This window comes from Chionomys nivalis, chromosome 12, assembly GCF_950005125.1.
Source record: "Chionomys nivalis chromosome 12, mChiNiv1.1, whole genome shotgun sequence".
Classification (NCBI taxonomy): Eukaryota; Metazoa; Chordata; class Mammalia; order Rodentia; family Cricetidae; genus Chionomys; species Chionomys nivalis.
Window position 1 is genome coordinate 74369971 of NC_080097.1, and position 69033 is coordinate 74439003.

Consider the following 69033-nt stretch of genomic DNA (forward strand, 5'->3'; position numbering starts at 1 on the left):
CACGGAGGCCCTTCCCTCTCCTCGGTGCTGTTGCCCGGGTTCCGTCCTTGCAACCTCATCGGACTGTAACCACCCCTAAACATCTTTTACACAAACTTCACCCTCAACCTGAAGTGACAGCACCTTCACACCCTCTCTGGGAACTGGGTAGCTTTCAGATCGCCTCGCAAAGGTCCACCTTTTGGGCGAGTCCACTGTGACTCAGAGGCATGCAGGGTAACCCCTTGCTGTGCTGAGGTCGCCCAAACCCTTCTGGGAGAACCCACCCGTCTTTCATTTCCCACGCAGAAGCGATACTGTTTGTCGGTGGGACATAAGGGGTGAGCCTAGAACTTTTGAAAGGAATTTAGTTCCTTTAGTCTGCAGAGTAAGATAACAGTCACTGCCGAGAACCCTAGCGGTGGCGGGCCGCTATCGCCCTGCAACAAGCCAGATCTAGCTATCATCAGTACCAGTGTGGGATCCAGGCCAGGAGCTGCTGCCTCCCCTCCTTCACCCTCATACAGGGGTATGAGGTTCAGAAAAAGGCAGAGAGGAGCAACTCCGAAAACGCACCCATACCTACAGAAGGATCGTGATCCAGGGGCACGACACCCATCCTCATGCCAAGCCTTTACTTCTCCATAATTCCCCCTCATCCCCCGCCCTCCCCAGGCAGCACACAGAAGCCCATTGTAGTTGTCTGGACTCTCGAGACCCAAGAAGGTGGAAGGAGAAGAAGGGCGGGCAAACGCCCAAAGCTGGGGGATCCCCTACTTTCTCTGCCCTCAGCTCTACCTACGGGGAACCGGAGCGTGTGGGTCGATCTGGGCCCCAGGACCTTGCCAAGCCTGGCCACGGACCGGAGGGAGAAGCGTCATGAGTCTCAGAGATGGAAGAAGGCTTCTGGCCGCTCGACAACCTCGGTCCTAGACGAGAGATCTCTGTAGCGTATAGAGCTAAGGCTGAACGGATCCCGCAGAGCGAGAAGACGCGGGAAACCCGGAGCGTCCTCGGCTGGGCGGTTCTCGGAGGGTGCGGTGCGGGGGGAGGGGGCGGGCGGCAGCGGACAGCGAGGGGAGCGGAGGCGAGGCTTGCGACGGAGGGGGCGTCTCGGCTGGGGTCCCGGGCTGGGCGGGGCGGTGCAGGCGGCCGTCTCGGCCCTCCCTGGCGGGGCCCCGCGGCCTGGGCGCCCGAGCGAGTGAGCGAGTGAGCGAGCGGACGGAGCCGCGGCCGCCGTGCGAGCTGTCCTGCAGCCAGACCCGGCGAGACCGAGCGCCGGCAGGGAGGCGGTGGCCGACGGGCCCCGCCGACCCACCCGCCGGAGAATCGGACGCCTCCGGACGCCGAGCCATGGTGAGTCCCGCGTCGCATCCCCGTGTCCCCACGGCCTTTGCGCAGCCCGCTCCGGGCCCCCAGCCCCATGCCTTCTGTGCCCGCCTAGCGCTGCTGGGCGTCCCGAAGACTCTGCACCCTCCCATCCCCCTTTTCTTCTATCTGCCGGCCGCTGCCTGCCCAGTCCCCACCGAGTACTGCCGTGACCCTTTCTTTCTTCTCTGCAGCCTCCCCATCTTTCCGTGATCTTTGCACACAGCCCACCCCCAGCCTTCTCTGTCCTACCCAGTCTTCTGCTCCCGGGGCTTCCCTCCCCCTCCCCATCCCAGTTTTTCACTCCTGGAGACCCTCTGCGAGTTGGTATGGCGGCAGCCCTGGAAAGGGCTCTGCCTCGGGTCATGAGAATTGACCTGCCTGGAACCACCATTTTCCATCCCTGTCCCCAAGCCGGTGAGGTGGGCCCACCCATCCGGCCCTGAGGGACTCGTCACAGCTGTGGCTGGGCCAGGGCCAAAGGGCATGTCCAAAGGGAAATTCCCTCACAGAAAGGGGGCAGTTTGAGGGTGGGTAGGGGGTGTTCCGCAGTACCAGTGGGCGTGACGTATCCAGAGCCAAAACCAGAGTTTTGGGACAAAGTTCCCCAAGGCTCACGCCGCTGCAGGGAACAGGAGCCTGCCTCAGGGCCCTCCCGCTGCAAGGAGGGAGCTGGATGGAATCCTATGCACGAGGCAGAGCTCCGAGGGCAGCGACTCAGGGTACCAGAAGCCCGTGTCAACAGGATCGAACGCTAAGCCTGGAACTTTCGGGACAGAAGTACCCTGAAGAACTACGGCAGAAGGGGGCTCTGCTAGCGAGGGCGCCCACTGCCCAGACGGTGTAACCTGCCGCGCTCGCTGCAGAGTGGAGGAGGGGGAGAGGCCCTGCCCAGGGTGATGCCTACGGAGAGAGTCCGGGAGGCATCACCCTGCTCAGGGGGTTGGAGCTGGACAGGAACTAGGCCAGTGTGAGCTGACTCAGTCTCGCCTGTCTTTCTGGTCCCCGCCGACCAGAGGCCTGGTGTCTTGGGCTCCTGCCCACCTCCGCCTGCTCCAGACCCCTCCTCCCCTCCTGCTGAGGCCGTTTCCTGTGGCTGCGACTCTTGTTCAGCCATGAGCTCACCGCCCCTAATGGGTTGCAGCTGCTTCGCTGCTCAAGCTGTAGCGCCCCGGATCCTAACTTCAGAGCCGAGGCCCACTCAGCCTCACCCCTACCCTTTTCCCCCACCCACGTACACAGTCCCGGCAACACTGAGGGTCTGTCTGCTCGCCCACACCTTGGGGCCGAGTCTGCGCGCTGATAACACAGAATGCTGGTCTCTGGGGTGACTGAATACCCTAATCTTCTCAAACAGCCGGGATTAAGCAACTCTGGTTGGAGAGATTTAGGAGTAAAATAAGCAATTTTTGTCTTGGAGCGAAACCAGGACTGTTTGCTATGGGTTGAGAGCTCGGTAAATATTGCAGAGTGCCCCATTCTTCGTTTACAACAAAGACGTTTGAGAAAAGAAACTAAAAAGCCATCTTGAAAGATTTGCAAAGAAACAGACCCGAGGGATTTTGTTTAGGGAATGAGCTGAAGAAAGTTACCCCAATGATTCACTTAGGGAAGTGGGTCAGAATGGGACATGGCTTAGTCTTTGAGACTAGATAAAATGTTTAGTCTTTGAGGTCCAGGTAAAATTCAACGGGATTGCATAGCATCAAGACTTCTCCTATTTTCTGCAAGAGTTCCCTTTGTCTCTGTCTTCTTTCACGTGGCCCCAGCCAGTTCATGACAGCCAATCCGGCAGGCTCTGTGAATGGAAGAAAGGGATTGCCACAAAGAACTGAGACAGCCACAGGCTTCTTGTCTTCTTTCTTCCCACCTATCAGTCAGCCATCTCTAGGATGCCATGGTTTGTGGGCGGGCACACCTCCACTTATGATAAAGGTATCCGGATGGTGAGTTCTGGGAAACTCTATCGGCCAGATGGCTATGTAGAAACCCTTCCCCATCTACCAGAATTCTTGACCATCAGCGAGGTCAAGTGGCCCAACCTGTGCAGGTGAATCCATGCAGTCACCCCAATTTACAAGTACCTGGAACAATCCTGATCAGGTTCATTCATAACAAAGTCTCCCTGCATCTCTAAAGCCAAGGTCTCAGAGCTTAAATGTGAAGCCAGGGTAAGCCTGTAGGTACTGACTAGCCAAACCCCATTTCTATCCTTTGGCTCATTCAGCCAGCATTTTCTGATTACCTGCTGTGCTCATATGATCTAGGACATAGCTATCTGCAGACCAGCGAACTCCCCAAGAGCCATGCTAGTGTAAGCTCTAGTTATCTATAGCTTGGTCTTGTCTCTCCCAGGAGCCTGAGCCAGTAGAGGACTGTGTGCAAAGCACACTGGCTGCCTTGTACCCACCCTTTGAAGCCACAGCCCCGACCCTGTTGGGCCAAGTGTTCCAGGTGGTGGAGAGGACTTACCAGGAGGATGCGCTGAGGTACACGCTGGACTTCCTGGTACCTGCTAAACACCTGCTTGCCAAGGTCCAGCAGGAAGCCTGTGTGAGTGGCTGTTAACCCTTTTCTGCCAGGCTAATTTCCACCCACTTAGAGACACAGTCTTCCCAATCCTGTTCTCCACAGGAACCCTTAGGTCTCATTTGCTGACCTCCCACTGATTGTGACCACTCAAACACTAACACATATACAGGTATATTTATTTTCCTTAACTATAGACCCTTAACAAACATCAGCTTCCCCCAAAAAAGACCATGACTTTTTCAGAACAAGTTTCAAGCATTACCTCCTTGTGAATGTCTTAGGATACTCCCTCAGACTCAGACGTGATTCAGAAAAGTTTTCACTCTGCAGATAGAAACACCAACAGTCTTTGATTCCTCCAAGACAGTGGCATCTGGTGATGCTGTACTGACTGGGTCCTTACCTTCCCACATATGCAGCTGGCTTTCTAGGAAAGCTTCCTTCCACCAAAGGATCAACGACTTTGGTTCTTTCCTCTGCCATGTGGTCTCCTTTCCTGTCCCCTAGGGGTTTTAACCCACCAGACATAAGGCCAGCCCTGCCTAGTGTAGACTCATCCTCACAATGCCCCTCCCCCTGCTTGCTGGTTTCTTCAGCAGAGGCCTTGAGTATAGCCTCTGGCTTCTCTTTCCAGGCCCAGTACAGTGGATTCCTCTTTTTCCACGAGGGCTGGCCACTCTGCTTGCATGAGCAGATAGTGGTGCAGCTAGCAGCCCTTCCCTGGCAGCTGCTGCGCCCTGGCGACTTCTACCTGCAGGTAGTGCCCTCAGCAGCCCAGGCTCCCCGTCTGGCACTGAAATGTCTGGCCCCAGGAGGTGGACGGGTCCAGGAGCTGCCAGTGCCCAGTGAAGCCTGTGCCTACCTATTCACCCCCGAGTGGCTGCAAGGCGTTAACAAGGACCGGCCAACGGGGCGCCTCAGCACCTGCCTCCTGTCTGCACCCTCTGGAATTCAGAGGCTGCCCTGGGCTGAGCTCATCTGCCCAAGATTTGTGCACAAAGAGGGCCTCATGGTCGGACATCAGCCAAGTACACCGCCTCTGGAACTGCCCTCTGGACCTCCGGGGCTTCCTAGCTCTCCACTCCCCGAGGAGGTGCTGGGTACCCGGAGTCCTGGAGATGGACACAATGCTCCTGCCGAAGGTCCAGAGGGAGAATATGTAGAACTGTTGGAGGTAACACTGCCTCATATGAGGGGAAACCCCGTAGATGCTGAGGCCTCGGGCCTCTCCAGGACCCGCACAGTGCCCACCCGTAAGAGTACTGGAGGGAAGGGCCGGCACCGGAGACACAGGGCATGGATGCACCAGAAAGGCCTAGGGGCTCGGGACCAGGATGGGGCACGCCCACCTGGTGAGGGGAGCAGCACTGGGGCCACTTCTGACTCACCCCCAGGAGCTGAGGCGGACCCAGATGCAACAGCCCTGGAGGTATCTGAGCCCCCAGCAGAGGCTCTGGGGGAGGCCTCTGAATCCTGCCTCCTGGCAGGGGAGGCTGGGGGACCACCTGGTACCCCTCGAAGAACAGGCAAAGGAAACAGAAGAAAGAAGCGGGCTGCGGGCAGAGCTGCCTTGAAAGGGGACGGTAACCCACTCAGCGCCAGGGACAAGGAAGAGACTAGGCATCAGGAAGCCCTTGTCGGCCTGGCCTTACCCAGTGCACAGAAACCTGCAGAATGCAGCCCGCTTAAGGAGAAAGAGGATTCTGAAAAGCCAGAGTCTGAACCAAAAGAGGAACTCAAGCCAGCAGATGGAAAGGAGCCTGCACCCCCAGAAGACGGCGGGCCTCCAGAAGAGGGGTTCAGAGAGACTGAACAAGAGGAGTCGATCCCGGTGTGTACGGCAGGTGAGATGACAGGCCCAGGGGCAAGGGCCAGGGCAGGCTGGGCCTCGGGAAGGGGAGAAGCTGTGGTTTAGCTGGGAACAGAACTCTGCCTCTATCTGCACAGGATCCACAGGTCCAGGGTTCATCCTACCTGACCCCCCAAAACAGCCTCTGGAGACTTTGCAGGATGTAAAAGACAGCATCCCAGAAGAAACACCCCCAGTTTCCATCTTGGATGACCCACCTGTAGCTTGGGACTTGATGGCATCTGGATTCTTCGTTCTGACTGGTCAGTGGGCATCTGTGACTAAGAGGAAAGGGGCTGAGGAGATGGCTCAGCTGGTAAAGTGCCCGCTTCCCAAGCAGGAGGGCTGAGTTCAGATCCCCAGCGCCCACAGGAGAGCTGGGCACGGCACTGATCTGTAACCCAGCGCTCGAAGGAAAAGGGAACTGGATTTCTGGTGTTCATTGCCCAGGCAGTCTAGCTGAACTAGAGATAATCCAGGTTCAGTGAGAGTTCCTGTTTTGTTTTTGTTAAAAAAAAAAAAAGGTGGAAAATGATCGCAAAAGAGCCTGCATTGACCTCTGGCCTCCACACACATGTACACATGTATGCACACACAAACAAGAACATGCCAAGCACACACACAGGGAGGGTGGGAAGGAGGGAAGGTGGTGGGGAGATAGTCAAAGATTGCTCCCAGCCAGGATAGCCTGGCCGTTTTCTGTCTTCAGGAGGGGTCGATCAGACTGGGAGAGCTTTGCTGACGATCACGCCTCCGTGCCTGCCTGAGGAGCCCTCACCGTCCGAAGAGACGTTGAGCAGCGCCCTTTGTTACCTGCACTCGCTGCTGAGGTAAGCCTGACCAGCTTCAGCACCCTGGGCCTTCGCGCAGTCGCAGTTGGGGGAGCTGCTTTCCTTCTCAAGGCACTGCCTGCGACTTCAGTCCTCAGTTTCCAGGCCGTCCACCTTGACCAATTCTGACTTCCAGGATGGCTTCGTGGTTTTCAAAATCAACACTGCTGGCTCTCTCGCCTCTGCGGTAGAGCCCAGATTATCAGTGCGCAGAATCATTCAGACAGCAAATATTTTGTGTCGCTGAGTACCTCAGATAAACGCTAAGGCCTTGGATGTATCCATCATAGCACATCGAGTTCTAGTCCTCCCACCCAGTAGCCATGTCAGTGTAGGCTTGTGATTGTTAGGTCGCCTGCTGGGCACATGTCCCAGACCTCGGCCGTTTGCTCATTGCTTCCCAAATATAGTAGCGTTAACTTCTGAAGGCTGTTAGCACCAAGCCAGATGACCTGCGCTTTCTTCTGTTCTCTGTTTGCTGTCTCCTCAGCGTGTGCACGTGCGCGCATACACACATACACACACACATGCACGCACGCGCACATACATGCACACACACACGTGCACACACACGCGCGCGCGCGCGCACACACACACACACGTCTTCTTTGGCTCTCCTTGCCTCCACAGGCCTGATCTCCAGTTATTGGGGCTAACCACCGTGCTTGACCTTCGCAAGGCGCCCCCACTGCCTCCAGCACTTATTCCTGCCTTGAGTCAGCTTCAGGTAATCAACAGCCCGTGACAGGCATGTCTCGAGGTCCTCGCTTTTCTCCAGTGGCAGCCATGCCAGGCCATCCAACTGTCCAAAGTTTAGGGCTGTTCTTCTTTGCACTTAGGACTCAGGCAACCCTCCGCTCATTCAGCGGCTGGTGATTCTCACTCATGAAGACCCTCCACCTGAACTCTGTGGACTTAAGGTCGGTTCTCGCCCACTAGTCCCCCCCACCTCCCCGTCAGCGAGGGAAGGGGAGGGGAAGCTCACTGAATCCCAAGGGGCCTGCACAAAACTCTCCTGCTTTCCTGTGTCTTCAGGGAGCTGAGCCATTGTCAGAAAAGGACCTGAAAAGAGTGGCCAAGCCAGAGGAGCTCCCATGGGACTTGGGGGGTCACAGGGACCTCTCCCCCAACCACTGGGTGGAGATACATCAGGTAAACAGCACCTAGAAATCTGGGAGCTGGAAATGTAGGCGGAAGACAAAGACAGACATAACCATGGGGCTGGGAGAGATGCGGTTCCGTTCAGCTCAGAAAATAGTTCCGACTCCTGAACCTTGATCAGATGCTGTTGGCCACTGTGAAGATGGGAAGGGTTTATCTGATGAGTATGAATATTTTGCCTGCTCCACATACATGTATTTTCAGGCACACATGTGCCAGGTTCCCAGAAAGCCAGAAGAGGGCATCTGATCCCCTGGAACTGGAGTTTCAGAAGGTTGTGAGCCACCCTGTGGGTCTGTGTACTCAACACCAGTTCTCTGAGAGAGCAACAAGTGCTTTCAACCTGTGAACCATCTTTCCAGTTACCACCCACCTTTGTAATATTCTTTTAATTTTGTAAGATTTGTTTCATTTTTAAGAGTGTACATATGTCTCTGTGTCTGTGTGAGTAAATGCCACGCATGTGGGTGTCCCTAGAGGCTGGAGCCATCAGAACCACATGTGAGTGCTGGGAATCAAACCTGGGTCCTCTGGAAGAAAAATACCACTGAGCAATCTTTCCAGCTCCCTGCCCCCCAAGTTTGTCAGATTATTAACATTAATGGATGTTTTCTAGTAGGGGCTTTTAAGATATCATAAAACATGTAGGGAAGTATTTGTGATAGCTTTATTGGTGTCTAGAAAGTGCTGGGAGTTGGGAAGTTGGTTCCATGTGACTTTACGTCACTTCTGGAGATGGTGCCTTTAGTGCCTTCTCTCTATACCAGTATTCACGAGGTGCAGGATCTTCCCCCTTGGCGTGGTCTCTAGAGAGCCTCTGTCGCTTACCTTCACGCTTCTCTGACCCTAAGTGTAGTTAAGTGCTTAAGAATAGAGGAATCAGGGCTGGAGAGATGGCTCAGAGGTTAAGAGCACTGACTGCTCTTCCAGAGGTCCTGAGTTCAATTCCCAGCAACCACATGGTGGCTCACAGCCATCTGTAATGAGGTCTGCTGCCCTCTTCTGGCCTGCAAGCATACATGGAAGGAATGTTGTATACATAATAAATAAATATTTAAAAAAAAAATAGAGGAATCAGCATGATCACAGTTGACTACAAACAGTTCTTAGTGCAGCAGATATGGAGAGCTGGAGGTGGGGCTTGGCAGAGTGAAGACCGAGGCAGGATGGCAAAGAAAACTCACATACCAAGCTGTCCCATGTGCTGTGACCATTCCAGTGCCAGGCTGATATCACTTCCTTACATTTTACAAAATCTATATTTATTCTGACTTTACTATTGAATAAAATGAATTTTAGGAATTGTGGGCTTGCCCAATATTGTATAACTTGGAAGCAACAAACTCAGAAACTAAAACTAGCATTATTTCCGCAAAGGTAACCAGGACTCCATCTCCATGCTGTGGTTTTTTATTTTATTTATTTGTTTGTTTGTCTCTACATTTATTTATTTTCCTTTCCTTGTTTTTGAGACAGGGTCTCTCTTTATAACCCTGGCTGTCCTGGGACTGAGTATGCAGGCCAGCTGGCCTCAGACTCAGAGATCCACCCGCCTCTGCCTTCCGAGTGCTGGGACTATACAGAGAGACCCGCCATGCCCAGTGTATATCTTATCCTGAACCTGGCCCTTACCTCCATCTCTGTGTGTGGATTGCAGGAGGTGGCAAGGCTGTGCAGCTTGTGCCAAGGTGTGTTGGCCTCTGTGCGGCAGGCCATCGAGGAGCTAGAGGGAGCACCGGAAGCAAAGGAAGAGGTGTGGACCCAGGTGGACTAAGGCGGGTGTGGAAGGGGTGGGACTGGGGTTGGCGCGTTAGTGGAATTCCGGGTATCTCCTTGTCCCAAGGAGGCAGTGGGAACGCCTGAGCCCCTGCGAAAGGTGCTGGCGGATCCTCGACTGGCGGCGCTACAGCGGACTGGAGGAGCCGTCCTGATGCGCATGCGCTCCACCCACAGCAGCAAGTATGTGCCAAGGCAAATGCGGGCGCGGGGAGGCAGGTCGCAGAGAGGTGACCTAACCCTGAAGTGACAGATAATTCTTACTCTGCATTTACCTGTAAGATACCGTGCCTTTACACTTAGAACCCTCACAGCTGTCATGACACCTGTGATGTTTGCATCCCTGCAGATACAAAGGCAGAACTGGCAAGCTTGACAATGGCAGAGACTCAGTGTCGTCTCTCTTTCCCCAGGCTAGAGGGTCCAGGCCCAGCTGTGTTATACCAGGAAGTAGATGAGGCCATCCACCAACTTGTGCGTCTCTCCAACCTACGCGTGCAGAAGCAGGAACAACGCCAGCGCTTGTGCCAACTCCAGCAGGTGAGGAGATTCCCCAAACCCTGCTTAACCGCATCCCTCCTCCCTCCCCTGGAGGTCAGTCACAGAAGTGTGAGACTCAGCACGAGGGCAGGAGCTTCTCTGCACCAGCAGAAAGAAGCCAGAAGGTCACCCTCCTGTCTGTCTTTGGTCAGGATCATTAGATATTGTAGGAAGTGTTCACCGCCCAAAGGGAACCCTGGAATCAGCTGGTTGGCTCGGTGCAACTGAGTTTTGTTTTTGTTTGGGAGTTTTCTGAGAAGAGATCTGATGTGGCCCAGGTTGGCCTGGAAGTCACTGTGTAGCTGGTGCTCCTCGTGCTCCTGCCGTCATGGCCTTGCGGGGATGCCACCCTAACCGAGCCTGGTAGTTAATAGCTGAGCTCTTTGGCTCCACATTTTCCTTGACTCCTTATGTGTTACTATCCTCCAAAATGGAGGCAAAAAGGCTCTGTCTCCTCCTACACTGTCAGCTGCTGAGAGGAGCCACAGGCCTCTTAAGATTCAAGAGTAAGACTGGCTTCTCTGAACCTTGGTCCTTCTCTTCTGGACTTAAGCTCTGTGGGAGTTTGCTGTCTGTGCACTGTGAAGGGAAGAGGGACTTAAAATCTGGTGTTTTTCCTTAGGTCCTGTACTGTGAATATATACCCCGTGGATCTGTATGTAGGTATAGAAGGGTCATCTCAAAGTCAGTGCTAAAGGGAGCCAGGGTTTTTGTGTTCTGGGGCTGCCTGCTGGCTTCTGTTGTTCCATCCAGGGTTATCTCCTACTACTAGATATCCCTGCCCATTTAAAAACCTACTTTGAAAACAGAATTTGGATGTTAAAGTGTTTAGCTTTGAGATCTAGCTCTGCTAGGTATAGATGTTGCTGCCAAGTTGCCCGTCCTGTACAGACAGCACACAGGTGGGTAGGACGGGGCGTGAAGTCGGTAGAGGACTCCAAAAGTGGCTCTCGCTGGCACTGACTTTGAGGAACATTCTGAGACTTCTTATTTTCCAGCTGCTCCACCCTAGCTTCCAGGCTTTCTTCGGAGGAAAAAATTAGTCAAGCATTTCAGAAAGAGTAGGAGATTCTCTACAGTAGGAAAGTTGGACTGGAACTGGATACACACAAACATATACACTCACACACACGCACACACACATACACACGCACACATATGCGCGCACACATGCGTGCGTGCATGCACACACATACACACGTGCGCACTCGCACACATACACATGCATGCACACACATCCACACGAGCGCACACACACATACACACGCATGCACGCACACGCGCGCACACACAACACACGCATCTCCTGAGCTGTCCTTCAGGCCTGCTGCCTAGGTTCCTGCTCACCACACGTTAGATATAGAATTCCTCTTGGCCCTGTTATCCAAGTAACTTTCATCCCTCCTTTCTTTGGTGCGTGTCCGTCTTATCTGTTTCCTCATCCTGGCCTGGCCCTGGCACAATAACCCCGGTCTCCTCCCAGCTCTGATCCTATAGCGCTTTACCAAAGACGGCATAGCCAGATTCTCATTCAGTCCGGTGGGAACTGTTGTTATTCATGGTATGAGTCTCACAGCACCAGAGAGACTGCATTTGGGGTGATGGCGGCCGGGTGGGTCTTAGCCTGGCCCCGTCACCACCTCCCCTTCCCTCTCAGGTGTTGCAGTGGCTTTCTGGCCCAGGGGAAGAGCAGCTGGCCAGCTTTGCCACGCCAGGGAACTCACTCTCAGTCTTGCAAGAGACAGAACTGCGGTTCCGGGCTTTCAGCACTGAGGTGCAGGTAAGGACAGAGAGGAGCTGGGGGTGGGAGTCACCGGGAGAGGACCAGGTCTGAGCGCAGACCCCTCTCTCCAGGAGCGTCTCGCCCAGGCCCGGGAAGCTTTGGCTCTGGAGGAAGACATCGCCTCCCAGAAAGTTCTGGATGTCTTCGAACAACGGCTGGAGCAGGTTGAGAGTGGCCTCCATCGGGCGCTCCGGCTGCAGCGCTTCTTCCAACAGGTGGGTGCAGAGCGCCCTCCTGAGCCGATTTTCTCTCTTCAGCCTGGAGAAGTTGGTCAGGCGGCAGCTAAGAGTGGTACCTTAGAAGCCCATCTCCTTGGCTCTGGCTTTTAGCTTGCCCAGGCTGAATGAACCGAGGTAGGTCCTTTGAAGACGTTTGCACATCTGCTGTGAAAGTTAGGCGAGGCACTGTGTGAAAGCAATTAGTACAAGCCTGACTCCGCGCTGTGTGTGTAGGTACTAGCTCCTCTGGGGCCGTGCCACCTCCAAGGTTATGCTGTGATGCTGGGCAGGCCCCAAGGGAGCCATTGGCGGTGGGATACGTGTTTCGAAGTGGCGTGTGCCCTCACCTTTTTCCTCCACCTCCAACTTGTTTGGCTTCTGTAGGCACACGAATGGGTAGATGAGGGTTCTGCTCGGCTGGCGGGAGCTGGACCTGGGCGTGACGCGGTGCTGGCAGCCCTAGCGCTGCGGCGGGCCCCGGAGCCCAGTGCGGGCACCTTCCAGGAGATGCGAGCCCTAGCCCTCGACCTGGGCAGCCCAGCAGTCCTTCGAGAGTGGGGCCGATGCCGGGCACGCTGCCAAGAGCTGGAAAGAAGGATTCAGCAGCAGCTGGGAGAAGAGGCCAGTCCTCGAGGCCACAGACGACGACGGGCAGACAGCGCCAGCAGCACAGGGACCCAGCATGGAGCCCACAGCCCTTCACCCAGCCTCAGCTCCCTGCTTCTTCCCAGCAGCCCTGGACCACGGGCAGCCCCATCACATTGCTCTCTGACCCCGTGTGGGGAGGACCATGAGGGGGAAGGCCTTGAGCTAGCTCCAGAAGTAGACGGAAGACCCCCGAGGGCTGTGCTGATCCGAGGCCTAGAAGTCACCAGTACTGAAGTGGTGGACAGGACGTGTTCACCCCGAGAACACGTGCTGTTGGGTCGGGCTGGAGGACCAGATGGGCCCTGGGGAGTAGGCACCCCTCGAATGGAGCGCAAACGCAGCATCAGGTGAGAGTTCAGACCAGGAGAGAACTGCTGGGGACAGCGACTCTTTCCCATGCCAGAGTGACTCCATGATGCCTCCGCTACTCTGGTTGTGCCTACAGTGCCCAGCAGCGTCTAGTGTCGGAACTGATTGCCTGTGAGCAAGAGTACATCACCGCTCTGAACGAGCCGGTGCCACCGCCTGGGCCCGAGCTGACTCCCGAGCTTCGCTGCACCTGGGCCGCGGCCCTGAGTGCCCGAGAGAGACTTCGCAGCTTCCACGGATCGCACTTCCTACAGGAGCTTCAAGGCTGCAGCACCCATCCCCTGCGCATTGGGGCCTGCTTCCTTCGCCACGTGAGCAACCCACTAAACTCCCAAATCTTCTCCCTTCCCGCATTCTGCCCTATCTACGGTCCCTCTCACTTCTCCCCCTCCTTCCCTCTTGTGCGGTCCCTCAACTTGGCCCCGTGTTACTTGTCTTCTGGTGTTGTATGAACTTCACTGTCGATTCCTGGCTAGCAGAGTGCTGTCTGCTTATCCTTCCTCGGGTAGTGGGGATGGGAGAAGAAAAGCATCCACAGGTCCCTCACCGGGGACACTTACTACCTCTTCCTTACTGGCACAGGGGGACCAGTTCAACCTCTATGCACAGTTCGTGAAGCACAGACATAAACTGGAGAGTGGTCTGGCTGCACTCACCCCCTCGGCCAAGGTAAAACCTTCCTGAGAAAAGTGAGTCGATGACATGGCGGGAAGGTATGCTTCCCTCCAAGACCGACCACTGAGTTCCAGCCCAGAAACAACATGGTAGAATGAGAGAAGTGGATCCTGAAAATGAGTCGTGTTCTGACTGCACACGCGTGTGCAAACACACAAAGTAGAATGAGAAAATTTTGTAAGAGAAGGAACCAGGAAGACCTAAACCTCACCCCACCTTGAACTCTCAGAGAACACAACCCTTCATAAACTCATTAAATAGTCCAGGTTGGTCCTGAATTTACTGAGATCGGCCTGCCTCTGCCTCCCAAGTGCTGGGATTAAAGGCGTGCGCCACCGCCCGGCAGATTTATTTATTTTTATTGTATGTGTGTAGCTGTTTGCCGGCAGGTACGTATGTGTACTGCACTGTTCCCGGTGCACAAGGAGGCCAGAAGAGGGTATCAGGTCACCTTAAAGTGGAGTTAAAGACACTTAGGAGACACTACGTGGGTGCCGGGAACTGAGCCCAGGTCCTCTGCTCCTGACTGCTAAGCCGTCTCTTAGGCCCCTAAGCCTGTTTCTGCGTGCGATAACCAAGGGCAGTATGCACTTTGTCCGGCTCACCGGCGCCTGAGGGTCAAAGGAGTTCGCGTGAAAGGTGTGAGCAAGTGGCTGAGGGCTGGCTCCCCTTCAGCACAGGACAGCTGCATCTCCTGGGGCCCTGCCTGCCTCCTTTCCTTTTTAAAATTACACTGTGGGGGGGGGGGGGGGTGCGTGCACATGTGTGCCAAGCATGTGTGAGAAAGTCATAGGGCGGTTCACGGCAGCTAGTTCTCTGCTTTCACCACCGGACTCCCAGGGATGGAGCTTGATTCCCAGGCTTGGTGACAAGCGCCTTTAGCTTCTGGGCCATCTCTTTGACATCTGTATTTTTTTCTCTTTATTTTGAAAAAAAAATTTACATTTTTATTGAATGGGGTGTGTGTGTGTGTGCGCGCGCGCGTGCGCGTGTATGTGGTCAGAGGAGAAACTCCATGAATCAATCTCTCTTTCTGCCATGTGGGTCCCAGGGATGAAACTCGGGTTGTCAGGCTTGGTGGAAAACATGTTTACCCACTGAGCCGTTTTGTAGGCCCCTTGTTCTACCTTTAAGAGTATATCTCCAGGTCTTCCTCTGTTCCCCAAAGCCTACACGCCAGTCTATCACATCCCTGTCCTCAGATTTGGGCTCCTACGAGCCTCGGCCCCGCCCCGGCCCAGCCCAGGCCAGGCTCCCACCCCCGCCCCGGCACTGGCCCCAGGTCTTCTCATCCCTGGTTATGGTTCTACCCTAGGGTTCTATGGAGAGCAGCCCTTGCTTGCCTCGGGCCCTTCAACAGCCCCTGGAGCAGCTGGCTCGGTACGGACAGCTCCTGGAGGAGCTCCTGAGGGAAGCTGGGCCTGAGCTAAGCTCCGAGCGCCAGGCCCTCAGGACTGCTGTACAGTTGCTCCAGGAACAAGAGGCCCGAGGCAGAGATCTGCTCGCAGTAGAAGCTGTGCGGGGCTGTGAGGTAAGGTCCTGGCCTCTGCTGACTCTTGTTCAAGCTGTAACTCTGTGGCCTTAGAAACAGTGTAGGCAGCCGGGTGGTGGTGGTGGTGCACGTTTTTAATCCCAGCACCCGGGAGGCAGAGGTAGGCGGATCTCTGTGAGTTCGAGGCCAGCCTGGTCTACAAGAGCCTGTTCTAGAGCTACAGAGAAACAGTGTAGGCTGTGACCACAAAAGCAGACCCTAAGTCTGAGGGCGCTAGACTGTCTGTCCTTCATTGCCTCAATTATGTCCAACACCCTCTGTTCTACATGAGCCCTGTGCTTGTCCGCTCCTTTCCTGGTTCTTCTTGCCTGTCTGCTTCCACGTGTCTATCCTACTTCTTCCTTAACCTGATTTCTTTCCCACATTGATTCCGGATCAGGCTAGAACTGCACTCCCTCTAGATCAGTGGTTCTCAACCCATGGGTTGTGACCCTTCCAAGGTCAAATGACCCTTTCAATGGGGACTGCCTAAGAACATCAGAAAACACAGATAGTTACATTACAATTCATAACAGTAGCAAAATTATGGCTATAAAGTAGCAACGAAAATAATTTTATGGTTGGGGGTCACCACCTTATGAGGAATTGCTTTCAAGTGTCTCGGCACTAGGAAGGTTGAGAACCGCTGGTTTAGATGAACATACCCACGTTCTTTGCTGGCTCTCTTTCTGCATCTCCAGTACGCACACTTCACCATGGCAGGCTGGGCAGGGACTCGGAGGAATGGCGGCTGCTAGGCAGTTGGGCATGAGAAACAGCGATAGGATTAGGCTGAAGCCGTCCCTGACCAAAGCCCCTAACCAGCCGTCCCTTCTCCTTTCTCCAGCTAGATCTGAAGGAACAAGGGCAGCTCCTGCATCGGGACCCATTCACCGTCTTCTGTGGCCGGAAAAAGTGCCTCCGCCACGTCTTTCTCTTCGAAGACCTGCTCTTGTTCAGCAAGTTCAAGGGCTCTGAGGGGGGATCTGAGACCTTCACCTACAAGCAGGCATTCAAGGTACACGGCATGGAATAGGGATACTGAGCCATGGTCTTCATAAGAACTCAGGATATTCTGGAAGTTTAACCTCAAACAGGTTCAGAATCTCCATCACCTAAAATAGGTTTTGGTCTCTAATTAGTCATCAGAAGACTTACGGAGGCATTTCAAGACAGAATGGAAAAAGACCTTCCGAATGAGAACACATATGCCTGCTGGGTGTTGGTGGGCGCAGTCCTTTAATCCCAGCACTAGGGAGGCAGAGACAGGTGGATCTCTGAGTTCCAGGTCAGCATGGGCTACACAGAGAAACCCTGTCTAGAAAAACAAAAAACAAAACAAAAACCCAAAAAAAAAAAAAAAAAAAAAAAAAAAAAACCACACGTGTGTTTTGAGTTAAAGGTGGTACCTGGTATGTGAAGAGAAAGGATGTTACACAGACACCCCTAACTTCACTGAAGTAGATAGAACTCAAGAGACAGGTCTTGCTTTGGGCAATAACCAGATGTAAGCATCCATAGCAGCCCACAGTCCTGGGCCAGGTGGAATGATACTAACGGTTTCCAAACTGTCCTGCGTCAGTTCCAGCTCTTCAGAGGTAGGGCAGAGGCAAAGGTCTGTGTTTGGAATAGCATACACATGGGGTGTATCCTTACTAAAACTCTGGTAAGCTCTTGAGACAGTTGCTTCGTGTCTCCATGAGCCCGCTTTTCCTTCTGTAAGTCAGGGCTGTCTCTCCTGCCCTCCCTCAGACTGCTGACATGGGGCTGACGGAAAACATCGGGGAGAGTGGGCTCTGTTTCGAGCTATGGTTTCGGCGACGGCGTACACGAGAAGCATACACATTGCAGGCTGCCTCTCCAGAGACCAAACTCAAGTGGACAAGTTCTATTGCCCAGCTGCTGTGGAGACAGGCAGCCCACAACAAAGGTGATGGGCGGACATAGGTGGGTGGAGCTTGAAGTATAGAGATGACAGGATGCCTTCAGAGACAGCTCAAGGGCTGGTTCAAGAGCTATGGCTGAGACAGAACTATCCGTAAGGAAAGAGAAAGCTAGAAATTCCGAGGAAAAGAGCGAATGTCTCCACAAGAGGTGCAGAACTGCTTACTGGACTGGGCTTACGGGGACTGGTGTGACCGAGACCAATAGCTTTTCTTTGTTGTTGGTTGGTACTGGGCTTTGATTTGGGTTTCGTTGTTGTTGTGATTTTCTGAATCATTCTATCAATCTGAAAAAGGCAAAGTGTTCTCTTCAGCTTAGCGTGATGGGAGGGTGGAGTAGGTGACACATATAGAAGCCCTTGACAAATCACGCAGATGCACAAAAGCATGAGTTTTGCTCTTAATGTCTACGATAAAGGGCAGCTGAGTGTTCCATGAAAAGTGCTTGTCATGCAAGTGTGAAGACCCGAGTTCAAATCCCTGAACCCACACAAAAGCCAGCAGTACTGCAAATGTAGTAACAGGGACATCTGTAATCTCATCACTGCTACAGAGCACATGGGAGACTGACAGGAATTTCCTCCAGAAGCTTGCCATGCAGCCACCCTGGCATATGCACACCAAAAACAATCACAGTGGAAAATGAAGATCAACTCACACCCAGTGTGCCCTCTAACCTCCAAATGTGTATGCCTCATCCACACCAGATGTGCAAATGCACACACACACACACACACACACACCAGGTGACTAGGAGGCCAAATGGACAGGATGAACTATATAGCAAAGAACAGACGCATGTCTGAAGAGGCCAAACATCACCCTTACGGTCTATGCCGTGCTGGTCAAGGAAGGGGAGAAGGGGAGGGTAAGAGAGTCAACAGCAACCCTGAGGCAGGAGGGCCAAGAGAAGGTTGCAAACAGGGTCTCTGTTTCCTAGAGCTCCGCGTGCAGCAGATGGTTTCCATGGGCATTGGGAATAAACCTTTCCTGGACATTAAAGCCCTCGGAGAACGGACACTAAGTGCCCTGCTCACCGGAAGAGGTAAGGTCCAGGGTGCAGGGGGCGGGGCTGTGCTCCCAGTCGGGCCTTGACCAATGATATAAAAGCAAAGGGGAGATGTTAGGAAGGATACTGAGTCCTGAGTGGGCAACTCTTCCCAAAATGTGGGACTCCTCCAGGAGCCAGGAGGACTTTTCCACACCAGCACCCCACCACCCCACTCCCCACTCTCTGCAGCCGCCCGCACCCGGGCCTCCGTAGCGGTATCATCCTTTGAGCATGCTGGCCCGTCCCTTCCCGGCCTCTCGCCGGGAGCCTGCTCCCTGCCTGCCCGCGTCGAGGAGGAGGCCTGGGATCTGGACGTCAAGCAGATTTCCCTGGGTGAGGCGCCTCTCAAGGGGTGGCCCCCAACTGCTGCCTATTGCTAAGCGATTCCTTTTTCTAGCCAAGTAGCCCAGTTGCCATGACAACTACATACAGCTTCCCGTTGCTAAAAGAGCCTTCCATCTGGTTGCTAGGGAGATGCTTACAGCAGCCTTTTGCTAAGAAGCACTTCTTCTGTACCTTTCTCTCTAGCTCTCCTTGAGTTTCTATGGAAACTGCCTCAGCTTCCTGTTGTACCCTCCCGGTTCACCACGGCAATTCTTAGTTTCCTGTCGCTTCTTCCCTGGTTGCTCTAATGATGCTGCTGACAGTTTCCTGCCTCTTGGTAGGGGGGTTCTCTTGCAAGTGGATTGCTCTGGTGACTCGCAGCTCCCTGTTGCCGGAGGAGCTTGGTTGTTTAAGGTAATCTGGAAGGGTTTTATGCCTACTCTTACCCTAGCTTCCCCTCCAGCCTCAGAAACACTTGACTCTTCTGGAGATGGGTCCCCAGGACCAAGAACCGGCCCCAGCCTGCAGCCCCCGCACCCTGGGAGCAGCACTCCCTCTCTGGCCAGTGGAGGGATCTTAGGGCTCTCCCGGCAGGTAAGTCCCTGCAGTAAGGCTGGGAGCGGGTGCTCTCTTTCTGGGTAGGCTTTTCTGACCATTCAACATTGGGGAGTATAGAGGAACTAGAGATTGCTCCTCTCAGCTGATGCCACAGATTGGGTTTATTATCCAGTCTGCCTTTCTCCTCTCCCCAGGCCTGGCTGAGAAGCATCAAGGTCAGAGGTAAAAAAAAAGCCTTAAGAAGCAGGGAGAGACATACACAATAGAGAAGTGTCTAAACCCAGTGCCATTTCTGTGTCCTCAGAGTCATTCGCGAGCCCTGAGTGACCCCACCACGCCTCTGTGAGCGGTAAGTCAGCCACCCTTCTCCCACATCCAGCGTGCCTTCCTTCCTGGCCTCCAGTGCATGGGAGTCAGCTTCTTGCCTCTCCAACCCATCTCCCTCTTCTCTCCTGGCTTCCAGAGAAGATCCAGAACTTGGCTGCACCCCTTGTCAGCACATTTTAGGCTGGGATGCCAATGGGACAGAATGGAGGACTCATCTCCCTCCCTCTGCTTCCTGGACAGAGGCGGGCAAGGACCAGAGCTTCCCCTGTCGCTGGCTGCTCTCTCTAGCTCTCCCCTGCTTGGAGCTTGTTTTCTGCCCCCTGGGGCAGGGAAACATCCCTTCTTGCACGTTCCCCACCTGTGCTATGCACACCGCAGGACAGGCTCTGCTGACCGCCGCCTCTCTTCTTGTCCCTGACTCTCCCAGGAGATTCATCTCTGCCAGGTCGAATGGAACCCCATTCTGGGGTACCGTGGGAAATGAAGTGTTATAAGCCATTGAAGGAGATGGGTGGGCATTGCAGACTTTATATATGTAATTACTGTTATTATACTATTGTTATATTAAATGTATTTGCTCTCACTGTGCCTCCCAAGGGCCAGAGCAGGCCTCTGGATTACGGTGTTTGAACTAATTGAGTTCTTCCCTATGAAGCTCCAACTAGGACTCAGAAAATAAAACCAAGGCCATAAAGTAGCGGCTCTGCCCTTTACTGGCCCAAAACTGATAGTAAGGGAGGACGTGCCTCCCCCTCAGAGGTTCTAAGAAATTCAACGAGCTCTTTAAAGTCCCTCCTCCATTTTGCACCTACTTCTTGAGGCTGAGATGATCAGATGGGTCCAGCATAATCCAGTAATTATCTAGTGATGGCCTCAAGCTACGGTGGAGGAGGATCCCCAGGCCACTTCTTGGGGCCCATCCAGAGCTCCTGAATCTCAAGTCTGCATCCCGTTGGAGCTCATTGATAATGAAGTACTTTAGGGAGAGCGAAACACAGGCAGACACACAGGGCCTTGTGCCTCAAGACACCTGTTTATTGGGGACATGACTCTTCAACAGGGATGACAGGAATCGTACCAAAAATAGCAACGTCTACAGGGCCCCTGACAGGGCTAGAAGGGTACAGTGCCCCCCACCCCCACCCCTTATACAAAAATAAACTCTCGAGCCTATGGACCAGCAGAGGCTGGCAGGGTGGCTCCTCAGCAGGAGCGCATCCTCTACCAGCCCTAAGACCCCGTTCTCTGACCCTCACCTCTGCCACTTCTAAGGCACTGTGACTCCCCTGGGCTGGGTGGATACTGCCTGCCCACCCTCCTTCACCCACTGCCCTCTTTACCTCTTGGTCCACCTTGGGCTGGGGTACGGGTCCCACACTGCTCCCTGCTGGCTGCTCTACCCAACTACCTCTAGCGCTTCCCCGCTCCTGCGGGGTAAGCTTACTAAGCTAATCACTCCTAAGAGGGCACTCCTACCGTTCTTGCCCCCCAAGACCTGCCTCTCCAGATCTAGACAGCCCTGGGCTGCCCTCCTCTTCTAGTGGAGGGCTGGGAGGTGTCTCTCCTGACGGTGCTCGGACATAGGGTGGAGATGTGTCAGCTCGGGGCTGCCGGCGGCCCCGGGCTCGACGGCTGTGGTGTACTTGCAGATGCAAGGTCATGAGCTCAGGAGCTCCAGTGGCAAAGGGGCAGAAGAGGCAGCGGTGAAGGGCACCCCCTGACCCGGCCTCACCTCCTGGGCCTGCCCGCAGGGACAGGTCCAGGGGCTCGGCCTCACCACCTCTCCCGTTACGCAGGGTCCTCCCAGGGCTGGCAGGCTTTCTTCGGGACCCTGGTCCGGTGCTGCTCGAAAGAGGCCTGGTACTCGCAGCGCCCTCCACCCAGGTGGCAGAGGCCTGAGTTGGTTTGGCTCCTGACTGCGGCTGCAGTGAGGCTGAGCCCCGCGGGGAAGGGGGCGGGGGTTCTGGAGGAGGTCCAGGACCTGCACTGCTCCTCTGCTCTCGGTGGTGACGCTGAAGGTGATACTTGAGCGAGCCCGACTGGGTGCCTGCATAGTCGCAATGTGGACACTTGTAGGGACGCTCACCTGGGAAGAGTGGGTCAGAGTAGGTCATGGGGCCACTCTCACTGCGCGTGCACACATACACACACGCATACAACATTTTGCTCAATTTACAAACTTCACCCCAAGGCTTAGAAGCCGATTCCCCACTAAGTGATTTAGATGAATCTGAAAGCTGGCCCATCTGAAGACTGCGCAGCATGACCTCCAGCCTTGCGGTGGCTCTTGCCTCTCTTGCTCCTAGACCCGCCCCCATGAAGAACACTTCCCTCACCTGTGTGCACGCGAAGATGCACTTTCAGGTGATGTGCCGAGCGGAAAGACTTTCCACAGAAGGGGCAGTCCTTGCCAGTGGCCCCGCGGCCCGCTTCGGATCGGGTCCCTCCAACCAGCAGCCCATTTTCTTCTGCAACACGTTAAGCGGAAGTTATAGGGTCTCACTGTCTTGTCCCAGCCCAGCACCCATTATACCCACCACCTGTCTGGACGCAGGAGGAAAGGGTTTAGGGGAACATAGATTTGTTAAGAGTTAACACCTTTTTACACAGGGTTTGCCCAGTAGGGAAAAGCCCAGAAGACTGTGAAGACAGTTCTTTTGAAAAGGAAACTACAGGAGTGGTGGCCCATGTGTTGATAACTAAAAGCAGGAGACTCAGAGAGAAATAGTGTGGACCTACCTTGGGTGGCCGTAGATCTTGCCTGGGCCCCCACGGCAGGTGCAGACTGTCCTGACCCCTCACCTGAGTGGGGGTGCAGGGAAGTCAGAGTGCCCAGAGACCTGCCCCGGGCCCAGCTCTCCTCTTCTGCCTCCACCACCTCTTCTTCCTCCTCCGGTTCGTCTGTACGGTGCCGCCGAGCCCGATTGGGAAGAGCTGAAGGCAACGGGCGGAATCCCCCATAGCTTCGGCCAGCTCCAGGGTCAGCACCCTCACCATTGGGTCGTACTTCCCCAGCTCGCACACTCAGGTAGCCTAAGAGGCTTGGGGGCTCTCGGCGCTCAGCTGGAGTGGGCGCTGGGGCCAGAAGGAGCGCAGGGCCTAGTGGCTCATAAGCCAACAGGCTCAGGTCAGGAGGCTGAGGGGCCCTGGCAGGAGTAGAGCCAGGCCCCGGAGCACGCAAAGGACCCAGCTTGCTGGTGTGCACCTTCATGTGGTTCTTAAGGAACCAGGGCTCCTTGAAGCAGCGGCCACACACAGGGCATGCATGATCAAAGGAGGCCTTGTGCTTGCGCATGTGACCCTTGAGAAACCAGGACTGTGTGAAGCTCTGGCCGCACACCTGGCAACGGAACTCAGGTGGCGCCGGGGATTCCTCCGGAGGTGCAGGAGTCGGGGCAGGGTTTGCCTCCCGTTCAGGCTCTGGCCTAGGTTCAGGCTCAGGCTCAGGCTCAAGGGCAGATCTGGGTTCTGGCTGGGGTGGAGGCTGGGGCTCGGGTGTAGAAGTAGCCGCCAGGGGGCGGTCAGGAGCCCCATGGGCCGTCAGACTGTGATGCAGCAACTCCTCCTCCTGGCTGGAACCAAAACTGCACAAGCTGCACTTCCAGGGCCTGTGCAGGATATGCAGGTGGCGTTCCCGCTCTGCGGAGGTGCGAAACTTGCCTTTGCAGAAAGGGCAACGGAAGGCAGACGAGGAAGGAACCTGAGGGCGCGCCAGGCCCTCTGCAGCAGGGGTGGCCTGCATGCCCCCTGAGCTTCTGGCTCTCCCCAGTTGGGCTTCACGGAGCAGGGCGCGTTCCTCCAACTCCAGCAACAGTCGTGCAGCAGGGCTTCGTGGGCGCTCGGGCTGGTGCGTTCGAAGATGTGAGCGCAGCAGAGCCCGCTGAGCTGCTCGGTGGCCACAGTGTGGGCACTGGAAGGCTTGGGCGCCCGGGTGTGCTCGCAGGTGCAAAGCCAGGATGGAATTGAATCGGAAGCGCTTTCCGCACACAGGACAGGGGAATCGCCGTTCACCTGCACGAGTCTCAGACCAGCCCACTGCTCCCATCCCAGGAGACCCGGCGCTCACACCTGGTCCGTTGGAGTAGTGCTGCAGATCCAGTTCGCCGTCGAAGGCTGGCGGGGAAGGCTCCAGGTGGCCGACCAAGATGCGGGGACGTGAGCCCTGTGGGGAAAGATGCACGTAGAGAGGGTGGGAAGGGCCGATCTATGGAAAATGCAAAGGCATCAAAGGCACGAAGAACGGAAAATAAGAGTGTGTGGTAGGCTGGGGCCTGACCTGAGAACACTGGTGCCGCTCACCTCCAGAAGTTGTGGGATGGGTGGAAGTTAAGATACTGGGGCCAAGGTAATAGCATCTATTACTATAATAGGAAGTAAGAATGTAGGAAGGAGAGGGGGTACCGTGGAAGGAACTTGCGGGTCAAGGACAGTGCTCCACTCACCTCCATGGACCCCCTTCACATTCTTTGGTTCTGAGGATTGGAAGGAGGAGGAAGGAAAGCTGCTAATGGAGGCAACAGGTGCGGAGGTGCTAAAACAGACAGATGGATTGGAGGAAAGATGAGCCCTGGCTCTCAGCAGGAAAGTCACCCCACTTTGCAGCTGTATTCTTAAGACCCATCCCTTCTTCCTACGTGGATCTTGAGGTATCACACGCTTCCTATTTGCTGTCTTCAAAACTTGCACCCCTTGATCTGCCAATCTGTATGACAAACCCAGAGCTCCGCCCCCAAATGATGTTTTAAACACCTAGTCCAGAACCACCATCACCCCCCACCACACACACAATGTGGGAGGCCATCATAGTATACCCCTCTTCCACTCGCACGGGGCTGTGCCACTGGATAAACAAATGCGGAGGGCTAGCCATACTCCTATTATCCAAGTGGTACCAGCTCCTCTCAGACCCGGGGCCAGCCGGCCAAAATCCCTCCAGGTTCCTCCTCCTAGCTTCAGCCGGCACCCTGTCTTCTGGTCTTTCCTCCTCCCCCTCCCCCTTCCTGGATTCCTGATCCATTCATTTCCATTCATTACAGAGACTCATTCATGCATGGGAGAGAAACACCTCCCAGCAGCAGAGTCTGGAGACAGAGGGGGAGGGGCATGGAGGGAGAGCCAGCTACAGAGGGAATGAAGAGAGTTGGGGGAGGCGTGGAAGTTAAGGGGCACTACCAGCCTAGGCAAGGGGTTTAAGCTGCAAATCCCATTTAGGTTTCACCCTGTTTCAAACCTTGGAGCCTGTGGTTTGATGGGGCATCTCAGCCCCTTTGTCCAGAGCTGTTCCGAGGCAGGCTTTTCTCCTCTCTGCAGGGGAGAGGCTTCCTCACACAAGAGGAGGATTACACTGGCTCTGAGCTCAAGAGGCTGGAGTGAGGGACGGGGGGCGGGGCCTTGCCATCTGCACAGATAGGGGGATCCACACAGACTCTGAGCAGGAAGGGGTTAAAATTCTCCATCTAAAATTCCCTGTCCCTGACAAGTGCTGCACAGGGCAGGGAAGAGGAGAGTTGAGGGAGAGGATGGTGAGGGGGAGGTTCTCCTGCCATTTCACGGCTGACAGGGTCAGGAATTAGACTTCAGTGGATGGCCAGAAGTCATAACTACCTTCCTCCTTCCATACAGAACTGTATCTTGTTCAGCCCAGATGAACTTGGGCCTAGCTTTCTTTAATTTAACCTCAGACATAATATTTGATAAAGAACTTCCTTGCTGTGAGCATTATGAAACTGAAATGGGTTACTAGGAAAGAAAAGAACTCAAGCCTTACTTTGCTTACAGATCTTTAATTGAAGCAAACTGGGCCAGGAGTTAGCCCTGCTTATCAGCAAAGACAACTCTGGGGCTTCGAAGCTGCATTAATTTTCAGCACTGAGCAGACTGCCCCTCTACGGAGGGGCAGACACCTGTTACATGTGGAATCTGACCTTGGAGCATTAACAGACAAATTAACAAAATGTCCTACCCAAGTATCTCTAGACGACCACTTAACATGTGTGTTTCTGCAGCTCCAAATTCAGGCATCCACTCTTGTCCTATGGAGTCTCCAAATAAACCCTTTCCTGGGACCAACAGCCTGACCAGCCTCACTCAAAGCTGCATAAAGGTGAGTTAGATACTAAGGGTCAAGGCCATTGTGAGTCTATGTCTTACAACCATGAATAAGTCACCTCATCTCTCAGTTTACCGTCTATGAAATGAATTACAATAAATTTACATTTGTAGTCCCTGCTAACTTGAAAGTTGTGTGGTTTTAAGTCACAACACTCTTCTGGCCCCCAAGAAATGTTAAAACAAAGAGCCACTCCTTCAGTACCATGGAGAGTGCAGTGGGCTACCAGAGACACCACTTTGGCCACCTTAGAATCACAGACACAACTGGGCCGTGTTAGAGAGGCCACCAAAGAGAGGACACAGAAACTAGTGGATGAGAAAAAAAAAATCCTATTTGGGAAGTATGGAGTATCAGAGAAACCATGGAAGGGTATCAGGGGAATTACTGGGGCCTTTTGGATGCCACTGAAAATAGAAAATGCACATACCTAGAAAAATTTTAATTAGCTATACAGACTGTCATAACAGTTACAGTTTGTACATCCTGGAATGGGTTACTGAGGCATCGTATTTGAGTCCATCACATTCTGTTGCTTTCCTGGGGATTCCCGGAACATCCTGGTGTACAGCCAATCTGGTATATTCAGAGGAAGCAGATGGCTGAGGGGTGTGTGTGTGTGTGAATATTGCATGGTCATAGCTGACTAACCTATGGGCGCATATTCTGATCCTGAGAAGACGCTAGGCCCTAGAATAATGCCTGTAAAACACCAAGCAAAATGTCTCCTAGGAAAACGGCTTATATCTGAGGCAAAAGGAGCAGAAACAGGGCACGGCTTCCTCCTCCTCCCCCGAGCAACACCAACCACACTGCATGTAGCAGTTCCCAGGATGGACAGCAGTGACACATAAGAGGGCCTAAATGGAAGTTGAATTTCTCCTCAGGGTTAGTTCCCCAGAAGGTGGCCTAAAATCAGTAAAATCCACCGAGACCTCCTAGGCCCAGGCAAGATGGCTTCCGTCATCTCCATCAAATCAGGTCTCAGGCACCGGATCTCATAAATTGCTCTCGAAAGGGGAGGGCACCAACAGAGACAGAGTGTGACCTGGTTTGCAACCTAAGTCAGACATGTATTGTCTGTGGGCAAGCCTCGCATTTTTCTACACTCAAGGCTTAAACACCACCCGAGCCTGGGCCAGGGAGTAGCAGTGACCTACTTTCCAGACCCAGGGGGAATCAGGGGTTATCTTGCTCCTGTGTGTATCTTTGCAGGATGCAGGACCAGCGGTACACATGAGAAGTATTTTCAAAGCAACAGGCCAATTACTTTTATACGCTAGGAGAACTGATGCAGAAAGGTAGGACCCCCAAATCCTACAGAGGATGGTGGTGAGAGACTTACAGAAGAATCAGCTAAATCAAGGACCAAGAAGATTCCCCCACCCCAAATCTTGTGATTCAAAATGTTTTAAGGTCAAGTGTTCAATAGCAAAGGATTAGGGTCTCTGGGGCCTAGCTGTAAGTAGGCCTCTGCCCCTGGTCATCCCCAACACATGAATTTTTTTTCCTTGTCGGCAATTTCCCCTCTCCTAAATCAGCTAATGAATATGAGCCACTTCGATAGATGAGATTAAATCGAAAGGGGGCTATTAGACTGTGCGGAGTCAGGACCACCCGGAGAACACATACAGACCAACAACTCACTTTACGTTCTCTCCGTGGCTCTCTGAACCCCACTGCTCTGAAAGCTGCTTCAAATACACACTACACTGAACCTCGACACCTTTTAGAGTTCTTGGAAAAGGGATAGGGGGGCATGAAATTTCAGTCATGGGCTCCCAAATAACTATCGAGAGGTGAGAGGGAGGCACAACCCCGGCACACAATCTTCTCCCATACCCATGTTCTAGCATGTCCTAACTTGACCCCGATTCTGAAAGTTCTGAGGAGCCCGGGCTGGGGCAGAGGGGGGTGGGAGAGAGACGGCCTTAAATCCCTCTAACTAGAGCTGGCCCTTAAAAAAGTCAGTGTTAGTGCCTGTAAGAGCCTGAGTTCTCAGCCTGGGAGGTGGGTAGGAGACCCTCTGGGAGAATATCCCTCTCGAAAACTGGTAGGCAGAGCAGGACCTGTGCTCTCGCACGAGGGGCTCCACCGGCACACCCCACACTCCACCCGCGGAAAATAATCCAGGAGGACGATGGGGGCAGGGTGGGACATAGGGAGGCCAGAGCTCAGCTACCCCGGGCCAGGAGAACAAAAGCAGAGTTACAGCCGCCTCCGCGGCTGCCGCGGGCCGAGCTCTTTGTGACACTTTGTTTGGGACACAGAGAGAAGCACCCCCATCCTCTCCCCTCCCCCCCCCGTGCCCAGCCCGGTCCCGGGGAGTTAGGGCTCCGTCTCCCGCCCCCACCCGCTGCACCTGGGCCGGGGGTGCACCTCCACTCCGTTCACCGCTCCCCCACCGCGCACCCTCACCACCCCCCCGCACCCCAGGTCGCCGAGCCCGGCCTCACGGCCCCTACAAAGCCGCGCGCCCCCGCCCCGCGCCGCCCCGCGGCCTCCCCTCCGTGCCCGGCTCCCGGCTCCCCCACCTGGCCCCCTCCCCCGGACCCCCCCAACTCTCACGCCGGCCCCGCCGCCCCCACCCCGCCCCCCGGAGCTGCGGGCGAAGTTTGCCGGGGCCGCACGGCGCCCCTCCCCCGCCCCCGCCCCCTGCACCTGCTCCGCGCGCGCCCCCTCCGGGAGGGGCGGGGAGGGCGGCGGCGGGGGGGCGCGGGGGGAGCGGCTACTCACGAGCCCCGGCGGGCGGCGGCGCGGGCGGCGGCGGCGGCGGCGGGCCGGCGGCGCGGGCGTCAGCGTTACGTGGGGCCGGGGGAGATGCGCCGGGCCCCGGCCCCCCCGCCCCCGGCCCGGCCCCCGCCCCTCCCCGGCCCTCCGCCCCCGGCCCGGCCCGCATTGTGTACGGCGGGAGGCGGCCCGGCCATTAGCATGCGGGGGGCGGCGCGGCGCGGCGGGCTGTGCGCTCGGGCTCCGAGGCCGGGGGACCCCCAGAGCGGCAGGAGGCGGCCGCCAGGGGGTGCGGGCCTGGGGGGGGGGGGTCGGGGGCGTCGCGCGAGGAGGAGGGGGCGGGGTGGGGCGCGCAGACCGTTCCTCGAGGGGACTGGAGGAGATTGTGAAAGGTCATCTTGTCCTTCCCCCAGCCTCCAAGCGGGACTGCCCCTCCCACCCTAGACCCGGACATACCAGGGAAGGAGTTGGCTCTGTCGCTGCTTCTGCCCCAACATGCACAGGCTCGGGAAGTTCTTCCTGGGGTTTTATCTCAAAGCCTCTCCCTTACAATTTGTCTCTCTTTTGGGAGAGGAGGAGGGGCGATTATAGAGATAGTTAATGTCTGCCGTACAAGAAACATTATTAAAGTTACTCTTCCGTCTTTGCCGTTCTGGATAAACACTTCTCGCTGCCGCTTCGTGAATTCTGTTTTCCGTTCTTTAAGACACTTTAATGACTCTTCAATGCAACAATATTTACTGAGTGCTTACCAAGAACCGGCGCTGTGCTCAACCCTGGGGGAGATGTAGAGAAGAGGGGGATGTGATACTTTCTCCCGACGCGATTATAGCCCAAACAGTGGCTGTACACTCCTAAGTGGCATACTCAGATTTAGTCAATATTTACACGATGCTTGTTCACGTATTTAGCAGCATGAGATCTTTCCAGTAATCCTCTAATAAAAACTCCCATTTACAGGTAAGAAAAAGATGCTCGAGGTCTCTCCTTCCACTGGCCTGCAAATTCAGGGATCCTCACCGCAAGGCCTACATCTCAACCTTGCCATTAAACAAAGTCAGCTCTCTTGGTGATTGAAAAGAGAGGAACCAGGCACAAACAGATGTCTGGTTCCCTTTAAGCTGCGATTCCGGGTGTCCAGGAAGGCAGTGTGGATACAGCGCCCCAGTGAGTAGGGCAGGAGAAAGCCACTTTTCCCTTCCTCCTGGGCCTCAACTCCCAGGCATCTTCTGGTTCCGTTTCTTTTATTTTCGGTGATTATAAATAATAGCCACCTCTTTATGTGGTATGTGCTGGGCTAACTAATTCATATGCATTTTCTCTTAGTGCTCCAGGCAACCCCATGAGGTTGGTATTATTAATTTCTCTTTACAGATAAGGAAGTAGATTAGGCAACTTGACTGAGGTCAGCCAGAAAGATCAGGGACACAGCACAGGTAGTCTCATCTCGAGACCACAGGCTCTTTCCTATATTTGATCTGGTTCTCTTACTGTGGAAATACATGTTCTCACCTTGGCTTCTGAGTAAGACATACAGAATATGGAGGGCGGGCCCATCTGTATGACCTCAGCACCAATAATGGTGCCTCTACCCACCCTGGGGCATCAGCTACCCTTCAGGGGCATACTGTTGTTAATTCTGCCTTGTCAGGGAATAAACTGGAGTTCAAACAGGTAAAATAACGTCACAATGATGTAGCCAAGGTCACCAACCTGGGAAAAGTGTCACAGCCAAGATTCTAGCCCAGGCTACGGGAATCTTTCTCAAAAACATCGGTACAGTATCCTTTTCAAGACTGAACATTTGGGCACCACAGTGTTGTTCACTGAGTCAGAACAATCTTGAACTATGTACAGGGCGTGTCCTCCAATTATCAATCAATCAATGTCCAATTTTTTAAAAAAGCTCTCAAGAAAGAAAGGAGCAAGGGCTGGAGACTGAGCTCGGTGGTAGAATGCTTGCCTAGCATTGACAGAGCCCTGGGATCCCCAGAGCCGCCTTCGAAAAAGCGGTAAGGAGGAAGGAGACACCTTCCAGAAAAGCCGGGGACGCAAACTGGCCCAGGAGGAGCAGTCCAGATAATCTCACTAGGGCAGAGCAGGTAATCTGAGGAGTGATGAGCCAAAGAACAAAGAGAAGATGGAAATAAGGGGAGACTGAGGTCTAGGGTGATTCTGTACATCGGGGTGAAGTAAGATGAAGAAGATGGGGGGACTAGGACAACAGGAAGTGGGGAGAGTGAGGCAGGCCTTGGTGGCTTGAGGGGTGAACTGAGGGTGACGTCTACGTGGCCACTCCTTGGGTCCTTAGGCCCTCGTAGTGACCTTTGCCCCACCACACCTCAGCTCTGACAGACTACGTGCCAGGAAATTTTGTCTGCACTGAGCTACCAGCTGAGTTCCAACCCTCTGGAGTGGCTGCTTCAGACTAGGTAGGTATAACGTGCTGGGCCTCAACTCTGAATTGGGAGTTGGCAGAAGGTAAACGAGAGCAAGGTTGTATTTCCTGAATGACCCCATAATGAGTTTTTCCAATCCAGGAAGCACCGTCCTTAGCGGCAAGGGAACCATGGACCACAGTGAGGATCTGGCGAGGCAGGAGAGGCCCAGTCTTCGTCTGGAAAAGCTACAGCACTGGGCAAGACACAGGCAAAGTGGACACCTACTGGTGGTGGCGGTGAGGCCAGGTTGCCCTGATTCAGGTTTTGGCCAGTTCAATTCCATCCATATTCAGTGAATACATACCCTGCGCCAGAAACTTTGCTAGGCTGGGGGTGCGGGGCCGGGAGGGGATGTGGAAATGAACAAGGTAAAACCCTTCCAAGTAGCTTGCCGTACTTGCGCAAAGGTGAGTAAACTATAAAATGAGGCAGAAGGAAAAAATAGCATCTAATTTTTAAATTTCACTTCTTTAACTGCCTTTTTTTTTTTTTAACCTTCCTTTTATCCCAACTACTGGTATCTAAAGGTGAAAACATTGTGGGGAAAGAGAATCAGCCCGTCCCCTCTAATTCCCCAACTCTGGCCTCCAGGTGAGCCAGCTCTGGCTGGCCATAGTCACGGTGCCCTTCACGATCTCAGTGGCCTGCTTGAGCTCTGCCTGTCACATGGCCACAGCACTGCCACTCTGGCCTGGAGCCTCGGTGAGACCCACAAGGAGTGAGAGGAAGATCCCGGGGACCTCTGTCTGACAAGAGCTCACATGTCCCCCTTCTCACCACTCAGGGTCTCCTCACTGGGATCATCACCCTTGAGCTTCGCAGAGCGCCCTGTTTCTGGAAGGTGAGAGAAGAGAATACAAGCTCGTCCCCCGACTTCCCAATGTAGCACACACTATCGCTGAGCTACAGCCCAGCGCTTTCCCTCCTCTAAGTTTACTCAATGGTCTTGAACATATTCTGGAGTCCAGTGAGGCCTTGAACTTTGAATCCTCCTGCCTCAGACTTCTAGATTACAGGCCTATGCCACCACCACCACCAGTCCTGCCTCTGAGTTTTGTTTTCGGCTAGAGTATAGGTGGAGTTTAAGCTCGGAATGAGTCCCCTAGGCTGGGCAGGGCTGAGCTGGCTCACTGGTAGGTGCAGGCCATGATGATATCCAACACCTTCAACCTGATCTTGGGCTTCATCGTGGAGGTGATAGAAGTGACGAAGACAGCCTTGGGGCCTGCCCCTACTGGCCCCATCCAGGAACAGGTGAGTAAAGAGAAAGGTACAAGGGAGGAGAAATGGTAGAAGAAAACGAGCTGAACCCCCAAAGCATCCTCACCTTGCTACCTGCAGCTGACAGGGTTGCTGGTGCTAGAACTCAGCGCGGAGGCCTTCACCCTAGGAGGAGTGCTGGTCTCAACATATGCCCTGTTCTTGCTGAGCCAGAGGAAGCAAGGATGCTTCACGAGGTCAAGTCTGCACTACCAGGAACTACAGGAGGTAGGGGGTGAGGGAGGAAAACATGAAGCCGCCAGCTTCCAGCTAATTTTTCTTCTGGCTGTCCTTGTAGTGGGGCAGTAGGGAAATGAAGGGCTGACGCTGACCGGCTTTCTGGCATTGGACGTTCATGCCCCTAGTAACGGTTGTGAAGGAACTGGGTATTTAATGGGACTACACGAGTGTGCAAACGTTAGTAGGCTGCCTTAATGTAGTATTGGAAAGACTCGAGAAGCTGGGAGGGTTCTGCTTCCACCTGGAGTTTTGCCTTTCTTGACCCTAAAATTTGCTCACATCTGTTTTCAGGGTCTCTCTGAGATGGAGGAGGTTTCCGGTTTGGAGGATGGTCCCATGGTGGCTAGCACCCGAAACAGAACAGATGAATGAGTGGCCACTGCCCTCCTCCACCAAAGGGGGCATTCTCCTGGCACTTTCGCGTCGTGCCCCTCCCTCGGACTAGAACTGAACTCCCCCAAGATGTGCGTGAAGCCCACAGGAGTGCCCTCAGTTTTTCCTCAAACCAGGCCCAGCTCTCTTCTCTTCCCCACTCGAGGAAGATCTTGTCACCTCGTTTCTAGTCAAGCTGCTTCCTCCCTTGCATTCTTGGCCTCCTTCCTCCCTGCCTCTCCATCCATATTCACATCTGCCTCATCTCAGTTTCCGTCTGTTCACCTTTCACAATCCCATCCACTCCGAGCCCGGCTGCTGCACCCGCCAACCCAGAATCCGCGTCGGTTGTGCTCCGGGTCTCCCTTGGATCCGGGTCCTGCCTAAGTCACTGGAGACTACAATTCCCAGGATGCCCCGCTACCCCGTGACCTACTGGAAAATAAAGAGCCTTCCCTCGGCGGCGGGGGCGCTGTGCATCTGCTGAGTGACGCGAGGCGCCGGGAGCAGGGCCTAGCCGAGTTTCCTCGGACGCGACCACTGGCCCCGCGTGCAGGGAGGAGCCGGGCGGGCCGCCGCGCACAGCGGTGCCGCCACCGCGGCCGGGCAGCCGCAGCCGGCTGGGGGTCTCCAGCCCTCCAGCCCGCAGCTGCCCACACTGGCTGAGGCTGGGGGCCGGCGCCGGGCCCAGCCGCGCTTCCCCAGGTGCTGCCGCCGCGCCCCTCGCGCCGGTGCCCAGGTTCAAAGTCCTGAGACTTGGAGCGCGCGCGAGAAGGGGGTTGGAGATGATGAGTCAGAGGCGCCGGCCCTCCTCGCCCCCTCCCCCCCGGACCGGGCGCTGGAGAGGACGGGCTGGCTGGGCAGGCGGGGGTACCGACCTAGGGCTTTCCCGCCTCTGAGCGAGCACGCTGGTCGACCGAGCCCGCGTGGCCACCACCCTTTGCAAGGCGGGAGCGGGACTGTGCAGGCTCGGGCTCTCTGCCGGCCCCGGCGGGCCTTTGATCCCTGCTGCCGTACGGTCGCAGAAGCTCTGGTTGCACTGAGCCCACACCACTTGTGACCTCTGCAAGTGTACAAAGATGACAGGCTCGGGTGGTTTGGGGAGAAAGCCCAGGAAAATGGTGGATCCCGATACCACCAGGGGGCAGCTTAGTCGCTGCTAAAAAGTAGAAATTAGCTAGGCCTAAGAGAACTCACCCCAAATTCACATAGTGCCCGGGATGGGTGTTCGTCTCACATCATTTTTGCTCCCACTTGAGAAGGCTTCTTTCCCTAGAGAATGCTGCTTCTCCGGGCTCAGGCAAGCCCAGGTACAGTGAGGCTAGAGCGCAGCCTGGCTGGCTTGCCTTGACATTGCAGTGGCGCCAGCGGCAGATCCTTTCTGTTTGTGACACCTTGGGAGTGGTAATAGTCGCCCTATGACAAAGTTACGTGTGAGTATTAGTGGGTGGAGACAGCTCTGGAATGGAGAGAACCCAATCTGGGCCTCCCCCATTCTTTCTCTCCCCCAATCAGACTGCAGGAATGAAGGGCTCCTGTGTGAAGGGCTCTGAAAAGAAGATCTTTCTTCAAAGTCAGGACCTAGTGACCAAAGAAACTATGGAGGGAAACCAGCAATTTGTTGTCTTCCAGCTGTTTCTGTTGTGATCGGAAACCTGGAAATTGCATTCTGGATCTTAAGAGATGGTCTGTGACCGTGCACATGGGTCTTTCACAATGCTGAATGCTCAGAGCCAAGACCTCAGTGGTTTTGTTTCTCGTTTATTGTCCAAAGTAACTGGCAAGGGGCTTTGTTCATTGTAAATTATTCAAATCCCTACGATGCTGAAGCTGGAACTTGCCTTGTAGATCAGGCCGTCCTCGAACTCCCGTTTGACCCACAAGTTGTGAGTGCGATAATTACAGCATATATGCCACCATGCTCGACCAAGCCGCAGTCGGGTCTTCATAATATACGACGTGTCGCCATGAAGTTCTCCCGCCCCACCCCCTTACCAGCAGGTGAAAAAGCCTGAATTCATGAATTCTGCCATGCTGCATGGTAACTTCCACCACAGCTTATCGGTCAAAGCAAATCATAAAGCCACACTCAATTTCATGGAAAAGGTAATGTAGGAAATGAGGGGAAGCAGAAATAATTGAAAGGAAAGGTTTGGAATTTGAATCTTGAATCGCTAAATAGCTGGAATTTGACAATTAGCAGTTACACCCATTCCTGTTTGTTTACTTCAGTGACTCCCATGTGAAATTCTTGATGAGGAAAAAAAAAAAAACAGGTGTCAGGAAAACCTGGATTCTGATTCTGTTGGTTGGGCAAGTAAAATCTGCCTGAACTATACTTTGTTCACATAGCCATTCTATCTTATTTCTCCTTATTTTGCTGAAGCATAAGGCTAAAGTAGAGTCAGACAAGGAAAAGTACTTTAAAACTATGAGGCACTCGAGAGGACAAAAATGCATTGTGTAAGGCGGCATATAGTGGTGTGAGCAGGTGATGGGAGAGATGACAGGGCTGGAGGGAACTCAGCGGTGCACACTCCAAGTGTGGATGGGGGTGTGTACACACCTCCAGCTACTGCCATGACTTCCATTTTGAAGTTCAGAAATTTTGACTTTGTAAAATACTCTAATTTTAAGATATTAATAATGACATAGTTTTTTAGTTCAATGGTCAAATTCCAGATTTAAATGCCAGTTTCTGCATTATGCAGATAATACTACAAGAATTTGATTTGAATCCCCACACACAGGAGACAGAGGTAGGAGGATCACTGTGAGTTCGAGAACAGCTTGATCCACAGAGCGAGTTCTAGGACAGCTGGGGCTACACAGGGAGAACCTGTCTTGAAAAGTCAAAAACCACCACCAACAACAAAAAGAATTCTGGTTTGGGGTGTACAACATGATTTATGTAGCTCCTGTGAATAACCGTGTGTTGGAGGGGTTAAACATGAAGTTACCCCTCTAGTGCACTGCTTTTCAGGAAAAGGTCATTTTGCACATATGAAGAGATTTTTGATGTTCAGCTGAGGGTAGGGTGGTAAGGGAATGTGGCAGGTGCGTTAGCATAGAAACCAGGAGTTTGCCACGAGCTCCTCTTCGGGCTGTGAAGTTTCGCCCTCCACACCACTGGCCAGAGTCCCTGGCTGCTCTGGAACCGCATTGCTACCATGCTCCTATGACCAATCCGTCTGCACCGATCTGGCAGCCTCTATGGAGGTCACCCATTTTATTTGAATCAGAACTTAACAAAAAGAGATTGTGACTAGGCTCCTGCTGACGTCAGTTTTTAAAGGTCGTGACCCCCGCCCCATTCTCTTGGTTTTACCCGTTGAAGAGAGCGTTCATGTTGGGTGGCTTCATATGCATCTTAAGCCTGTGAGAGTTGGGGTGGGAGAACCCATTCTGGCGAATGTTACTCTCATTTCTTTGAAATTCAGTCGTTTATTCTGACTTTGAATACACTGAATACAACTGACGATAGTTCCCAAGTGAATTCTTTTCCTTTTCTCGACCTGTTTTTTGGCTTGAATTTTAAGCCTCGGGTTGAGTCCTCTGCTGCCATCTCGTGGCCTCTTGTTGCCTGGGTTGAGGTCTCGCAAAGTGTCTTCCTGCTAGAAATGGCGCTAGAAAATGACTTAGGGCAAAGAATTTCCTCTTCGCTTTGTGAAGCCCTACCAGACTTCCCCTCCCCGCCCCCATCTCACGAGTCATTGGGCAGCTGGGAAGCCTGGCCTCAGCTGGGGACGGTACCCTCTGGTCATCCGCATCCCTCTGGGCCTCCAGTCGGCTATACATTCCTGGCCAGGAGCCACCAGCTCAGACGACCAGCAGCAATGGACGCTGGACCTGCCTGTTCGTCCTAATTAACGCGCCTGCACTGGGTTTCTCCCCATCGCAGCAGAGCACCCCCGTGTGGTGCCTGGTGCCGTGTTCCTGTCTAGGCCTGCTTCTTGTTGCGCTGTACCCACGTCCTTTATCTGGGTTGGCCCAGCTACTTCAGATTTGACTTACCGTTGACGTGCTGAAGGCAATGGTGTGGTCCCATAGTGCCAGTTAACACAAAGGGATTTGCACACGAATGATCGGGTCTATCACCAGGGGATTGGGCGGCAGGACGATTGTGCAGGGACTCCATTTCTGAGAGAAAGCAGGAAAGTGTGTTCAGTTGGTGCTATTTCTGGTTTTGTTATAACGAATTCATATAGCATCTAAAGCACCAGTGTTCATAAAACACCAGGTACTGGGCCGGAGCTAGAACTAGGGGTTAAGAGTGCTCACGGCAGCTGTCGGCACAGGTGTGGTGGCTCCGGGGATCCGCAGGCACTTCATGCACATAGTACATACATATTCAGGCAGGCTCATACACAGACACAAAAATAAATAAAAAGCTTAAAAAAAAAGTTACTATCACAAACTCAGCTTAGAACTGTCCCCTGCTAGCTCTTCTTGCTACCCATCCTTCATAGTTCCCAACCTCAGCCTTCTGCTGAAGAAGAGTTAAGCGTGGCATCCTGGGCCTGAAATACCAGCACTCAGGAGCCTAATGTAGGAGAACCTAAGTCCAAACCCAGGCTGGGCTACATAAACAGAAAGTGGAAGCCCAGCAGTGATGGCGCACACCTTTAATCCCAGCACTTGGGAGGCAGAGGCAGGTGGATCTCTGAATTAGAGACCAGGCTGGTCTACAAAGAGAGTTCCAGGACAGCCAGAGCTACACAGAGAAACTGTCTCCAAACAACAAAAGAGAAGCACACTGAAAAGATAATATAAAAACACATTAAGGATAACACATCCAGAAGATGAGTACCATCTACTGCTCTGTCTGCCTTCTTTCCCTCCACCCCCACCTGATTTCTGCACATCGTTAACAAAGTTTCTTTGTGGGTTCTCATCTCAAGGTACAATCTGTGTTAAGTGCCCCCTTTGTGTACAGTGTAATGTGCTCACTTCTAAGCTTTGGTAAGAATATTAAGCATAGCAGCAAAAAGATTTTTGCCTTTATAAATCTCAAATTATGATGAAGAGAAATTGTCCTTCGTAAACCTAACATGTGAAACTACCCCCAATGGCTGCTCACTAGAGAGAGGATAGTTCTCAGTTGGAAAGAGGTACGAGACCAAGCCAGTTTCCAAAGAGGAGCTTGCTTTGGAGCTGGGCTTACAATGTGCCTTCTCATGCACTGACAGGCAGTTAAAGCAAACACCCACTCTCCCTGACTGAATTAGATGGCTTCTCATTTCTCTGTCAACACTCAAGCTCACTTGGTTTCTCAATAGTGTTTAATTTTTAAAAAATTTTTTTAAACCAGGCTGGCCCAGAACTCGCTCTGCAAATCAAGCTGTCCTCGAACTCACAGTGATCCTCCTGTCTCTGTCTCTTGGGTGCTGGAATTACAGGTGTGCACCATCACATGTAGTTGGTAATTTTTTTCCCCAAAATGTGGTATCACTGTGTAATCTTGACTGGCCTGTAACTCTCTATATAGACGAGACTGGCCTTAAACTCACAGAGAGCGGTTGGTCTATGCCTCAGGTCCTCCACGCTTAACCTCTGAGCCATCTCCAACCCCTGTGTGTGGACATATGTTTTTTTTTAATTTTTAGATTTATTTGTTTTATGTTTATGACTGCTTTGCCTGTGTGTGTATGTATTGCACCATGTGAGCGCCTGGTGCCTATGGAGGTCAGAAGAGAGCTTCAGATCCCTTAGAACTGGAATTAGGCATGGTTGTGAACTGCTATGTAGAACTGAAGCCAGGTCCTCTGCAAGATCAACAAGTGGTCTTAGCTGCTGACTCATCTCTGCTATCGGGATGACCGGCCAAGGCGGGGGCACTCCTAAAACAGGTCCTCGGGGCGGCGTGGCCTTACCGCACTGGGAGCGCAAGGTCTTTGTTGTGGAAGGCTGCTCTGTCCTGGCCCTCATCGCTGGGCTCTACCTACCGGGTCTCCCCACTACCATGACAACCAAAACTGTTTCCAAGTTTTGCTATCTAGTGTTCAAAAGAGCAAATCATTCCACCCTGCCTTAAGATGTAATTGTCCTAGGCGGCCGTGAGAAAGGTGGGCACGTTCTCAAGACTCCTGTATTTAAAGAGACACAGAGGCTACAGGAGCCTGCAGTGTGTCCAGATGTCTGCGTTCCTCCTCTCACCTTTGCTGCTCTTCCTCCTTTGCTGCTTTCAAGTTTGTTTGTTTTTAATTTAAAATTCTATTTTTCTTTTAGGAGACAGGGTTTCTCTGTACAGTCTTGACTGTCCTGGAACTTTCTCTATAAACCAGGCTGGCCTCGAAGTCAGAAAGCCTTCCTGCCTCTGCCTTCTGAGTGCTGGAATTAAAAGCATGTGCCATCACTGTCTGGCCAATTTAACATTTTTAATTTGTTTCTATGTTTATGAGTGTTTTGCCTCCATGTTAGAAAATGCCACATGACTGAAATGCTCATAGAGGCCAGAAGAGAGCATTAGGTCCCTGGACCTGCAATTGCAGACAGTGGTGAGCTGCCACATGGGTGATGGGAATTAAACCTGGGTCCTCTGGAAGAGTAACCAGTTTTCCGAACTGCTTTCCAGCCCCTCCTGTCCTTTAAATTTTGTTTTATATGTATGAATTTTTTTCCCTACACATGTATCAGGAATGCCAGCCTGGTGCCCCCAGGCTGGAAGAGGACACTGGCTCTCCTGGAGCTGTAACCATGTCTGTACTGGGAATCAAACCCAGGTCTCAGCAAGAGCAGTAGGTGCTCTTAACTACTGAGTCATCTCTTCAGTTCGTCCTCCTGAGTTTCTGCCTTGAGCAAAGCCCAATCCCAGCGCTCAGTGTTACATGTTGGCCCTCAGTCCCAACAGCCAACCACGTTTGATAATATTTCCTCTTGCTCTTGAAGCAGCTCTGTCCTTCCCAGCAGCATCACAGATTCTGGACCAGTTTTGTGCCCCTGCTTCCCTCTGATGCTTTTTTCATGTCAACAAATGAATGTGACCGTGCTCAAGAGCCCTCAGTCCTCTCTGTCATCCAAAAGAGCGAGTCCGGCCATTTTAAAATGGGGCACCACCGTTGTGATCCGGCCCCCACCTAGCTTCCGTATTGTCTCTCACACACCTTTCCTGGAACATCACAGTTCGCTAACTTGAAGAAGGCAGCATTAATGTAGAACCTTAAATCAATTATTTGGGAGCTGGAGAGATTGCTCAGTGGTTAAGGGTATGTAATTCTCTTACAGAGGACCCATGTCCCGTCCCCAGCATCTGCAGAGTAGCCCGCACCTGCTTGTAACTCCAGCTCCAGGGGATCTCGCAGTCTCCTGTGGTTTCTGCTGACTTCTGCCCTCCCTCATGCATAGACCTACTCACAAACACACAGATGGGCACGTAACTGAAAATAATGTAAAAATATTTCAAAATTATTTATATACATGCCAAATACCTTTACCTTATCTCTCAGTCCAGCGATGATAATGACGGCGATGACTCAGCCGCAGGCTGATGGGGTCAGGGCTGTTTGCTGCATATATTAGAGAGATGCGAAAACAAAACACCAGGGAGAAGTCAAATCACGTCAAAATAGTTGACTCAAAAATTCTCACTTTGCATATATGTTTACTTCCAAGTCTTACTCAAGCTGTTGTATCCAGTCCTAGCCAGTTAGCAGTTGCTGTTTCTGTCTGCGAGACTCCATCTGCTCGTCCTCATCCTCTCCGGGAAGCTCCCTTGGCCTCTTGTTCCACCATGATTATGCTGCTCAGATCCCCTTAGTCTTCCACATTCAATTACCCATTGTGTACTAACAGAAAGACCCTGCCTGTCTGCGTTCAGACAGAAACTGCCGGTGTAATTCAGGCTGACCTGAGCTGGCTATGTTTACCTTCTCTTTTATACTTACTTTTATTTATTTTCAGTTTTGTGAGACAAGGTTTCTCGATGTAGCCCTGGCTGTCCCAAAACTCGCTCTGTAGACCAGGCTGACCTCAGACTCACAGAGCTCCACCTGTCTCTGCCTCTCAAGTGCTGGTATTGAAGGAATGAGCACACCTGGCTAAGAGCTTCAGGCCAGAAGGATGGAGAGATGGTTCAGAAACTAAGGGCACTTGATGCTCTTCTAGGGGACCTAAGTTTGATCCCCAGCGCCTACATGGCACTGCTGTACAAAAAGTGTATGCCATCACACCTAGTTCAGCTTTTGTTCCTTATTTTTATTAGTTCTTTGGGAATTTCGCATGTTTTGATGGCATTCAGTTCCCCAACTTTTCCCAATCTACCCCCTTTCACTATCCACCTACATCTGTGTTCTCTCTCTCTCTCTCCATGAAAGCCGATTTGTGCAGGTGTGTGGTCTTTGACTGGACAGTGGTCTTTGCCAGGGACTATACGCTTAAAGAAAACCGTCCCTCCGTTTCCCAGCAGCTAATAACTGCTCATAGCTCCGTGGCTGGGGTGAGACTGTGCCCAGCTGCCTCTCTTCATTCTGGGGTTTGTTTCAGCTCGGGCTTGCACAGCTTTGTACTGCTGAAAGCACTGCGTTTTTAATTTGCGACTGCCCTGTTGCATGGAGAAGACAGTGTTTCCTTTAGTTATACACCAGCTTTTGCTTTTCTACTTTCTGTCCAGGAAGGAGGAAGGTAGAGATGTTCCATTTAGGGCTGAGGATTCTGCAGTCTCTTGTTCTTTGCACCTCGGTCACGTGTGTGTCTCTGTGTAATCTCTGTATACTACAGGTGGTAGAAGCTTCTCAGAAGAGAGAGGCATTCATTTATGGGTACAATGCTAAGTCATTAGGAGTCAGTTTAATACTTTGTCCCTTTAGCACTATAACATAGTGTGTTCTCCTTAAGACCTAGGCTCTGTCTAGCCATGGGTTCTTGGCCCTGATAGTGGTGCCAGGTATGGGTTTCATCTTATACAGTGGTACATAAATCTGATCAGAAAGCGGGTGATCTCCTGGCATTCATGTTTTGCTAGGCCAGCCATTACTGTGTAGGGCCACATCTGGGTAGGACTGGCGACTACTTTTTTCCTCCATAGTCTGATTATCACCTTGTAGCACTATGGAAGCTAGCCAGTTGGAATAAAGCTTCCAGGGCAGTACCAGGTTGGTTCCTCTACAAGAACCCCAGTACGAGGTATCTTCAGCAATAGAGTCTTACTGTCACAATCCAGAGGATACCCAAGAGCAATGGCAGTACTGTGTGCTTTGTTTGCATGCTTGTAAGTGTACTATGTGTGTTCCTGCTGCCCAAAGAGGCCGGAAGAGGATATCAGATTCCCTTCAGTGAGTTACAACGGGCTGTGAGCCTTTGTGTGGGGTGTGTAACCACTGAGCCATCTCCACAGTCTTCTTTGCCTCCGCTACATGAGGACACAGTGTGTACCTTCTCTGGAGGACACACTAGAAAGATGCCGTTTTGGAAGCAGAGTGCAGACCCTCACCAGGCACCGAGCCTGCCGGTTGCTTGATCTTGGATCCTCCAGCTTACAGACAATGAGAAATAACTTTTATTTTTTAAATTTCATTTTACATTCCATCCACAGTTCTGCCCCCACCTCTTCTCCTCCCTCACCCCCTAAGTCCACCCCTCATCCACTCCTCCCAACAGGTAAGGGCTCCCATGAGAAGTCAACAAAGTCTGGCACATTAAGTTGGGGCAGGACCAAGACCTTCCCAGTGCATTAAAGCTAACCATGTTGTCACACCATAGGGAATGGGCTCCAGAAATTAAAATTTTAGATTCCCAATAATCTACAAAAGTTTTATATTCACAGTATTAAGTACAATTTAAAGCCATAAAATACCATTTTATACTAGTCAGCTAATCGAACTTTTAAACACATAAAACTCATTGTTGATAAGTATTCGAGGAAATGAGCATATTTTTGATACTTCTAGCAAGGCAAGTGGGTACATCCATAGTAAGAAGCAGTCTAACCACGTCTGTGTATTCTGTTCCTACACATGGAAGTGCAGACCTATAACCTCACATTTGGGAAGCTGAAACAGTACAGTTTGAGGCTAGTTCAGGTCACATAGTGAATTACAGGGCAGCCTTAGCTACACTGCGAAACCTTGTCTCAAAAATACAACCCAGGGCTGAGGAGGTGGCTCAGCTGGTAAGGACTTGAGTTCAGATTCCCAGCCCACACAAAAGGCTGGACATGGTGGAGGCACAGGCCAGTAAACCCAGTACTGGAAAGATGGGAACATGGGAATCACTCAGACACCCTAACCAGCCTGGCCAAACTGGCGAGCTCCAGTTACGGTGAGAAGTCCTGTCTGAAAAAAAAACAGGTGGAGTACAATTGAAGGAGGCACTTGATACACCTCTGGCCTCCATCCTCATACACACATGTGTGCACATGCACGCTCGAATGCGTACACACACACACAGGACTTACTACTATACCTAGCAATTCTGCTTTTTAGGGATTTGTTGATAGAGACCGCTTGTGCACTTCTCAGCCTTTCAGCCCCAAAATAATCACACAGAAAGTATATTATTTGCAATACTGTTTGGCCAATGGTATAAGCATATTTCTGGCTAACTCTTATATCTTAAATTAACCCATTTCTATTACTTCATATTTTACCACAAGGTTTGTGGCCTTCTGGCAAGGTTCCAGCTGGCAGCTCACATCTTTCTTCTCTGGCAGCTACATGGCTTCTCACTGACCCTGCCTACTCTCTCTCTATCTTTTCCTGCCTGGATATTTTCTGTTGAGCCATTGGCTAAAAGCAGCTTCTTTATTCATTAACCAATAAAAGCAACACATATACAGGAGGACCTACCACACCAGGGATTTTTCTCAGAAATACTTGAACCTATACATGGAGTTTCTGAAAAGTACATTACAGCATTTGTTTTAAAGTTTAAAAAGTGCAAGCTAAATACCTAGAAGTCAAGAGATTTATTTTTAAAGTATAATACATTTAGAGAATAAAATGTTATACTGTGATGAAAATGAGAGAATAAGGCGTGTATTTTTATGTTAAAGTGTAAGGAGGAAGAGAAGGCAGCTCAGCAAATGGCTCAGTGGATAATTAAATTGGTGTATAAATATGAAGACTGGATTCCAATATTCAGGAACCCAGTAAAACTGGGTGTGGTCTCAAATGTGCAATCCCATGACCTACAGTGAAACAGGAGGCAGAGACAGGAGAATCCCCAGAAACTTGAGGGCAGGCTAACCTAGTGCATATGTCTAACCCGGTACATGTGGCTGACCTGGTGTATGGAGCTAACCTGGTACCTGCAGCCTGCTAGAGTCAGGAGGGATCGGAGAGCACCGCCTTCAACTCTGTGCAGCTGTGCTGACAGTCTGCTCTATCCGTATTCTTCTGATTTCTTATTTTCAGTTACCCAATTTCCACTCCTGCAAATATGTTTTGAGAGCTTTTGCTTGTTTTAGGAATACTGTGTATGTGTCTTCAACCAGTCTAAATAAGCCATTTTTTATTTGTTTGTTTATTTGTCTGATTGGTTGGCTTTTCAAGACAGGGTTTACAAATTTCTGTGTAACAACCCTAGTTGTCCTGGAACTAGGTCTGTAGATCAGGCTGGCCTCAAACTCGCAGAGATCCTCCTGCTTCTGCTTCCTGAGTGCTAGAATTAAAGGCATGTGCCACCACTGCCTGGCTTCTTTCTCTTTTCTTTCCCTTTCTTTCTATTTTTTTTTCCTGGAGACAGAGTCTCTCTACATAGCTCTGACTGTCCTAGACTAGAACTCACTAAGTAGACCAGACTGACTTTGAATTTACAAAAATTCTCTTGCCTCTGCCTCCCTAGAGCTGGGATTAAAGGTGTGTGCCACCATGCCTGGCCTCTTTTTACTTATAACCTTCCATGGCTTTAACAATCTCTAAAATCCCCTTCTAGCTACTTTGGCTACCTCAATTTTTTTTCTTTTCAAAATTAATATACTACTTAATCCTTATCTTTACCCACCCTATGTCCGTCCTGCTTTCACTGCTGTTAACTTCACTGGGAGCATCCTCCCTACTACTCTTAGCTGTTTACCCTCAGCAGTTACTGAAACCAGAGGGGCCGCTGTTTCCAACTGGCCAGCACCACATTTGTGTAGTGGGAATATTCAGAGCAGAGGTTGCTCTCTCAGGTGGCATCCACTCGGGGAATAATACAGCGCTTACAACAGGCGCCCAGAGGTCCTGGACTAAGGAATCATCTTCGCTCTACACACTCAACTTGGCTACATCCAATTCCCATGTAAACACAGCAAATGCTTTGGCTGAAATAATACAGCTGATTTTAAAAAACGAACCAAGCAAGGAAATAATAACACCAGATGCATAAAACCAGCTCAGTAATGTAAGGAACATAAAAACCCAAGACAACCTATCTCCTCCAAAAATTACTGTTGTTTTTGCTGAATTGACACATTGTCAAACTACCTTCTAAATATTTCTGCTCTTACCCATAGGTCACTGCTGCTCTCGACCTCGGCCAGAAGCTTCTTCTGCAGTGGTCAACAGAGACTCAGAACTGGTCAGAACTGGTCAGACTGCCCTAAATGGGAACCCTGTATCCATCTACTCAAGATGGAGCAGAAAGAAGTGCGTGCTAGGGACGGCCCAGAGTGCCGTGAGATCCACATGGGCTTGAGAACTCACGGTAGCTATGATTACTGAATAATTTTAAAAAGGAAAAGAAATAAAAGGAAAGGACACCACTGGTCTTAGGTATGGCGGAGGACAAAGTTTATTGTGGATAAAAGGGAGGCGGGTAGAGGCAGAGACAGAGACAGAGTGAGAGAGTGAGCCGTGATGTGGGGAGCTTTTAGAGGGTATGGCACATGAGCATAGGGAGACTACTCGGCCAGTCCACCCTGCCTCTGGCTATGCTGTCCCGCACACCTATCGTAAACCGTCTCCTCCACCTCACCTAGGAGTGGTCCTGTCGTTTCCTGCCACCACTGCCCTGAGCACCCTCAGTTTTGCTTCCCCGTTTCTGCCCTGGCTTCGCTTTGTGATGGATTTGTAAATCAAAGAAGCTCTTTCCTGGCCAAGTTGCTTTGGGTGTTGAAAGCGAATTAGGATGAGGATGACATAGTAATAAAATATCTACCATTTAGACCTCTAAGGCTTTGCTGCCGAATTCCACTGAGCATTTAGAGGAGATGGAAACAAACCCTTCTCGACCGCTTCTAGCAACAGTGAAAAGGGAGACTAGTTTCAAACTCACTTCACTTATTTTTAAATAATTTTCCTTATTCTTGAGAATTTCATATATATGTATAATGAAATATAATTAAATATGTCCGACCTCCATTTCCTTCCTCCAACCCCAGTCCCATATCCCCCAACATACCTTCCCAATTCTATGCCTTTTTTTTTTGATAACCCACGTCCTGCAGGGTGTGGGAACCTAACAGGGCCACACCCTCAGGAAAGAATGATGCTCCTCCTCCAGAAGCTATCAGCTGCCAACAGCTTCTCAGTAGGGTGGGCCTCAGGACTCTTCCCAGTCTATGCCAGAATTTGGGGTGGCTTCATCTTGTTCAAGTAACTGCACAGGTTGTGAGCTCTTGAGCGTGGCTGTGTCCCATCCAGAGGACAGCATTTCAGCGTTCCTCCCTCTGGCTTCTACCTTCTCACCTCCTTTTCCGTGATTCAAACTCTTTTTTGTTCTTTCTTTTTTTGTTTTGTTTTGTTTTTCGAGGCTGGATTTCTCTGTAGTTTTGGAATCTGTCCTGGAACTAGCTCTTGTAGACCAGGCTGGCCTTGAACTCACAGAGATCTGCCTGAGTGCTGGGATTAATGGCGTGTGCCACTGCCGGCCTGATTCAAACTCTTTTTATGGAGCCAATATTACCCAGTCAACAAAGTCAGAAAAAGATACTACACCAAAGAAAATTATAGGTTAATATCCCTGGTGACTATAGAGGCATACATCCTCAACAAAATACTAGCAAACTGAATTCCTTAGCACATTAAAAGGGTAATTCACCATGATTAAGTGGAATTTATTCCTGGGATGCAAGCACATACATAAATCAGTATGTACAATATGCCACATTAGCATAATGAGAGACAAAAACCATGTGATCATCTTCCCAGACACTGAAGGAGTCATGATGGAATCGGTGAATGAATTGTGTAGTTCTCTTGGGGAAGGAGCAAACTTGCAGGAAGGGGGGGAGGCAGTGAGGAGCTGTTCTGGGGCTGGAGAGATGGAGCCCGTGCATAAGAGCACTGTGTGTTCACAGCACTTGGGTTCAGGTCCCAACCCCACAAGGCGGCTCACAACCATCTGTAACTCCAGCTCCAGGAAGTCTGCTGAGGACACCGGGCATGCACATGGTGCCTATGCATGTGTGAAGGCACACGGTGCCTGTGCCTGTGTGAACACAGTGCCTGTGCGTGTGTGAAGGCAAAGGGCTCATAAAGTAGATAAATAAATAATATATAAGAAGAAGATTTTGTCTACCTTTCTCCCTTTTGATTTCTCTCAGGACCTCAGGGCTCCTTGCTTCTCCCTTCACGTCTTCTCCCACCCCTTCCATACTAGTTCATCCCAGACTCGAGCTTCTGAGGGGCTCTCACAGGGTCAGTGTGGGGTGCTGAGTTCCAGGAGCCTGTGCTGCTGTCTTTCTCAGGTTTTCTACGAGAGCGATTTAATAAGAAGGATCCAGTGGCCTGAATCAACCACTAGGATATTCCTAGGACCTGGCTCTGCATGGTTTCCACAATTATTAGAAGAACCAGTTACTGAAAGGAGGCCTTGAGTTGTGCAGTGTTTAAGGAGGCTGGTTTGCTATCATTGATACAATAATTATAAACCCAGGAAGGACTCTGAAATGCAACATGGGCTAAAATCCATCATACTTAGCACGACAAATTACAAGCCAATATTATAGGCAAGGAACACACTGTAAAGCAAAAACGGTGTTATATGCTAGAAATAGGAGTAAAAGAGACTTCCCTCAGACTGGATGGACCCTTGCTGCCAAAGCTGATGACCTACGTTAAGTCCCTGGGACCTACATGCAAGTTGTCCTCTGAGCTCCACGTGCACACATTCTACACACAAAGATAAATAATAGCAATTGATTTTTCAAAGAGAGGAAGTGTCCTTGTCCTCTTCTGGAGGAAAGAAATTATAATTGTGATATTGTAAATTGAGATTTTTGCTTGAGTAATATTCACAAGGTTAGTAGGAGTATTCATTCTTGTCAGAGGGTGGCTTTGAACTTAAGATGAGCTCACCTCAGGTGGCATGCAGCAAACGGCTGACAGACAGCCATGACACAGCTGTCGCAGTAGGATGCCCTTCTTGTGTTTCCATGCACACCCACCAAGGTGACAGTGACACCCTGGACATAGCCTGAGTGTGTTGGTTTAGCGTTGTCTGCTCTGTAGAGTAGATGTCAGACTGTCACCAATCACAAGCATTTAAAAGTAAATGATTGTCACCACCGAAACATCTTTGGACTCTGATTTTAAAACCTCTGAACAGACACTGAGAGAAACAATTAATGAATGGGGCCTCCTGAAACTGAAAAGCTTCTGTAAAGCAAATGACACGATCAACAAGACAAAAACGACAGCCTACAGAATGGGAAAAGATCTTCACTAAACCCACATCAGACAGAAGTCTGATCTCCAAAATATACAAAGAACTCAAGGAATCGGACACAAAAAGATCACATAACCCAATAAAAAAAAAAATGGAGTACAGACCTGAACAGAGAATTTCCAACAGAAGAATCTAAAATGGCTGAAAGACACTTAAGGAAATGTTCAACATCCTTAGTCATCAGAGAAATGCAAATCAAAACAACTCTGAGATTCTATCTTACACCTGTAAGAATGGCCAAGATCAAAAACACTGATGACAACTTATTCTGGAGAGGTTGTGGGGAAAAGGGAACACTCCTGCATTGCTGGTAGGAGTGCAAGCTGTTACAACTCCTTTGGATGTCAGTGTGGTGATTTCTCAGAAAATTAGAAAACAACCTTCCTGAAGACCCAGTTATACCACTTTTGGGTATATATCCAAAGGATGCTCAATCATGCCACAAGGACATGTGCTCAACCATGTTCAATAGCAGCTTTGTTTGTCATAGCCAGAACCTGGAAACAACATAAATGCCCCTCGATTGAAGAATGGATAAGAAAAATGTGGTACATTTACACAATGGAGTACTACACAGCAGAAAAAAATAACGACAGCTTGAATTTTGCAGGAAAATGGATGGAGCTAGAAAACATCATTTTGAGTGAGGCAACCCAGACACAGAAAGACAATTATCACATGTACTCACTCATACATGGGGTGACCTTGGGGGAGGGTTGAAGGGGAGAGAGGAGAGGCAGGGAGGGGAGCAGAGAAAATGTAGAACTCAATAAATATCAATAAAAAAAGATGAAATTAAAAAAATCCACCTCTGAATGATGATTTAGAGCCCGCAGAAAAAGCTGTGCTGTGGACTGTAGCACAACCATCAACATCAGTATTCAAGGAATTACAGTGTATGCACCTTCCAAGTTGTAAATGCTGAACTCCAACAAAAAAGACCATTAACTTAACAAAGCAGGCTCTTGTTGATATGCGGACAGAAAACCTGGAGAATGTGCAGGGACTTCAAATAAGGCAGCTTAGAAAAGAAAAATGTTGCAGGCAGTGGTGGTACACACCTTTAATCCCAGCACTTGGGAGGCAGAGGCAGGAAGATGTCTGAGTTTGAGGTCAGCCTGGTCTATAGAGTGAGTTCCAGGTCTGTGAGTTCGAGACCAGCCTGGTCTACAGGAGCTAGTTCCAGGACAGGCTCCAAAGCTACAGAGAAACCCTGTCTAGAAAAACAAAACAAGAAGGAAAGAAAAGAGAGCAAACGAAAAGAGAAGAAAAGGAAAGAAAAGAAAAGAAAAAATGAGATCTGGTGCCCTCTTCTGGCATGCAAGCCTACATGGAAGGAATGTTGTATACATAATAAATAAATAAATTTAAAGAAAAGAAAAATGTTACCAAAATCTGGAGGAAACACAGCACAGTCTGGAAACATAAACAGGTGGTAATCTCACACACATACACGCACACACTCATGTACACATACACGCACGTACACACACATGCTCACATACACACATGCACGTATACACACACATGTACACATGCATGCATGCATGTACATATGCATGTACACATGTATGCTCACACGCACGACACACACATGCACGCACACACACACCCAAGCATGTACACACACATGTACGCATGCATGCACACACACACACACACATGCTCACACACACGCATGCATGGAAGGACACAGGCGATGAGATGAATAAGTAGGCAACACACTAATGGTACAAATCCTAAATAAAATGTTAAGAATAGACTGACTTGGGGATGGAGAGATAGCTGAGATGTTAAGAGCATTGCCTGCTCTTCCAAAGGTTCTGAGTTCAATTCCCAGCACCCACATGGTGGCTAACAACCATCTGTAATGGGGTCTGGTGCCCTCTTCTGGCCTGCAGGCATATACACAGACAGAATATTGTATATATAAAAAATAAATAAATAAATATTTTTTTAAAAAAGAATAGACTGACTTTACCAAAGTATTAACAATACGGTGGCAAGCTTAATGCCGTGGAAATAAAAAAGAAAGCAATAATGTGTAAACTGGAGATGTTTGCAGTTTTAGGCTTATCGTCAAGTCTGAGATCTATTAATACCTGCTTTTATATTATGAGATGTGTAAATCAAAGTTTATTTACTTTTTTTGTTTTTGAAATAGGTCTCACTATGTAGCCTAGATTGACCATGAATTCACAATCCTCCTGTCTCAGACTCTGGAGTAGTGGGATTCTAGACTACAAATCAACCTCAAGTGAATTACTTTGGTAACTTCGTATAAAATCAGGTGTCTACACATTTGGGGGGCTGGTGTGAGAGGTCCTTCTGTATATGTGTTGCTTTTATTGGTTAATGAATAAAGAAGCTGCTTTAGCCTCTGTTAGGGCAGAACAGAGTTAGGTGGAGGTTGGGGGGGATGGGGCCGGATGGCTAAACTGAAAGTTGAGAGAAAAAAGGTGGAGTCAGGAGAAGCCATGTAGCCCTGCTGGAGACAGATGCCGGATGGAACCTTGCCCGTAAGCCACAGCCACGTGGCAATACACAGATTAACAGAAATGGGTTGATTTAAGATGTAAGAAGTAGCCAATAAGAAGCTAGAGCTAATAGGCCAAGCAATATTGCAAATAATACAGTTTCTGTGTGGTTATTTCGTGTCTGGGCAGCGGGAACGAACAAGTGGCCTCCCCCAACAGGGGCTATTTCTGGACTGTGTTCTATTGATCACTTGAATAAACTAACATAAATTTATTTTAAAAAGATTTATTTGAGGCAAGCAGATCTCTGTGAGTTCAAAGCAGCCTGGTCTATATAGCTACTTTCAGACCAATGGGGCTACATAGACCTTGTCTAAAGAAGAAGGAGCGGAAGAGAATAACAAGGGCACGGCTGCCATGCAATAAGACAGAAACTCAGTTCCTGTGGCTTTAGAGTGAATTTGGAAATCATGCAGTGTTAGACCTAAAATTTTGTTCCCCATAGTTCCTTGAGATATTCTAGGTCCTTTGATTTTTCCAAAGGGGAAAAAGATTTATTTACTTTATGTGTATGAATGTTTTGCTCAAATGTATGTCTGCACGTGTGTGCCTGGTGCCCAACAAGGCCAGAAGAGGGCATCAGATCCCATAGAATTGGAGTTAGCAGATGGTTGTGAGCCACCTCGTAGACCCAAACCATCTCTCTAGTCCCTAGACAGTCTTTTCATTTGAATGATGAAACCTACTACTCTGTATGTTAACTTAAAACCTGAATTAGAAAGAAGGGGCTTTGGGGGAGGTCCTGGGAGGAGTTAGGGAAGACAAATATAATCAAAATATAAAATTCTTAAAGAATAAATAAAGACATTTTTAAAAGGAAAGAAAAGAAATTTAAAAAAAAAAATCAGTGTCAAGTCCAATAAGAACAACATGTCACCAAGAGCTTGCTATGCACCAGGCCTTGTTCTAAGTGCCTTGCCTATGTTAACTAATTTAATTCTTGTAGAAGGGTTCTCATGGTCTTTGTTGCTGTATTTGTTTTGGTTTGGTTTTTGAGACAGGGTTTCTCTGTGTAGCTGGTTGCCCCTAAACTCACTATGTAGACCAGGGGTTGGCCTGGAACTCACAGAGATCTGTCTGCCTCTGTCTCCCAAAAGCTGGGATTAAAGGTGTGCGCCACCACACCCAGCTACACAGTTCTCTGTTATTGTTCTTATTCTTGTCTCACAAAAGAGGAAACTCAGGCCATGAATGGTGAATAATCACATTCGTGTAGGAAATAACAGAGCTCAGGTCTGAACCAGGGTGGCCTGGCTTTAGTGCCAACAGGACAGTGACACTATGTTTCCTTCAATAAATTCTCTGACCAGAACTAAAGGGAAGTCATCACGAACACGGAAGCCAACAGTGAGCCTAACTATAGAAGATGAATCCCAATTGCCATCCAGGTGTGATTGTATTGCAGTCTTTCTGCCTGCATATTACACCATCCTTAGCCCCCTGCTTCTGAGGGGAGCAGAGCATCACCTGCATGATTGAGAAGGTTACTCTGAGTGACTGAATCAGACTACTGAAGAATCACGTGATTGAGAAGGTTACGCTGAGTGACTGGATCAGACTACTGTGGAATCACGTGGTCTTCATAGTGACATTGGATCAAGGAAAGCCAAGAAACAATAAAATGTCACTCACTATCTGAGGGTCCAGCCCAAGAATATCATCCCTGAATGGGCTCCCACTGCACAATTCTCATTTAAAAATAGTCACCATGGGGCTGGGGAGGTGGCTCAGCTGCCAAAGGCTCACACTGCTCTTCCAGAGGACACTAGCTCAGACCCCAACAACTGCCCGGCAGCTCACAAGCCCCGTGACTCCAGCGCCTCTTCTGTGCTCCGTGGGTACCAGCACTCACAAGTACATACAGACACACACATACACACAAATGAAAATAAAAATAAACCTTTTCTTGGTTATTGTTTTGTTTTTCAAGGTAAGGTTTCTCAGTGTCAAAGTCTGGCTGTGCTGGAACTCACACTGTAGATCAGGTTGACCTTGAACTCAGAGATCCACCTACCTCTGCCTCCTGAATGCTGGGATTAAAGTGTGCACCACCACACCTTGTTAAATAAATCTTTTTTTTTTCTTTTTTAATTAAAATTTCCAACTGCTCCCCGTTTCCCATTTCCCTCCCCCTCCAAAATAAATCTTTTTTGAGAAAATCGAAAATCAGTAGCTCACCACCAACTTGGCCAACCTCAGTTTGATCTCCAGAACCCACATGGTGGAAAGAAACAACCAATTACTGCAAGTGTCGTTCTGACCTCCACTTAAACACCAAGGCCGTGCCGTACCATCTGTAAATACACAAATGTGATACAGACCTATAGGTAGATATAGATATATAAAGCTGGAATCCCTCTGGCTCAGAAAATAACTGGACCAATTCACCCAATTTAACAATAGTCAAATGACTTTTTTTGACAGTAACTTCTCTAACTGAGAAGCTAACAAATATTCTAGTTGTATTTCTTCAACCCAAACCACAAATCGTGTAGTAAGTGAATCTCTGGATAACATGTTTGAATTTTAAAAAGTTAAAATTAAAAAAAAAGACTTCAGATTCAATAAATAAGAGAATCTGACTCCAAAACCCAGTCCTGGTGGACGTGTGACCCTAGTGCTCAGGAGGCTGAGACAGGAGGATTGTGATTTTGAGGCAAAGCTAAGGATACACAGCGAGACCTTGTCTAAAAAATCAAAACTACCTGGAGCTGAGGAGGCGACTCAGCAGTGAAGAGTACTTGCTGGGGCAGAGGACCCAGGGGTGGTCCCACATGGAGGCTTCACCACCATCTGCAACTCCAGTTCCTCTTCCAACCTCTTCGGGCATCGAGCATACATACACAGAGAAGAAACCTGATACACATACACACACAAATGTAAAATGTACAAAAATGAGGATTTGGGGAAAAGTGAAGAACCTGTCGCTCAGACGGTGTCCTGCTGGTAACTGCCCGGCGCTGTATGGCTGCTGTGTACGGGAGCAGTCTTATAAACTGGAGCGCAGCCGGCATTTGGAACAATCCGGCACAACGCCGTGCTTTGTGCACCTGGCTTCCTCCTCTTTAGGCCGTTTTAGTTCCTGGTTTCCCTAACTCTCAGTTTTCCCTTCATCTCAGGGACAGTACCCATCCTGCACACCACATCAGCAAATCCGGGCTATATAAACGGCCAGAGACACTTTAAAAAGTCCTCCTTGCCGGGCGGTGGTGGCGCACGCCTTTAATCCCAGCACTCGGGAGGCAGAGGCAGGCGGATCTCTGTGAGTTCGAGACCAGCCTGGTCTACAAGAGCTAGTTCCAGGACAGGCTCCAAAACCACAGAGAAACCCTGTCTCGAAAAACCAAAAAAAAAAAAAAAAAGTGCTCCTTACTCAATTTTCAGGAGTTACCGGCTTTACACTGGGCTGACATCTGTCCCCTTACCTTTGTTCTCGCCATTGCTGCCGTCTTTCTGGCAGATGCACCAGGAATGGTCTGTTCTGTTCTGAGAAAAGCCCAGGCTGGCCCTGAGCTGGTTAGGTAGGTGAAGTTGACCTTGAACTTATTCTGCTACCTCCCCATTCAGAAACCTTTTGTTTTGTTTTTCGAACAGGGTTTTTCTGTGTAACAGTCTAGCTCTTGCAGACCAGGCTGGCCTCGAACTTACAGAGATCCGCCTGCCTCTGCCTCCCGAGTGCGGAGATTAAAGGTGTGCGCCACCACCGCCCGGCAAGAGCCAACTTTTATAAAGAGGAAACTTAAAGAATTCGCCTCAAGACACGAGGTTTCCAAGTTAGATAAGAGACACTTTTTGTGTGTGGCTTTTATTTCATATAACTTTTATTGTGGCTAGTGACGCATATAATTTTGTACAAGGTTATCATGTCCTTTGACACATTGACTCTCCACTTTCCTTTCTCCCCATTTCCCCCCATTACCGTTCATTTCCCCAGACAACCTTGCTTCTACCTTCATGTCCCCCTCATGTGTGTGCATGTGCGTGTGCACGCGTGAGATTTGTATATCTACATAAAATCTGGGATCTAGGAATGAAAGAAAGCATGTAACGTTTGTTTCTCATCATCTGACTTATTTTGCTTAATTTGATGATTTCCCGTTGCATCAGGGTCTCCCTGAGTAGCTGAGCGTGATTCTCCTCCCTCAGTGCTAGGATTGAAAGTAGGAGTCCCTGTGCCCAGCAGAGGATAACCTTAATCTGAATGACAAAAGTGTCTGTTTCTCATAGGAAAATGAAGTGTTCACAAGCTTCAAACTGTGAGTAAAGTATCAGAACAAAGCCATGATTAACCTTGGCCAGGGAGTCCAATCAGGCAAGAGCAGAAGGTCTTTCTAGAGTCTTAGTCTCCGTGAAGCCAACAGTTCTGGCGCATAGTTCCAGAAGCTCCTGCAGACCAGCAGGCATGCCCACGCTTCACAGGGTGTGCGTGGAACATCCTCGGGGCAGCACCACACAGGGTAAAACTCTGTTGGCTATCTAAGGACTCGTGAGTCAATACGCTCATTCCACTGATTTCCAGCCCCAAACCTTCCTTAAGGCTTCCTTCACATCCTTGTTTCTCAAAGAGTAGATTAAGGGATTCAGCATCGGGATCAGCACTGTGTAGATGACGGCCACTGTGCGGTCCTGGGTAAGGGAGTAGCTGGACTTAGGGCGCAGGTACATAAAAAGTGTGGTGCCAAAAAAGAAGCAAACAGCAGTGAGGTGGGACGCGCAGGTGGAAAACGCCTTAAACCTGCCCTGGCTTGAGCTCATCTGAAGAATGGCAATGAGGATTAAGAGGTAGGAGATCAGAATGGTGAGAGTGCAGCTCAGAAGGTTGAAACCTGCAAAAATGAAGAGCAAGATCTCACACAGCGAAGTGTCCACGCAGGACAAGGACAGGATGGGCGGCCCATCACAGAAGAAATGAGTGACCACGTGGGCACCGCAGAAGTTCAGGCTGAAGATACAGCTTGTATGGATAAGAGAATTGAGAAACCCTGCGCTGTAGGAGCCCACAACCAGCGCTGCGCAGACGTTCGGAGACACGATGGTTGGGTACAGCAGAGGATCACAAACCGCGACGTAGCGGTCATAGGCCATGGCGGCAATGAGATAGCACTCGCTGGTGGCAAAGCCTGCATAGAAGAACATCTGAGCCATGCAGCCAAAATAAGAGATGACCTTTCTCTTAGCCAAGAAGTTCATCAGGGTCTGGGGGACCACTGTAGAAGAGTAGCAGAAATCCAGGAAGGAGAGGCTTTTGAGCAGGGCGTACATGGGTGTGTGCAGAGCGACGCTCACGTGGATTAGAAAGAACATGGTCAAGTTGCCCAGCACCGTGGTGACGTACATGGCCAGGAATACCACAAAGAGCAGTTTTTGGAGCTGGGGGTCACTTGTGAGGCCCAAGAGCTCAAACTCCACGTCTTGGCTCAGATTTGACCTTTCCATATTTGTGTGGGGCTCCGGGGTAGACAGACTGCAGCAGAGGTGAAACACCCAGGGCTCTCACAGTTTGCTCCTGGAGATCAGGACCTATGGAAGAGATCTGGCTTTGTAGACGGGGCTGCCATGGAGAGGACCTTCTCAACTTGTTCGGCTGGTCGATTAGTAAGCGTTATTTGAGACGCAATGGGAAATATCATGACTATATAAAATTAATCTTTCTGAGATCATAACAATTTTAAATAATGAGACATTGTCTCTTTGACTCCACATTTAGTTTCCTGTCTACATAACTGCATTCCCTCCTAAGAAAGTCTAGAGTCCCTGATGGCAGGGAGCTCAGAGGCTACGAGCAGCACATTCTGTATAACACAAAGTGAGCAGGGGCTTCGTGGCTGACTGTGTGTCCCCTGTGGGATGACTTCACGCCTCTGCATTTTAGTTTTCTCATTTGTGGAGTAAGAGCAGCAGTTATCTCGAAATATTGTAAAAACTGAGTGAGCAAAGCAAAAATCACCTGAAAGCAGACCAGCACACTAAGGAAATTCAAGGGATGCTCGCAATGGCTGTTCTCACAGGGGAGGCAGATCCACCCCTATGGATACAGCATAGTTTGGTTCTAGTTACCATGGTTCCCTAAAGATGGTGGTGACTGAGGCTATGGAGAGATGGGGGTGGTATAATGAGCAAATTGCCATTGTGGATTAGCGGTCATCCAACAAGTGAAAACTCCCACCTCTGTTTATGAAAGTACCCATCATTTCCTGTAAACAAAATCACCCTGAATTCAGGGGCTATTGGCAGACAAGGATCAGTCTCCCCGTAAGGCTGAAGTCTGTGAAAATATCGTCCCTACTTAGAGGGTGGGTCCTAGAAACATCGCCGGCTCCCGCTCCCACAGCTCCTCTGCTGTCACCTTCCAGAACAGCGGCTACTTTATAATGAACTCCAGTCCTGCAGAATGTGGGCTTCCAGAGCTGCTCGTGGTCAGCGCCATCGGGGTCAAAGTCAACTTAACTCACAGGCAAATTACAGGACTTCAGAGAAATAACCGTGAACCTCCGCGGTGGAAATGACTTACGAGAACGTCAAGAAAGTCAGGAGCTGATCATTAAGAGTAGAGTAGAACTTCTCGAAATCCAACTTAGCATCCTCTTCCCTCGGAAACCTGTTTCAGTTTAGGTAACAAACCTGTCAGTATTTCTCTGATTAGAAAAATAGACAGAACTAGAAAAACAACCACACAAAACTAGGGCTGTGCCCAGTGACTGACCGGGCAGATGAAGGGGACCCTCCAATGGGGCAGGCTGTCTCTCCCTCTCCCCTTTCATTGCTTATCACTCTTCTCCAGTCTGCAATAGATTAAAAAATCCTCCAGAACACAAGGAATTGGTTAAAAGAAAAGTTGGTATTTGGTATGCTTTGAAATAACCATTCTGTGGATGGCAGTTTGTATCTCAGAGGAAGGAAACTTGAAGTAAGCTTTGGTTTTTAAAAGATGGAGGAGGGGCTTGAGAGAGGGCTCAGTAGCCAAGGGCACTCGCTGTTCTTCCAGAGGGCCCAGGCGCCATTCCTGAACATGTGTAGTGGCACACAACCATCTGTAACTACTTCCAGGAGATACAATGCCCTTTCCTGGCTTCCCTGGGCACAAAAATAGAAATACACACAGGCAAAACATCCATACACATAAAATAAAAAAATAAAATAAAAGATTAGGAGTGGAGCACCGAGTAAGCAGGGGAGTTGAAAGGAAACTTATTTATACTCCACTTCCCTGCCCCCGCTGGGACAAAATAGGGAAGAAAAATATGAAGTGCAGCAGCACAGCCAGCGACTCTAAGCAATAGTGATTCTCACAGTTTTAAGCAGTGTGTCACCCAGAGCCTTACTATGTGTGCAGATCCCAGGTTTCAACTGCAGTAATCTGATCCAGCAGATCTACAGATGAGCCAAGAACTCCAATGGTTTCACAACAGGTGGTCTCTGAACCATAGGATGTTTCCACGAAGACACGGACCTTCATGAGCCACATATCCTTCCTAGCTTGCTAGAATTCTGTGTTCTGGATATCAGTAGGGTGTCCTGGACAGTCTCCTCTCTCCAGAAGCTTTGCCGATAGGTAACGATTCGCAGACATCTGGGCTACCTGGCGGTCATCAAACGCCAGCTGAGATGTTCTGGAAGCCGCTGACCTGATGGCACAAGCCTTCAGTGAGAGAGCCAAGAGCCATGACTAAATCTGGGGATTTCACGGGGTCAGGAGTGAGGCAGCCCCTTCTCTGTGAACCCCTCCCCCCCAGTCTTGTGTGGGTAAGAGATTCCCCAGGGCCATCTTTCCCTTTGGGTAGCTCACAACTGGGGAGAAAGTGTTCATGGTGGGACTTGGTAAGGAAGGGAGAATAATTGGTCCCACAAAGACCCATTAAGGTGTGTGTGACATTGTTATCTCCAAGAGTCTCTGCCCCTGAGGAGTCAGGAGACAGAGAAATTGGGGATAGGGGAATGAACCCCACCAGATCCCTGACAACTTACAGATCATCCCCCACAGAAATGCTTTACCTTAACTGTAAACTTAGCTGTGTTTACTCTGTTCCAGCAAAGGAGATTGTCCTCATATGCCAGTTAACCAGCATCCGTACAGTACTTTAAATTAGGGAAGAACAAAACATCTGTCCTTCAAGACCGTGTTAACACTCAGGGAGGCAGAGGCAGGCGGGTCTCTGTGAGTGCGAGGCCAGCCTGGTCTACAGAGTTCCAGGACAGCCAGAGGTACACAGAGAAACCCTGTCTCATAAAACCGAGAAGGGGGGAGGGGGACAGCTTGATTTTATCTCCTAAATGTTAGGGTTAAAGGCATGTGCCACCATCGTGACAATCATGTATTTATTTCAGTTTTTGTCTACCGTCTTCTGAAATATCATTACTAAGTTCCTATTTAAGATTATTCTTCCTTCTTGATAGACTAAGAACTCTAGACCAAAAAGTGTCTGCTGGGGCTACAGAGATATCTCAGAGGTTAGAAACGCATGTTTCTCTTGCAGAAGACCCAAGCAACTCCAGCTCCAGGGGACTTGATACCTCTGGCCTCCAAGGATACCCACACTCCATTCACAGACATATAAATAATTAAAATAAATATATCTTTAAAAAGAGTGCTTGCTGGTTTTTTGTTTGTTTGGTTTTGTTTGTTTTTTCAAGATAGGGTTTCTCCGTGTAGCCCTAGCTGGCCTCAAACTCAGAGATCCACCTGCCTCTGGCTCTCAAGTGCTGGATTAAAGGTGTGCGCCAACACTGTCTATCACATAGCTGCAGTCATACACTATGTTCTCTTCCATGCCCTGGCGCAGAACAATGCGTTTGTATCCTTTGCTGAAAGCAGCAAATACAGAACTTGAAAGCAACTTTCTGAATCTACCATAAGCGTTAGAGGCATCCTTATATCACCTGGGAAACAATGTTTGTTATCTGGTCATTTGGGGTCAATTGGAGCCAGTGACTCAATCCCTTGTAAAACTATGTTATAGATTTCTATAAAGCATCTCATTCCTTCCCCCATGTTATGTTTCTGTGCTGTTCAATAAATACAGAACAAAGCCTTTTATGAGGGGCAGGCAGTCACAGCACTCACAGTCACCCACAGCTCATACAGAAACACACAGTCACACAGTTATGCAACAGCCAGGACAGAAGACACAGGGAGCATGAAGTACAGAATTTAAATCTATACTCACTCTTGATTAAACTACTCTGGGGGAAATGTTTTTATTTCTTAATGTGTCAATGATACATTGTTGGTGACTCAGAGTCAATCAGTAGTGTGAATAATCCACACAGGTTCTTGCTATGTGTATGGTTTTTTTTTCCTGCACATATATCCGTGTACCACATGTGTGCCTGGTGCCTGAGGAGGCCAGAAGAAGGCATCAGGTCCGCTGGAGTTGGAATTACAGGTAGTTGTGAACAACCAAGTGGGTGCTGGGAATTGAACTGGTTTTTCTAGATGGGCAATTAGTGGTCTTAACTATTGATCTATCCCCCAAGCCCAAACAATTGGTTTTCACTTGACATACTTGGGCTTGAGTTTGTGGTTAAGCTGTCCTTTCATGTTTAATACCCTGCTCCTTCTTTTTCTTTTTTTCCATTATTGTTATGTTTTATATTCTTTTCTGACTTTTTTGTTACTTTAGTTGGAGTTTAGAACGTACGTCTATTCCATCACAGACCGACCTCAATGGCACATGCGTAGGGTTCCTCCAGCCCTAGACTTTTCCTGTTTCCATCTACAGACTTGTTACACATGTATCTTTCTCTATGCCCTAAGTCCCAAAATACAGTGCTATAATTTCTAAAATATTGTTTAAAATCAATACAAATTAAAGTGATTCAAAAACTAGAAGAATAATATTTTGTAACTACCTATGTTGTTACTATCTCAGTACTTCTAATTCCTTCACTGTTTCCCTTCTGTCCGAATGACACTTGTCACAGCAGCAATTTACTAGTAGTGAATTATTTCCATCTGAGGGTCTGAAAACATTGTTTTAAACTTTTCAAAGGTAGCTTTCCCTGTTCAGAGTGTCCATTGTCTTCCTGACGTCACTACTCTCTGTGAGAAATCAGCTGTTGTCTTTGGCTCTCCGTGAGGACATCACATTTTATCTAGCTGTTTTTCCACTTGTTTTGAATAGTGTGATTGCGGTAGGACCTCTGTGGATTTCTTAGTGCTTCCCGAATTGGGGTTTCTTGTATTTATTAAATCCGTGGGTGTATTATTTTAGTCCATTTTTAAATCACACTTTGATGCTCCTCTTTGTCTCAGCTGTTGCAGTTACCTGTACACTGAGCTGTCTGAAGCCCAGATAGAGCATCTACCTGTTTAATTCCCTCTGGGTCTCTCTTCAGGTATATTTATCACTGTACGTCCAAGTTCATGGATCTTTTCTTTTGCAGTATCTGTTTTTTACTTTTGGTTTTTTAAGAGAGGGTTTCTTTGTGTAGTGAAGTTTCTGTTCCACCTGGTTCCGCAGCTGTTCAGTCCCAGAAAATACACCCTAACTTGGGCCCACCTCTTGAAGATAATTGATTAGCAAAGCTTCCCCATCCTCTTACTACTGAAATTAACCCACAATTCTTGTCTATGTTTAACCATGTGGCTTTTCTCAGTCAGGCATTCTCATCTGCTTTCTCTGCATCTGGCTGGTTACTGACAGCATCTCTGCCTTTCCTCTTCCCAGAATTCTCCAAGTCTGGTTGCCCTGACTGTACTTCCTGCCTGGCTACTGGCCAACCAACATTTTATTAATCAATACAAGTGACAAATCTTCACAGTGGAGCATCATCCCACAGCAGTTCAGCCTTGACTGTCCTGGGACTCACTCTCCAGACCAGGCTGGCCTCAAACTCAGAGCTCCTCCTACCTCTGCCTCCCTCTGCTGGGACTAAAGGTGGCGCCCCTACCTCCTAGTTCTTTTGCAGTATCTAATCTGTTACTTTCCAATGTATATTTTCACTTGGACCCTGCCATTTTCGTCTCCAGTTTTGAGTGCATCTTCCTTTGGTTTCCATTTCTTTGCTCTGCTATTGTATTTTTGTATTTACTGAATACAGCTATTTTCGTGTGCTTCTCAGCTAACTCCAGCAGGTCAGTTCCGGCTTGCCTTTCTGCTTCTCTCCTCTTTACGGATCATATTTTCCTGTCTGTTTCCATGTCTAATAATCTGCTGGGATACCAAATATTATCCAATGGATCTGGCAGGGCTTGGATATTTTTGTTTCTTCTTTCCTGGGTGTACTGAGAGTTCATTGGCAAGAATCTTGCCTTTCTGAGTCTTTCATAGATTTTTAGGCACATCGATCCTCAAGCCAAGGGTAAGCTTTCACCATGACTGAATAAAATTTCCTGACCTCTTTACCTAACTCCCTCTGAGTCACAATGGTGATGACTGTCACTGTTCTGGGCTCTCTGCGAGCACAGAACCTTTCTTCTATGACTATAATCACAGAACGCATTGAAAACCACTTCCTGTCCTTTGCTTCCATCTCACAAGTTCTACTGTGCCCCAGGAGGGGGGCCCACTTCAAAGACATGGTTTCAACAAGCAGAGAGGAGCCACCCACCAAGTGTCAGCCCTGTCGAGTGCACTTCCCGGTCCCACTGTGGGGGCGGGTCTCTGAGAACTTGGTGGTGTTGCTCCCCGAGCACTGACAGCAGCCAGGGAAGAGGGAAGGGGCGGCCTTTCAGGTAATTAGAAAATTAAAGTCTGCAGCCCACCCCGGACAACTCCACAGCTGAACCAGCAGGCTGGAAAATGTTTTTCCAAGACCTAGTGTGTATTTTTGTCAACAGGGCACACCGTGCTTAAAAGGTTTTCTATATAAGTGTACAAATAGACTTAGGCAAACCCTCCCAATTATTTCCCCAAAATGGCTGCAATTGCCAAAAATAAATAAAAATTAAGCAAAGAAACAGAATCAGTGGCCCTCTTAGAATTCTAACAGAGTGGGGAGACCTTTTTCTGCATTAAAGGATGGTGAACGCATGCCCAGGGGTGAAGGAACAACCCAAACTCAGCAAAGGGCTGACTAAGTCATCACAAGTGGATCGCCAACAAAGGAAAGAGCTTCATGCAAAAGCAGGTAATCCGTAGTTACCATAGAAGCACAATTTAGCAACATGGAGTCCACGGTAGTGTGTGTTTGAAAACACACACACTGGCAGTACAAAGTGGGTGCAAATCAGAAATCCATGAGGCTGTTATCTGGAAGAGGACACCAAGGGTTCACAATCTGAGCTGTAATAGATGTGTCACTGAAATGTACACAGGACACTCAAATGTAAGAAAACAAAATGGCATGTTTGTGACATGTGCACCACATGCAATTCTCAGTAACTTTTAGGTAAAATCTTCGGAATATTCCAGGAAAAGAGTTTATAGCACTAAATGGTTCATATCATCCCCGGATCATAAAATGATATTTGTTGAAAGATAAAAATTGAGAATAAATACAGATCATAGGAAGTAGCCAAATGTAGAGAGCCCAGTCATGCAAGCTCAGTAGGGGCTCAAGTTTCAGATCAGATCACCCAGGCACCACCCAGGAACAGACCATCCAAGGAACAAGTGCCTAAAGTTCCAAAGGACATATCGAACATTTCAACCATGTAGACAGGATCACCTGAGATCGCTTAGCCCAGCACACCCATCCCTTTCACTAGGACAGCCCCACACAAACGTCAGCCAATCCCTCACCCCAACCCCTGTTGTGATAAAACTCCAACCCACTGAGCTAGGGCCTCTGAACGTGTCAGTGTGTTGGACACACAGAGTCTGAGTTTGAACTTGAATAAAGGCTTTTTGCCTGTAGGACTCAGTCTCCATGTTGGTTTTGGGGGACTCTGAGATCTGGGCACAACACCACGGTGTAACTGCTCCATTTTTCTTCAAGTCACCTCATCGGCATCCCGGAGACATAGGAAGAGGTGGTGTCTACCAGGGCAGCACACTGCTGTGCCGTGGCAGGGAGACACCCAAGTAACCACATCCCCTCTGTCCTCATTGGTAACAGTGGGGTGACCCAAGGCAGCGGGGTCCATTGGCAGATGGGAGACAGACAGATACGCCATACAGAGAGGGCATAAAGGACAGTATAGACAATCTGTCACAGGACAGCATAGACAGTCTGTCACAAGACAGTATAGACAGTCTATCACAGGACAGTATAGACAGTCTATCACAGGACAGCATAGACAGTCTATCCAGGACAGTATAGACAGTCTATCACAGGACAGCACAGACAGTCTATCACAGGACAGTATAACAGTCAATCACAGGACGGCATAGACAGTCTATCACAGGACATTATAGACAGTCTATCACAGGATAGTAGAGACAGTCTATCACAGGACAGTATAGACAGTCTATCATGCACAGCATAGACAGTCTATCATGCACAGCATAGACCGTCTACCACAGGACAGTATAGACAGTCTATCACAGGACACTATAGACAGTCTATCACAGGACAGTATAGACAGTCTATCACAGGACAGCATAGACAGTCTATTACAGGACAGTATAGACATTATGTCACAGGACAGTATAGACAGTCTGTCACAGGACACTATAGACAGTCTGTCACAGGACAGTATAGACAGTCTATCATGCACAGCATAGACAGTCTATCACTGCACAGCATAGACAGTCTATCATGCACAGCATAGACAGTCTATCATGCACAGCATAGACCGTCTATCACAGGACAGTTCATTCTGCTCAGTGCTTATGGTTCTATCCCTGTGCTGTCTTCTGAATGTGCTCAATCAACTCATTCATTCTTTGTCAAATATTTTTCTGATTTGTATTTTGGCTTAATTTTTTGTCATTTATTTGTTTGTTTTTGTTTTTATGTTATTTGTTTGTTTAAGACAGAGTCTAATTGTGTAGCCCTTGCTGTCCTGGATCTCACTACATAAACTAGGCTCGCTTTAAAGTCACAGATATGCACCTGCCTCTTCTTCCCCAGTGCTGGAATTAAAGGTGTGTGCCACTACACCCGGTTCTCACACTTTGAAATCTGTCCTGTAGAACTCCTGTCAAGGTTAGAGCAGGTACCGTGGCCGGTGAGGAACACGGGTGGGAAGCAGAATAAGCCATGTGGATGTAGCCTGAGTGTGAAATTTTATTTAGGGTGTGTAGAGGGAAGGAAGGGAGAGAGAGACATAGATAGAAGAGAAAAGGAAAGGGGGAGAAGAGACAGAGAAAGACAGAGACAGAGACAAAAGAAAAAAGGAAAGAGGGGAAAGAGACAGAGACAGAAGAGAATAGAAAAGGAGAGAGGGAGGAGAGACTCTAGTGAGGAGGCGGGCAGGCCTGCTTTTTGTCCCGCCCGATTCCTGCATGGTTAGCTTTACACCCAAAATAACAACACACAAATTGTATTCTTTTAAACACCGCCTGGCCCATTAGTTTCACCCTCTTCTTGGCTAATTCTCACATCTTGCTTAACCCATTTCTAATAATCTGTGTAGCATCCTGAGGTGGTGGCTTACTGAGAAAGATTCAGCATGTCTGACCTGGCGGCTGGCTCCATGGCATCTGCATCACTTCCCTTCTTCCCAGCATTCGTTCTGTCTACTCCACCCACCTAATTTTCTGCCTTATCAAAAGGTCAAAGCAGTTTCTTTATTAACCAATGAAATTAACACATAGAAGGATGACCCACCTACATCAAGAAACAGAGAGACAGGGAGAGATAGAGACAGAAGAGAAAAGAAAAGGAAAGAGGGAGGAGAGAGGCAAAGAGCTGACCTTTTAGAAGGCCCGGGGCGACAAGGAGAGAGAGAACAGGGCCTAGACCAGCTTGCCTCTGGGAGAGATTGGGCATGGGCAGAGCATGCCTCTTAATGGACTGGCTACTGTCTGGGTTCATTTCGCCAGGTGACAGGGGAGGCCGACATAGTCAGTCGGTCCTAACACTTCTATTGAATATATATGCTACTCTCCCACCAAGAAATGGTAAAGAAAGGCAAGAGGCAAGTGTGGTGAGCCTGGCACTGCCCACAGGGGCAGAGACCAGTGGAAAGTGCCCACGGTTGCCCTCAGGGGCTGAAGAAGCCTTTTCAGAGACCTCCATTCAGGCAAACCCAGGATTCTTGGCTTTGATGCAGAAAATAATTTTGCAATAAGACAGGATGAACTAAAGAGAAGTTTATTTAAAGGGCTTTAATGAGATCTTAAGTACAGGGTTGAGAAAGAGAGGCATGCACTGAGAATTAAGATGCTAACACCCCTGCCTACACCTGAGTGGGGGGTGGCACTCTCGAAGAGAAGAAGAGCTGCCCTTCATTTTCTTTACATCATCAGAGACAGGACTTGGGTGGTTTTTAAACTATTTTCTGAGAGGGCTGCTAAGACTCTAGATGAGGTCATGGAATGGTTCCTGGGGAGCAGCCTTTGGCTGCAATGACAAAAGTAAAACTAGGTTTGGGGTTCTGGAGTCAGAAAAAACATGAAGTTCCCAGAAAATATCTGGAAAGAAATAAGTCCTGTGTCCCATACATCTAGGTCTTAAGCCATGCATTGCTTTTAAAATATAAAACATCGGTCCAAATGGAATATTATCCTCATTTGCAACCTTCAGAACACATGTTTCAATTGTGCTGAAATTTTAGCAAATGAGGGACTTCAGCCAGACTTGGAATCTCTTTCCCCTCTGCTTGTATCTGTACTGGCCTTGGGAAATTCTTTTATTAGTGGAGTACAGCCCAAGTGACATTGATGAGTTTGATGCTTAGCCCTGCAAAAACCAAAAAAGCAATCTCATGTAAACCTTTTATCATTTGTGTTTAAGCTCATGTGTGTTCTGATGCATGTGTGTGTAAGTATACTTACTTATCTGTATGTGCATAGATGTATGTGTGATGTATGTGTTTGGGAATAGATTTATTCATGTGTACACATGTGCATGTATATGTCATTTATGTGTATGAGTGTACTCATGCTTGTGTGCACATGCACATGTGTGTGATATAGGCATGTGAGTATATTCATCCATATGTGCACTCACTTGTGTGTGTACACATCTATGTGTGTGCAAATGTACATGTGTGTGATGTATTGTGTGGGTATATTCATCCATATGTGCACTCAATTCTGTGTGAGTGTACTCTTCTATGTGTGTGCACATGTACATGTGTGTGTGATGTATGCATGTGAGTATATTCATCCATATGTGCACTCACTTGTGTGTGAGTGTGCTCATCCTTGTGCACATGTACATGTTTGTGATGTATGCGTGTATGTTCATCCATATGTGCACTCACTTGTGTGTGAGTGTGTTCATGCTTGTGTGCACGTGTACATGTATGTGTGAGTATGTTCATCCATACGTGCACTCACTTGTGTGTGAGTGTACTCATCCTTGTGCACACATGTACATGTGTGTGTGTGATGTGTGTGCATATATTCACCCATACATGCACTCACTTGTGTGTGAGTGTGCTCATGCTTGTGCACACATTTTGTCCCCAGAGGTCAATGACAATTGTCCTCCTTTCTCACTCCCACAGTAGTTTCTCAGCCAAGGTGCTCACTGACTCTGGAGCTTACCATTCGGCGAGGCTGGGGGCATTGAGCCCAGGGAGTCACCACTTGCCTTTCCTACCCCAATGCTGGCCACACAGGCTAGAGCTGCCTTGCTCATGTCTTTCATGGGTCCCAGGGATCCGACTTAGGTTTTAAGTCTGCATGGCAAAAACTTGACTCTCTGAGCCATCTCCTCAGCACAAATTGTCTTTATTATTATTTTTTATTATTATTATTACTATTATTTTATTTCATGTATCTGAATGTTGTGTGTGTGTGTGTGTGTGTGTACATGACTGGTACCCTCAGAAGTCAGAAGAGGGCATCAAATCTTCTGGAACTGGAATTACAGAGGGTTGTGAGCTATCATTCGAGTGCAGGGAATTAAACCCAGAAGAGCAGTAATTTATTCACCGTGAGAAATACCATTTTTTAAAAGGTTAGTTTATAGCTGTTGATATTGGACCATTATGTGGAATAATATTTTTGTACACTATGAAGATGTGTCTTTGCCAAAGCACCTTCTGATTGGTTTAATAAAAAGCCAAATGGCCATTTGTTATGCAGGGGTTATAGGTAAGACAGCCTGACCCAGAGGATGTTAGGAAGAAAGATGGGGTCACCAGGAGACACAGAGGGAGCAAGACATGATGGGAACAAACAAAGCCATGAGCCACATGGCAATACATAGATTAATAGAAATGGGTTAATTTAAGGTGTAAGAGTTATTTAGTAGCAAGCCAACGCTATGGTCAAGCTTTTATAATTAATAATAAGTCTCATGTCATAACTGGGGAGTCAACAGTCCTGATGAAAACATCCAACTCCAAATAGAATCCACCAGAGGTTGGAGAGTTGACTCAATGGTTAAGAGTACCTGCTGATTTCTAGAAGTCTTGACTTCAATTTCTAGCAACCACATGGTGGCTCACATTCATCCATAATAAAAGCTGGTTCCCTTTTCTGGCTTGCAGGCACACACAAGCAGGTAGAATACTGTATACATAATAAATAAATAAATCTTTTAAAAAACAAAACCAACAAACAAAAAGTAAATAATGTCCACCATGGGGCACATGCTTCCACATAAAACCTGAGAAAACTTAAGAAAAGGTTTCAAATCCACAAAAATGGAGCCATATGTGGTTTCCTAGTCTTACAGTCTCATGCCTGCAATGGTACAGAAACGTGTCTCCCGGCAGCTGCCTGCAGGCTGGAGCCAGCTGGCAGCACCACGTGTTTTTTTTTTTTTTTTTTTTTTTTAGTTTTTCGAGACAGGGTTTCTCTGTGGTTTTGGAGCCTGTCCTGGAACTAGCTCTTGTAGACCAGGCTGGTCTCGAACTCACAGAGATCTGCCTGCCTCTGCCTCCCAAGTGCTGGGATTAAAGGCGTGTGCCACCACCGCCCGGCCATCAGCACCATGTGTTAAGCTGAGTCAACTGCGGCTGACGTGACAATTTAAGATTTGTCTCACATAATCACAGAATGTGGCAGATGCTCAGTAAAGACAGATCAGACAGGAAAAAACTCTAAACGGGTTACAGTGTGCTTAGCAATGTGCATAGGTTTAAGGAAAAAAAATGGGGTATAGACACTCACAAAAAAGTAAATAGTTTATAAATAATGTTTTTTGCATATTTTAAAGATATGTTGTTCTCATTGGTTCAATAATGACCAATAGCTGGGCAGGAAGAAGTTAGGTGGGACTTCCAAGACACAGAGAGAGCTCTGGGATGAGAGAGGATGAAGTCACCAGGAGATTTGTGGATAAGAAAGTTGA

The 69033-nt window shown here is 49.6% G+C and overlaps 4 protein-coding genes across 20 annotated transcripts; 2 read left to right on the forward strand and 2 right to left on the reverse strand.

The window, feature by feature from the left end:
• Positions 1-1085: 1085 nt before the first annotated feature.
• On the forward strand, positions 1086-19484 carry Arhgef40 (Rho guanine nucleotide exchange factor 40). Of its 10 annotated transcripts, XM_057786026.1 has the most exons (24): positions 1086-1335; positions 3703-3900; positions 4514-5723; positions 5827-5991; positions 6438-6558; positions 7189-7285; positions 7398-7478; positions 7594-7710; positions 9377-9472; positions 9563-9678; positions 9909-10035; positions 11693-11815; positions 11890-12033; positions 12421-13031; positions 13130-13364; positions 13636-13722; positions 15044-15259; positions 16107-16277; positions 17012-17189; positions 18143-18247; positions 18443-18586; positions 19041-19171; positions 19330-19357; positions 19440-19484. In XM_057786026.1, exons 1-24 carry the CDS (start codon positions 1333-1335, stop codon positions 19460-19462), a joined length of 4527 nt encoding a protein of 1508 aa, XP_057642009.1. In that variant the 5' UTR covers positions 1086-1332; the 3' UTR covers positions 19463-19484. The 10 variants fall into 10 exon arrangements, 7 of the variants coding, with proteins under 7 accessions (XP_057642009.1, XP_057642007.1, XP_057642011.1 ...); XR_009058114.1 differs by lacking the exon at positions 19330-19357 and having other exon boundaries at positions 18782-19171; XR_009058115.1 differs by lacking the exons at positions 19041-19171; positions 19330-19357 and adding an exon at positions 18782-18991.
• Positions 19485-20488: 1004 nt separating this feature from the next.
• Znf219 (zinc finger protein 219) lies at positions 20489-33987 on the reverse strand. 7 transcript variants are annotated; one of them, XM_057786079.1, is made up of 6 exons: positions 33812-33987; positions 28758-29077; positions 23905-23993; positions 22202-23624; positions 21799-21930; positions 20489-21548 (listed from the first exon to the last, which is right to left on the reverse strand). In XM_057786079.1, the coding sequence occupies exons 3-6, from the start codon at positions 23908-23910 to the stop codon at positions 20935-20937; spliced, it is 2175 nt and encodes a 724-aa protein (XP_057642062.1). In that variant the 5' UTR covers positions 23911-23993; positions 28758-29077; positions 33812-33987; the 3' UTR covers positions 20489-20934. The 7 variants fall into 7 exon arrangements, with proteins under 7 accessions (XP_057642062.1, XP_057642061.1, XP_057642060.1 ...); XM_057786078.1 differs by lacking the exon at positions 28758-29077; XM_057786077.1 differs by lacking the exons at positions 28758-29077; positions 33812-33987 and adding an exon at positions 28308-28638.
• Tmem253 (transmembrane protein 253) lies at positions 29913-33017 on the forward strand. 2 transcript variants are annotated; one of them, XM_057786084.1, is made up of 7 exons: positions 29913-30733; positions 30842-30978; positions 31334-31444; positions 31527-31583; positions 31880-31979; positions 32061-32230; positions 32534-33017. In XM_057786084.1, exons 2-7 carry the CDS (start codon positions 30871-30873, stop codon positions 32612-32614), a joined length of 627 nt encoding a protein of 208 aa, XP_057642067.1. In that variant the 5' UTR covers positions 29913-30733; positions 30842-30870; the 3' UTR covers positions 32615-33017. The 2 variants fall into 2 exon arrangements, with proteins under 2 accessions (XP_057642067.1, XP_057642066.1); XM_057786083.1 differs by having other exon boundaries at positions 29913-30978.
• Positions 33988-55236: 21249 nt separating the features above from the next.
• Positions 55237-56172, reverse strand: LOC130884607 (olfactory receptor 5AU1). Its single transcript, XM_057785689.1, has one exon. The coding sequence runs from the start codon at positions 56170-56172 to the stop codon at positions 55237-55239; it is 936 nt and encodes a 311-aa protein (XP_057641672.1).
• Between the last annotated feature and the right edge of the window lie 12861 nt (positions 56173-69033).

What these genes read in the sequence shown, in the direction of transcription:
- Znf219 (XM_057786078.1), bottom strand. An exon ending in AAGATCTACGGCCACCCAAG is followed by an intron (nt 21,931 to 22,201) that starts GTAGGTCCACAC and finishes AACGTGTTGCAG; the next exon opens with AAGAAAATGGGCTGCTGGTT. An exon ending in GCATCTTCGCGTGCACACAG is followed by an intron (nt 21,549 to 21,798) that starts GTGAGGGAAGTG and finishes CACTCTTCCCAG; the next exon opens with GTGAGCGTCCCTACAAGTGT.
- Arhgef40 (XM_057786024.1), top strand. An exon ending in CCTACAAGCAGGCATTCAAG is followed by an intron (nt 16,278 to 17,011) that starts GTACACGGCATG and finishes GCCCTCCCTCAG; the next exon opens with ACTGCTGACATGGGGCTGAC. An exon ending in TCTTAGGGCTCTCCCGGCAG is followed by an intron (nt 19,172 to 19,329) that starts GTAAGTCCCTGC and finishes TCCTCTCCCCAG; the next exon opens with GCCTGGCTGAGAAGCATCAA.
- LOC130884607 (XM_057785689.1), bottom strand. Translation starts at nt 56,172, where the DNA reads ATGGAAAGGTCAAATCTGAGCCAAGACGTGGAGTTTGAGCTCTTGGGC.
- Tmem253 (XM_057786083.1), top strand. Translation starts at nt 30,823, where the DNA reads ATGAGTTTTTCCAATCCAGGAAGCACCGTCCTTAGCGGCAAGGGAACC. An exon ending in CACTCTGGCCTGGAGCCTCG is followed by an intron (nt 31,445 to 31,526) that starts GTGAGACCCACA and finishes CTCACCACTCAG; the next exon opens with GGTCTCCTCACTGGGATCAT. An exon ending in GAGCGCCCTGTTTCTGGAAG is followed by an intron (nt 31,584 to 31,879) that starts GTGAGAGAAGAG and finishes GCTCACTGGTAG; the next exon opens with GTGCAGGCCATGATGATATC.